At 49.6% G+C, this 68714-nt stretch overlaps 4 protein-coding genes, 1 long non-coding RNA gene and 1 other non-coding gene across 13 annotated transcripts; 4 read left to right on the top strand and 2 right to left on the bottom strand.

Moving 5' to 3' along the window:
- Positions 1–5392: 5392 nt before the first annotated feature.
- On the top strand, positions 5393–8877 carry RPL18A (ribosomal protein L18a). Its single transcript, XM_072786785.1, has 5 exons — positions 5393–5526; positions 6798–6977; positions 7612–7741; positions 8390–8499; positions 8729–8877. The coding sequence occupies exons 1-5, from the start codon at positions 5509–5511 to the stop codon at positions 8819–8821; spliced, it is 531 nt and encodes a 176-aa protein (XP_072642886.1). The 5' UTR covers positions 5393–5508; the 3' UTR covers positions 8822–8877.
- On the top strand, positions 8113–8246 carry LOC140611531 (small nucleolar RNA SNORA68). The gene has a single exon (XR_012012679.1). It is a non-coding gene; the product is annotated as a small nucleolar RNA SNORA68 (small nucleolar RNA).
- A 6251-nt stretch (positions 8878–15128) lies between the features above and the next one.
- SLC5A5 (solute carrier family 5 member 5) lies at positions 15129–27480 on the top strand. 7 transcript variants are annotated; one of them, XR_012012162.1, is made up of 15 exons: positions 15129–15571; positions 16380–16445; positions 16749–16800; positions 16987–17054; positions 17889–18043; positions 18480–18620; positions 18702–18831; positions 19738–19826; positions 20555–20667; positions 20748–20818; positions 21147–21233; positions 21316–21509; positions 24519–24643; positions 25095–25462; positions 26489–26522. XR_012012162.1 is itself a non-coding variant. In XM_072786782.1 (15 exons), the coding sequence occupies exons 1-15, from the start codon at positions 15215–15217 to the stop codon at positions 26651–26653; spliced, it is 1884 nt and encodes a 627-aa protein (XP_072642883.1). In that variant the 5' UTR covers positions 15141–15214; the 3' UTR covers positions 26654–27480. The 7 variants fall into 7 exon arrangements, 4 of the variants coding, with proteins under 4 accessions (XP_072642883.1, XP_072642882.1, XP_072642884.1 ...); XR_012012164.1 differs by lacking the exon at positions 26489–26522 and having other exon boundaries at positions 25095–25247; positions 25347–25468; XR_012012163.1 differs by lacking the exon at positions 26489–26522 and having other exon boundaries at positions 25095–25243; positions 25347–25462.
- Positions 27481–52246: 24766 nt separating this feature from the next.
- On the bottom strand, positions 52247–53319 carry LOC140611338 (small ribosomal subunit protein uS8-like). Its single transcript, XM_072788124.1, has one exon. The coding sequence runs from the start codon at positions 53317–53319 to the stop codon at positions 52927–52929; it is 393 nt and encodes a 130-aa protein (XP_072644225.1). The 3' UTR covers positions 52247–52926.
- A 2269-nt stretch (positions 53320–55588) lies between these two features.
- LOC140610556 (uncharacterized) lies at positions 55589–58461 on the bottom strand. Its single transcript, XR_012012161.1, has 3 exons — positions 58319–58461; positions 56345–56422; positions 55589–55846 (listed from the first exon to the last, which is right to left on the bottom strand). It is a non-coding gene; the product is annotated as an uncharacterized lncRNA (long non-coding RNA).
- Positions 57637–67896, top strand: CCDC124 (coiled-coil domain containing 124). 2 transcript variants are annotated; one of them, XM_072786779.1, is made up of 5 exons: positions 57637–57769; positions 61767–61936; positions 66532–66721; positions 67212–67326; positions 67446–67896. In XM_072786779.1, the coding sequence occupies exons 2-5, from the start codon at positions 61778–61780 to the stop codon at positions 67651–67653; spliced, it is 672 nt and encodes a 223-aa protein (XP_072642880.1). In that variant the 5' UTR covers positions 57637–57769; positions 61767–61777; the 3' UTR covers positions 67654–67896. The 2 variants fall into 2 exon arrangements, with proteins under 2 accessions (XP_072642880.1, XP_072642881.1); XM_072786780.1 differs by having other exon boundaries at positions 57747–57769; positions 61664–61936.
- The last annotated feature ends 818 nt before the right edge of the window (positions 67897–68714 follow it).

The following is a 68714-nucleotide window of genomic DNA, read 5'->3' as shown; positions in this document are numbered from 1 at the left end:
GGCATCAAGCTAGCACTGAGTATGGAGGCTGCTTGAAATTCTCTCCTCCTCTCCCTCTGCCCCCCCCACATGTGTGCTCCTTCTCTCTCTCTCACACACACACACTCTCTCTCTCTCTCTCTCAAAGGAAACAAAAGGTAATCAACTACTGATACAGGCAACAACTTGGAAAAATTTCAGAATCATCATGCTGAGTGAAAGAGGCCAAGCACAAAGCTTATGTATAACATTCTGGAACATGCGAACTATTCTTAGTGGTAGAAAGCAGATCAGATAGCCTGGCAATGAAAGTGCAGAGAAGAAGGCACTTGTGAAGGGGTGCAGGACACTGGCGGGGGTATGTTGGGTGTTCATCATCCTGACTGTGGCTATGGTTTCCTAGATTCACATACTTGTCAAAACTGCACAAGGCGCCCACTTCACTTATGTGCGATTTAGTGTACTCCAATTACACTTAAAAAGGTTGAGAAGGGGAGCGCCTGGGTGGCTCAGTTGGTTGAGCGTCTGCCTTTGGCTCACTCAGGTCATGATTCTGGGGTCCTGGGATCCAGTCCCACACTGGAGTCCCTGCTCAGCAGGGAGCCTACTTCTCCCTCTCCTTCTGTCTTTTGCCCCTGCTCGTGCTCAATCTTGCTCTCTCTCAAATAAATAAAATCTTTTTAAAAAACAAAGTTGAGGGCAGCCCGGGTGGCTCAGCAGTTTAGCGCCGCCTTCAGCCCAGGGCGTGACCCTGGAGACCAGGGATCGATTCCCCCGTCGGGCTTCCGGCATGGAGCCTGCTTCTCCCTCTGCCTGTGTCTCTGCCTCTCTCTGTCTCTCATGAATAAATAAATAAATCTTTAAAAAACAAAAATAAATAAATAAAATAAATAACAAAGTTGAAAGGGTGGGGCCAGGAAGGAATAACATGGGGCTGTTTCCCACCTGTTAGACGGACACAGATAAAAATGTAAGACTTCAGTGTATTATCCCAGGGTTCTGCACCGATTCTCATGAGTGCCATCAGGAGTGGAAATGGCCCAGCCCGATGGAAGGAATCAGGCAAAAGCAGGAGAAAATGCCCTTGGCCCCAGCAAGGCTCCTTCCAGCAAATCAGCCTCGTGGGAGTGATACCTGTACAGGGCTACGGATTCATCACAGGGCTCTCTGTAACAGCAACCAGCTGGAAATGACCTAAAGGTCCAGCCACAGGGGATTTGCAGTATAAACTCTGGCCATTCTCACCACTGAATATTATGCAACTGTGCAAAAGAACAAGGCGGCACAATGCTGACAGTGTGGGAAGACCCTCTGGTTTGCATAGAAAGAGATGATGAGGATGCGGAGACCCTTTGCTGGGGAAACATAAACAGAATTATAGAACTCGTTCCCGTGGTGGCCACTGGGGAGCTACGGTAGACAAAAGAGGGAGATAGTTGTCAGTCACCTTTTCATGCCTGTTGAGCTTTCTATTTGTTAATAGCATTTAAAGGTAAGTGTTTACTCAAAAAAGGGAATGTATGTAAGCACATGGGACGGGAGAGGAAATAGGAATGAGTAGAACTGCTGTTCAGGAGTTGACCGTGAACCAAAGCAATTAAATTGATCATGAGAAGAGCAAACACATGGAGTGCTCACCAGTGCACTATAGCTTTGCACACAGAGCAATTCATTTAATCCCTGCACCAGCCTCAGAGGTATGGACTGTGATTCCCCCCATACAGGGGGGAAACCGGCTCAGGAGGGCCCACTGACAGGATAGAAGAGCCTCCAGATTGTTGTGTTTTCCCTACTCACAATGCTCCAGGATCCTCTTCCAGTTAGGCTGAGAAAAGGGAAATAGGACCTGGCCCCTGGCTGGGGGTGGGTGACAATAGTTGCATGGAGCCTAAAGAGACACCCCTGCTTGTTTATTTTTCTCCCCAGTACACATCACACTGCTGTGGTGCCTATTCTTATTTATCTTCTGTTTTTCTTTTTTTAAAGATGTTATTTATTTGTTTGACAGAGAAAGAGCACCCACATGCAAGAGCATAAGCAGGGGGAGCTGCAGGCAGAGAGAGAGGGAGAAGTAGGCTCCCCACCGAGCAGAGAGAGGCAGGTTGGGGCTCCATCCCAGGACCCTGGGATCATGACCTGGGTGGAAGGCAGATGCTAAACCGACTGAGCCCCCCAGGTGGCCCTTATTTATCTTGTTTTTGTCCATTTCTCCCATTAGGATGTCTTGCAAGCCTGGAGTATTAGGATGTCTTGCAAGCCTGGAGTATTTGGTTGTCCTGATCACTGCGGTGACCTCCAGTGTCTGGCACCTAGAGATACTTGAATGAATGAATGATAGAATTGGGAAGGAGAGCCTTAGGAGAGTCAGGAGCAGGTACAATTAGGGGCAGAAGGCCAGGGCCTGGGGGCCTTGCAGCAACTGGAGTCCAGGGGAATGAGTGGATTGGGGGCAATTGTGGGACAAAGGGACAGGAGCAGAATCTTGGGTCACTGCATGGAGTCCTGGAAAGATGGAGGTGCTGGTAGCCTGGAACCAGGAAGGTGGGAAGCCGGATGGGGGCAGCTCAGGCTGTGACCACCACGGTGGTGATCCAAGCTGGGGTGAGGCTGGGTATGGCCGAGGATCCTGGATTAAGGTCGGGCACCGTCCAGGTCCAACGGAAGAACAAAGACTGGGAGGACAGGAACTCGGCTGGGCCTGAATGGTGGTGACAGGCCAAGGGACACCAAGCCCGAACCAGCTGGCCTAGTTGGGCTCCCCACTTGACCCAGGTTGGGCAGGGGCAGCCAGGAGGGAGTACCTGGGAGGGAGGGGGCAGGTAGGAGGATGGGAGGCGTGGCAGGGGCCAGGGCAGCGCTCTCCAAGCAGAGCCAGAAAGGAAAAAAAAACTATCTTCTTAACAAACTTTAGACAACACACACCCGCCTCTCACCTCCGGGATTCCTCCTTCTGCTCCAGCTGCTAGGGTCACCCTGACCCGGGGCCTTGGAGATACAAGCACCAGACTCCAAGGCTGCGGCGGGGCTTGGGGCCCTTTCTTCCCTCACCCTGTACCTCCCCGCAACCCCTCCTCTGGCTCCTCTCTGGCCCTCCCAGCACTCCATTTGCTTCATTTGCGCCGCAGGCCTGCTCTCGTTTTCCAGGACCTCTTTCTACTCTCCCATTTCCTGGCTGCAGCCTGGGGAAACTGAGGCCCAGAGCCAGCCCTGCCATAGCCACACAGCCCCAGGGCTAGGGCCTCTGTCACCCTAGACACCAAATATTTAAATCTCATAACCCCAGGAGCTGGGGACTATTACTAGCCTCATCTGATGGATGGGGAAACTGAGGCCCAGAGAGATAATGCTCTGTGGGATACGAACCTGTGCTGGCCCCACCCACACCAGCTCCTGGCACTTGGCCTCAGCCCTGCAGGCAAGGCAAGAGTTCTGCTGCCACCCCGTGGACACTCGCAGCAGCGTCTGCCCAGGGAAGGGGCCAGAGCCTGGAGGAGGCTGCCTAGTTCCCTGACTACACTTCGTCCCCCATGCTCCTCTCCCTCCAATTTCCCGATTTTTCAAGACCTCAATATCCACCAAGAAGGCACTGCCTATTTCCTGCTCATGTTTGGCTCAAGACTGAAGTTAGAAAAGATCCTAGAGGGCAGTTCTGGTGGCTCAGCGGTTTAGTGCCACCTGCAGCCCAGGGTGTGATCCTGGAGACCCTGGATCGAGTCCCACGTCAGGCTCTCTGTATGATGCCTGCTTCTCCCTCTGCCTGCGTCTTTGCCTCACTCTCTCTCTCACTGAATAAATAAATAAATAAAATCTTTTTAAAAAAGGACCCTAGATGTTAATCCTAACACACACAAAAAAAATGAAAAGACCACAAAAAAGACCATTCTGTAATTATAAAAAGCAGCACAAATGCATTTTTGTGGTCACTTAGCTGATTTAAAAAAGCAATTGTATGAAAATATATATTACTTGGGACGCCTGGGTGGCTCAGCGGTTGAGCATCTGCCTTTAGCCCAGGAGTGATCCTGGAGTTTGAGGATCTAGTCCCACCTCAGTCTCCCTGCATAGAGCCTGCTTCTCCCTCTGCCTGTGTCTCTGCCTCTCTCTGAGTCTCTCATGAATAAATAAATAAAATCTTAAAATACATATCTTATATATATATATTGCGTCATCGAGGGATGCCTGGGTGACTCAGTTGGTTAAGCATCTGCCTTCGGCCAAGTCATGATCCCGGGGTCCTCAGATCCAGCACCCCATTGGGATCCCTGCTCAGCAGAGAGCCTGCTTCTCCCTCTGCCTGTTTCTCCCCCTGCTTGTGCTCTCTCTCTCTCTGACAAATAAACAAATAAAATAAATAAATAAATAAATAAATAAATAAATAAATAAATAAAATATTTAAAAAATAATTGTGTCATCAGCTCTCTATAACATTCAAAACATAATACATTTGACAATAGTACAAAGCAGGTGAGCGAAGTATAGGAATAAGGAAATGACACCCGCTAGTAACGCTAATCCACAAAATCAAGTGACTAGAACCAGAAATGCAAACGGAGAAAATTAATGTAACAAACTCTATAAATACATACTTGTCCTCTTCTATTTTCTCAGATTCTTTAACAGCTGTACAACTTTAAGTAACAATTATAACAATGTATCGTTATGTTTGTAACATATATGGATGTAATACGTATAAGAATAATAGCACAATAGCAACAATAATGAGACAAAAGGAGAAAGAGGAAATAATCTATATAGAAGTGACATTTCCAAATCTCATTAAAATTAAGGTATGTGGGTGGAGCACGGGACTCGACCTTCAGGTTGTGAGTTCAAACCAGCCTTGGGTGCCGAGGTTACTTAAAAAATAAAATCTTGGGATCCCTGGGTGGCTCAGTGGTTTGGCGCCTGCCTTTGGCCCAGGACGTGATCCTGGAGTCCCGGGATCGAGCCCCACATCGGGATCCCTGCTTGGAGCCTGCTTCTCCCTCTGCCTGTGTCTCTGCCTCTCTCTCTGTCTCTCATGAATAAATAAATAAGATCTTTAAAAAATAATAAAAATAAATAAAATCTTAAAAGAAAAAATATTAAATATACATAGCAAAAGATCATTAAAGGAATTAAAACAGTGCACTAGGAAATAGTCACTTCGTGCAATATAAAGCAGTAAGGAAATAAATTCTACACAGGACCATACCCGGGGAGTGGCACTCTCTGCCACCCAGACCTCCCCGGGTGCCTACAATTCCCGGCATGCCTCATGCGACGCTCCCCCACGGCCAAGGTGGAAAGGGAGGGGCTAATGGAGCTACCTCCTGTGAGTTGTAGTCTTGCTGCGAAGGAAGGAGGGGCTGTGGAAGGTTGGTGGATCTGGAGCCAATGAAAAAGCACATCTTGCTGAGCGTCGGATCGAGAAGCCAATGGGCGTGCGGCTTGTGGGAGGCGGGACTTCCGGCAACGAAGTCTTGGTGAGCGGCTGCGCGAGGACGTCTACTTCCTTTTTGGTGTGGCGGCGAGAGCAGAGAGTACGCTATGAAGGCCTCGGGCACGGTAAGGCGAGCGCGCGGCGGGCCGGGGGGCCGGGGAGTGCAGTGCGGATCGAATCGGGGGCCCCGGCCAGCGGTGTAGGTCGCGTAGGGGAAGCACACTCTTGACTGGGTCCCGCGCCCTCGCGCGCCCTCGCTCTCGGGTGCAAGCCAACATGGCGGCCATTGCGGGCACCGCGTGGGGAGGCTTGTGCCGTGGGCCCGGCCCGCTGAGGAATCGCGGGGGCCGGGGAGGCCGGGTCTCCTTTCCAGGGGAAGGGACAGGTTACGCGGCTTGGACGCTCTAGTCACGGGACCTCGAGTTTTCAAGCCTCGGTTTTCCCGTTTGCAAAGTGGAATGGTGGGAGGACGTAGTAGTATTTCTTTCCTACTGGCGGGGCTGTGAAAAGGTAGAAGGAAACTGTAAACTCGAGCTGACACGGGGAGTGAGAGCCTTATGGCTGTGGCAAGTGCTGGGTAAAATCCTAGGGCGCTGTGGTGCAGAGATGGAAGAGCAAGCCCTCGGGAGAAAACAGGGCGGGCCCTGTACAGCTCCCCAGCCTCAGTTTCCATCTGGGAAAGAGGCCAGCTGCATAGGTCCGTTCCTGAGCGGGTGGTATTTAGGGCTAGCTTTTTCTCATATTGATAAAACGTTGGCAAGTCCGTTACAAAGATGGGTTCTTGGCACTATGTCACGGGGTTTGGCCTTGGCGGATTTTTTTTGTCTTTGCATCCGTGTAAACAGAGTTTCCACTGGGAAATCCAAACCATTTTTATTGTTGCTGGGAATACAGAGGCAGCTGCAGGTCCCATAGCAGCAGGACTGGGAAGGGAACTGGGTTCTTGTCCTGGTTCTGCCTGGTGTGGGCTGTCAGATCCCAGGCTGGTCACTGTCTTTGGGTCCCAGAGCTAAAGAGGACTTTGGGAAGATGTGAGCTGCAAAGATGTGTGGAGAAAGGAGGTTGCAGATCTAGACTGCAGCTATTTTCACGAATATAAATGGAAAGGGAAGGACAGTGAGATTGACAGCCTTGCCCAGCTTTCCTGAGTCCAGGCAGAGGATACTTAGCCATCTTAGTTCATCTTCCCCACCCTCAGTACCTATTCTGGGAAGTCTGGAACGGTGGGGCATGATCCAGTCACCCAGATTCCTCATGGATGCCCTGGGATGGGGCATCCTGTTGTCACTTTGGGGATGCAGTTCTCACCTGGGCTTGGGGAAGGGAGTAAGGTGAATCTTGACAGTTGTGGCAGGGCTCTGGGTCAGGCCCCACCTCACCTCTGTTTCTGTTTCAGCTGCGAGAGTACAAGGTGGTAGGGCGCTGTCTGCCCACCCCTAAATGTCGTACTCCGCCCCTGTATCGGATGCGAATCTTTGCACCTAATCATGTTGTCGCCAAGTCCCGCTTCTGGTACTTTGTGTCTCAACTGAAGAAGATGAAGAAGTCTTCTGGAGAAATTGTCTACTGTGGACAGGTACAGGATGTCTGAGACTGGGGGGTTAGGGGGAGCTGGAGTGGATTTATACCTTCTTGTGAGGGGCATTTCTCACCCCACAGAGTTCATAACCCCTGGCTTGTTCACATGCCCTAATTAAGCCCTAGTTTGGAATGTAATGGATACCTCTTGTTTTTTTTCCTAATGAGAGAGCCCAAGGCCCAGGAAGCTGTGCCTTGGCATGCTTGGATACTTTGGTTGAGGCCAGCACCTTCGCTGGGCCTCACGTATAAAGTGCGGAGAGATGCTGTCACCTGGGTACATTTGCAGTGATAGGCACTGGACTCTGTATATCATACGCTGCACTGGGTGGCAGCTGCTTTTTGGCCCAGATAGGTCTGAGAGAGTAGTTTTGGGAGGAGTTGAGTTGATGGTCTCCATGGGAGAAGTATGCTAGCCTGGACTGTTCCGTACACCCTGCTGTTGCCATGGGGTTTGTCCAGTACAGCAGATTTCTTTCATATGCTCTCAGATTCAAGGACTGGGAAACAGACGCAAGAGAGGCCTGGGGCTGGGCTTTCTTTGGGAACAGCAAGGGCACAGGATCAGTGAGTTGGACCTGGGTCGGAGCCCACTCACCACCCTGGCCTCCGCTATTGTCTTTGGCATCTAGGTGTTCGAGAAATCTCCCTTGCGGGTGAAGAACTTCGGCATCTGGCTGCGCTATGATTCACGCAGTGGCACCCACAACATGTACCGGGAATACCGGGATCTGACCACCGCAGGCGCCGTCACCCAGTGCTGTGAGCCATGGGGCCTGTGCCCAGTCCCTCCTTAGACTCCTGTTGCAGCCATCTGCAGCCCATTGGGCCTGCGCTCCCCTCTTCCCCAGACTGAGGCAGGACAAATGCAAGAGGCTTCTGGGATTGGAGGGCGGGGATTCCTGGGGGTGGTGATGGGGGATGCAGAGGAGGTGTTTGTGTAGGGAGCAAGAGTAGAGAGGATGCTCCAGGTACATCTTTTTCTGGAACCTGGCAGCAGGCGAACCTGTGGAGTTGATGACTTGTGTAGACATAATTCCCACCCAGAGTCTAGCCCGGGCCCTGTCAGTCAGGATCTGGTGCTAGTGGCCCCAGGCACACATAGAACAAGTTAACCTGCCAGGGCCCAGACCCCAGCACCTCAACCCAAGAACTGCTGTTTCTCATAGCAGCGGTTTAAACAGAGGTGCTAACAGCAAAGTGGATCTCGTCGCCTTTGGGGGGCTGTGGCTGTGCTCCTCAAAGTGAATTTGGAGGTTCTACACCCCTGATAATGCCAGCACCTGCTAGAGTCAGAGGTTATAACCACCTGGTCCCTAAGTTGGGGTACTTCTAGGCCAGCACTCAATGGGAGGTTTCAGGAATGCCCAGATGTTGGGGTACACATTTGCCCTGCCTCCCTCCCTGCAGACCGAGACATGGGTGCCCGACACCGTGCCCGGGCCCACTCTATCCAGATCATGAAGGTGGAGGAGATTGCAGCCAGCAAGTGCCGCCGGCCAGCGGTCAAGCAGTTCCACGTGAGTGCTCTGAGGGCCCTGTTGGGTAAGGTGGGCGGGCAGGGGGATGACACACATTCCCTTGGAACATGGAGCTGGCCCAGCTGCTCCCCTGTCCCCTAGCCTTGGGAGCTGCAGGGAGGGACTGGGTTTGACGCAGGAGCCCAGTGGGGGGTGGCCACACTTCAGTGGCCCTGGAAGACAAGGTTGAGAGGCTTTTACCTCCCTCACCCACCTCTCCTTACCACAGGACTCCAAGATCAAGTTCCCACTGCCCCATCGGGTCTTGCGTCGTCAGCACAAGCCACGCTTCACCACCAAGAGGCCCAACACCTTCTTTTAGATGCAGAGCGTGCCGGTGCCCAAGTCTGCTCAAATAAACTCCTCGGGTAAAACCAAGGCGCTCAGACACATTTGTTTTCTTTGTACACCCTGCAGAACTCAAAAGGGCACAGCCAAGCTGTGAGTTCTCTGCCCTGGGAGGGCTTCTCCTCTCTTGAAGTGGGGCCCAGACACCTGGTTTCTCCAGAATGGGAGCCTCCAAGAATGGCAGAGGCCACACCCCCCCAAATGCTCTCTCTCCTGCCTACTTGGCTCCCCAGGGCTGTTAGCAGGATCCTAGAGCCAGAGGGCCCGGTTTTCCGCCCTATCAGGTGGCTCTCTGCTGTGATCTTTGTCTTGCAGGCCACAAGATTTGGTCCCTAAACCTGTCCTTCCTTGTTAGATAACAAGCTTTGGCTTCCCATACCACAACCACCATGTCTTTGGTGAGATGTGGGCAGTCCGGTGCCTGGAAGGAATCAGGATTATAGGGTTGGTTCATGCCACATGCAGATTTTCCTCTCCAGGTTCAGAACCCTGGTCTTTGAGTCCAGGATACTCAGGCCAGACATGAGGGGGCGCCAGAGAGGACCAACAGCTTGCTGTGCTATGGCTGTTGTCCTTCACTAGGTGGGGCCCCCTTGAAGGACACCCTGATCCTGCCCAAGAAGGTCAAGGTCTCACTGTGGGTCTCTGTCTCCAAGAAACCACTTGAGGCTCGAGGGAATTCCAGGCATGAAGCTAATCCCACCCTGGCTGAACCCCCTCAATCAGGACGCTGAGGCACAGCTAGGAGCACAGATCTTGGGAAGCATCAGTCCTCAGTGCATGAACTTGGGCAACCCTGGTCTGCTGAATGAGTCTTCATCAGAAAGTTAGGGGGCTCAGCAGATTTATTCACTTGATACTTGGGAGAGTCAACTGTAGGCACTGGGGGGCAAAGGTCAGTCAGAGATGTGACTTCTCTTCCAGAGAGCCATGGAATAGATCAAGAAGCCAGAGCACAAAAAGGCAGTGTGGGGTAGGGGCCAGGGCAGCAATCAGGCCTGCAGTATTGCAGGCAAGGGTACAGCTTCCCTTCCCCCACTGGGGGGGTGGGGGTGGCTAGTTGGCAGGAACAGTCCCAGTGGTTTCCAGAAAACTAGGTCACTTCATACCCCACCTGTGTTTGGAGAGGTGCCCAAGGCAGAGCTTGGGCACAGCCAGCAGCCATCGTCACAGGGAAAGATCTGAGGACAGAGTACTAGGCTTCCTGGACTTCACTGGCTGCTTTGCCCACTGCTCCGAAGTGGTTCCTCCCTACCTCCGTGCCTGACCTCGCTGAGCCTTCTCCCTGGGCTGTTCCATATCATCACTGGCTGGGCCTCCTAAAGTTTGTAAGTCACACGCATATAAGAGTGACAATTGGTGGGTTTTCTGTGCCCCACCAGATTGAATCTGAGAGGGTAGGGACCACATTTATCACTCCCTGGCCCCAGGACAGGCTCAGTAATTTGGGGGCCCAGAGAGGGGCTATGACAGCCAGTGACTATTGCTTTGTTTGTACACACCACGAGGAGTAAGGATGGTGGTAAACAACTAGGTCTGGCAATGCTGGACCCAAGTTTTGTATTTTGACCTTGCCAAAATCTGTTGCACCAGCACCCTGTAGACACTCCAGTTTACTCTCCTGATAGCATTTAACCATGTCAGCAACCATGGGTTAGCAAACTTTGACAGCTGGAAAAAAAAAAAGACAAAAAACACCTCTAAGGATTTGTGTTTGCTTTTTCTTTTCAGGAAGTAAGCACTTTGCCTTAAAATAAAAATCATTTGTATGGACTTGGTTCTTTTCTTCATAGGACTGCTGGTTATCTTTTTTTTTTTTTTAAGTTACTATTTTGTAAAAGCTTTCATAGGTGGGGCAAAAAACAGGAAAAATAACTAAATGGGTTTTACCCCATGCATGGTACAAATTTTTTTATCCAGGGCACTTGATTTTTTTTAAGGTATTTTTTGGGAACCAGACTAGAATTTTTTGCCTTGTTGGTGTCATTAATCTTGTGATTTGAGGCAGAAACCCTAGTTGCCCCCCAAATACTCCTTCCTCAATAATAGGGTTTCCATATCTAGATGCCACCCACAAAGAAATACATTTCCCAGCCTTTTCATCTGGGGTAACCATGTGATACTAGAGTAGCAATGTGTGCCATTTCCAGGAAATACCCATCTGGCTGGAATATAGGCACAAGGTCTGGTGCTCTGGCAGCCAGCCTTCTTTGGTCATCAAGCCACCCTAGAGCAACAAGGTAGAACTTTGGGTACCTGATCCTATGTCCACGTGCTGAGAACAAGGGGGAGAAGGAAACCCCAGTCCTGCTTAAGCTGTAATCTGGAGGCCTGAGGTAGGCCCCTATGGTTTTGCCGGGCCAGGTCACTATCCACACAGCTTTAGTTTCTATGAGGGCCCCATGAAGGCCTACTGTGCACCCCCATCCCCACCTTGGGGCTTCATCAGTGCTTCATGGCAATCAGTTGAGAGGGCTCTGCCTCAACCAGCCAAAGGATGGGGTCAGTCCCTTATTGAGGGACCTATGAACCGAAGATGAGTGAGCCCCAGCTTTCACACCTAGACATCCACCCACCCTGCCATCTACTCAGCAAGGTTGCCACAGACCCTCTACCCTGTAACCCTCCTGGGAATTCACACACACACACACACACACACACACACATACACCCTGCACAGAGCAGTTGTCTGGACACCGGCTGGATGTGAGAACTCCTGAACTGTGCCCTCATCCTCCAGAGAGTGTTGTGCTGGATCCAAGCAGAGCAGAAGCTTGGAGACCAGCAATGATGAGCCCTTCATTGTGGGGCCTGTGAGTCAGAACCGGCCTCTGGGACCGTTGACACCCCTCTGGTTGCCTGGGGCCCAGGGAGGGGATGACTCTGCTGGGGTCACCCAGCCAACTGAGGATGACAAGGACAGGAATTTGGAACCAGCATGGCCCTAGTGGGCCCCTCCAACCTCAGGTGCTGAGGTGCTCCCAGGTCCTGTGCCTGGATTTGGCCAGGTGCCCAGGCTGGCAGGCCAGGAGCCCTGGGGAAAGAGGTCACCAGCTGCCCCTCCCTGTACCCCACTCCTGGGTCGGAACCATCAGGCAAGGGCAGACACCAAAGCAAGACGAGCAGGGGGCCCCAGAAGACTTGACCCCAATCCTTTTTTTTTTTTTTTTAATTTTTATTTATTTATGATAGTCACAGAGAGAGAGAGGCAGAGACACAGGCAGAGGGAGAAGCAGGCTCCAGGCACTGGGAGCCCGACGTGGGATTCGATCCAGGGTCTCCAGGATCGCGCCCTGGGCCAAAGGCAGGCGCCAAACCGCTGCGCCACCCAGGGATCCCCCCTGACCCCAATCCTAAACCAAGAGGGACTATCTGAGAATCCTGGAATCCTAGAATCACAGTTGGGATCCTCAGGACTTCAGGATGGTGGGCTCAACAGAAAGCTACAGCACCATTGGTAATAATGGTTTGCTTTTACTGAGTGCAAGGGAGAAGTTCAAGGCCAGACACCCAGAAGGTCATGTAGGAGTCAGAGTAGCTCCCAGCGTCTCACCCCTGCCCCCTGCCTTGTCATGGGAACACTAGGCGGTGCCCCGGCAGCAGGTGGGGGTGGGGACAGCAGGCAGCCATGAGACACCCTGACATTCCTGCCCCTCATGGTAAGACTTGCAGGTGCCGGGCCCTCGGGATCTCCCTGCCGCTCCGTCACCACCGGGGTCCTGCCTCTGCCCAACCTGTGGTCAGAACTGGACAGTCAGGGAAGGTGCCGCTGCATCCCCCCACCCTGCTCCCTGTACCCGTCCGACCCCAGAAAGCATGTGCCCATCCACCCCTCAGAGTTCCCAACTCTGGGCCTTCTCTCACACCTTGGAATTCCAGAACACGTTCTGAATCCACCCATTTCTCCCCACCCCACAGTCGCTGCCTTGGGCATGGCGGGCTTTTCAGAGTCCACAAATCTCATTAGGCCCCTCCTCCAAACTCTCCAGTGGCCCTGGCACCCTCAGAATAAAATCTACACCCTTTGCCAAGGCTCAAGGTCCCTGGTAGCCTTCCCTGTCCTCACTCTGCTCACTCCACTTGCTCCACCTCAGGGCCTTTGCATCAGCTGTTCCCCCTGCCTCTCTCCAAGCTTGGCTCATTCTCCGCCTGCAGGTCTGCAATCACCTCCTCAGAGTCTCCCTCCCAGAGACCCCACATAAAGGTGTCCCCCAGGCCAGCTCCATCTCTGACCTTGCTTCACTCTTGTCATCCATCAGCTTCTGGAATATGTGTTCCTCTCCTGGCTCGGTCAGTGTCAAGTGCCTGTGAGCAGTATGAGTCTGCCTGGATCCGGCTGTGTCCCCAGCAGCTGGGTGCATGGTCCAGTACACAATAGGTGCTCAATGAATGGGCCTCGGCCCAAGTGTCCTTCTGTAACCTCCCACCTCTAGAGGAAGAGAAGGCGGGCAGCAGATGGTAACCACTCCCAGAGCCTCCCTGGGGAGGGAGGACTGGTTTGTAAGCTCGGCAACAATTGGCATATGTTTGCATTCGATTGTATGGCTTTCAGGAAGGGATCCCCTCCCGGATTTCTCCTTTCTCACCAGGTTTTCCATGAAGGTGAGCGCGGGAGGGACTGAAAAATGGTGAGGGAAGGAAAAGGAACTCAGTGTCCTCTCCCCACCCTCCTGGCCCAGGGGGAGGAGTGCATGGCAGCGGGCAACAGAGGCATGTGTGGCAGCCTTGGTATCCCAGTCCCCAGGGGTGGGGGTCAGGCCAGCACCCCAGCACGGGTGGAGAGGGAGAGCCCGGGGGACACGAAGGGATCCGTGGGGGATGCTGGACCAACTGGAGTGGTGCCTGTCGGCCAGGGACCACCAGGAGGCGACAGAGGCTTGGACAGGACTCCAAGGCCCGGGCATTCACCTTGCGGAAGTCTAGATCCCTCCGGCTTGTGGAGCAGGGAACCCAGTTTTGGGAGACCAGTTCAGGACTTGAACCCAGGGTGAGAGCCTCCAGAGACCAAAGTCCCTCTGGTCCACCAGCAAATCGCCCCAAGACAGCAGTGTCTGGGTCCCTTGATGGCATGACCCCACGCAAGGGATGTCTCTTCCCCAACCTGGGTCTCCCCATTTGCGTGCCAGGGAGAATGCCAGACACCATCTCCCAAGTAGTCATGGGCCCCCCCATTTCTTTAGATTCAAGGCCACTCACAGTTCTTCCCCCATGACTACTTTAGACACTTAACACTTGACACAGGACAGAGGCTCCATGAATATTTGGTGCAGGAAACAACAAATGAATGAAGACACTGACAGATGAGGGGCTTACTCTGTGCCAGGCTCTTACTATGTGGATTCAATTTATTCCTCGAGCCAGGGGCTACTTTATCCCCATTTACAGATGAGGAAACTGAGGCACAATGACAAACAAAGACTCTCCCAAGTATGTATGCATTTAGGATCTGAACCCCAATGTCTCTCAGCTTGGCCTGTGTGGGGGGGTAGGGGTGCGGTTTGGTGAGGCCCTCCCCCTGGCTCTGGAGAAAGGGTCCAGGAGCCGGTTGGGGGCGGGGTCCAAGCAGGACGAGTTCTCCCCCAGTGCCAGGGCAACCCAGAAAGTGCCCCCTGTCTGTGGGAGCAAGCACTAGCTCCGCTTGGCTTAGGGTACAGAAGCACGGCGGGGATTTGAACGCTGCAGCCCCTGCTCCCAGCCGCGTCCCCCAGGTGAGCGACAGGCTCCGTGAGCCTCAGGTCCCCACCTGTCCACGGGAGACTTGAACAGCCCGGAGTGAGGGGAAGTGCCACCGAAGTAAGAGGGGTATGTGGGAGCCTCACCCCACCCCCACCCCAGCTGCCATCCACGTGCCGGGGCCTGGCCTATCTGGCCCAGTCCCGGGCGGAAAGGGTGCGGGTCCCGCCCGCCACCAACTCCAGGGGCGGGGTTTCGCGGACCCGGGAGCCCAATAAATCCGCCGCGGGTCGCCGGGAGCCACCCCTCCAGGCCCCACGGAGACCGGTTGTCGGCGCTGAGCCCAGCTCCCAGGGAGAGGGACCGACGGCTGCTCCGCTAGAGGCCGGCCGGAGCGCGCGGGGGGCGAGGGGGACGGACAGACGGACGGCGAGGCAGACGCGCAGACGGAGAGCAGGGACAGAGGCGCACGACCGCAGCGAGGACCCAGGTTCCCCGCCCGGGAGCCCCGGCCCGAGCCCCTTTGGCCGCCTCCCGCCAGGGGCCGAAGGACACAGGTGTGCGGCCTCGCCGCAGAGGCCGAGCATCTCCCCGCGCCCGCCGCCCTGCGTCCTCGGCCGCTGCCCGCTTCCCTTACCCGGGCGCGGGGTGGCGGAAGGGCCGAGGGCGCGCCTGGCCCCGCACCTGCGACCTCATGGCCGCCGTCGAGGCAGGGGCGCGGGCCACGTTCGGAGCCTGGGACTACGGGGTCTTCGCGCTCATGCTGCTGGTGTCCACAGGCATCGGGCTGTGGGTCGGGCTGGCGCGGGGCGGGCAGCGCAGCGCCGAGGACTTCTTCACCGGGGGCCGGCGCCTGGCGGCCCTGCCCGTCGGCCTCTCGCTGGCCGCCAGCTTCATGTCGGCGGTACAGGTGCTGGGCGTGCCCGCCGAGGCCTACCGCTACGGCTTCAAGTTCCTGGGGATGTGCCTGGGACAGTTGCTCAACTGCCTGCTCACGGCCGTGTTCTTCATGCCCGTCTTCTACCGCCTGGGCCTCACCAGCACCTACCAGGTACCGGGCAGAGGCCCGGAGGCAGGACCTGCCCGGCTCAGAACGGGGATGTGGCGGGGAGGCCCTGGGGCTTTGAAGTGCCGTGCCGGGGGGCCGCCGGCGGGCTCCCTGGTGCTCCCCGGTGCTTTAGCCGGGAGGCCCCAGGCGGACGGGTGCGGAGGGTTCTGGGAAGTAGCCCCAGGCAATGGGGTGAGAGGCAGGAAGGAGGAAGAGGAGCCACCGTCCCGGTTCTCCTCCGTGGAAGCCCGCGCAAGGCGGAGCCAGGTGTGCACAGAGCCTGGACAGGCACAAACCTGCCCCCCACATGCCCGGGCGTGCGCACACCCGGGCGATCGGCAGCGAGCCGAGGGTTCGAAACCCGACTTCCCCCCACCTACTCCGCTCGGGCTTCCCAAGTGTCAGACTGGGCTAATTAGAGGACCTCCCTCCAGGGCAGTGGGTACTGTGATTAAAATCGTGACCCGTATACAGTAGGCGACCAATAACAATTGGCCACAGGCACTGTAGAGTGCGCTTGTAGGGTCAGAGCGGCGCCGCCCCGGGGGGCCAATTAGCCACCGGTGGGGGCGGAGGAAGGTGCGCATTGGATGGATCCGTCTTCCTGGGCACACTCCGTGTGCACAGGTGTGTGCAGACTGATCGGAATGTGTTCGCTTGGCGGGGGCCCCCCCCACGGGCGAGAGCGGAGAGAGAAGCCGGCGTCCGGAGGGAGGGGAGAAGCCGCGAGGGCGGGGGAAGTACCCCAGAGGCCTCGACCTCCTGGGTCGGACCTGTCCAGGTGACCACGAGCCTCGGCCCCTCCTTGCAGTACCTGGAGCTGCGCTTCAGCCGCGCTGTGCGGCTCTGCGGGACCCTGCAGTACCTGGTGGCCACAGTGAGTGGCCTCGGCCCCGCCCCCGCCCGCGGGGTCCCTCTCAGGTCCAGCCTGGGATCCCGGCGGCGGCGGCCCCGCCCACAGCCCGCCCCCATCCTCTCGGCCCCGCCCCGTGGGTCCCACCCCATCCTGTAAGACCCTTCCCGGGCGCATCCTCCACCTCTCTGGCCCCGGCCTGCTGACCGCGCCCCCACTCTGCCCTGTCCCCTACTCGCCAGGCACCACGGGCTCCGCCACCACCTTCCTCTCCTACCCCCTTCCCCGCCGTCCGCGGGCCTCACCTGGTCCCGGCTCTCCTCGTAGGTGCTGTATACTGGCATCGTGATCTACGCCCCCGCGCTCATCCTGAATCAAGGTTTGACTCTGGGAGATCTAGGGAGGGTGACCGGAGGGGGCAAAGGCTCTGAGACGAAGGGGAGGGGCAGGGCAGCCCCAGGAGAGACTTGGGGAGGGAAGAATCCTGGAGAGAGGAGGGCCCTAGACACTGGGGGCCAAGTTTGCACCCTGCCTGGAGGCCTAATGGGGGGAGTTCCTTGCACAGTGACTGGGTTGGACATCTGGGCATCGATCCTGTCCACTGGAGCCATCTGTACCTTCTACACGACGGTGGTGAGTGACACCCCCACCCCGCCCCACTGCGGGGGGTGGGGGCTCCATGCACACTGTGTGGGGGAGACCCTGAAGCCATCATCCACTCCCTACTTTCCCTTCCTGCCCCGCAAGCCTGCATCTCAGCTGGGCCCCTGTTTCCTCATCTTAATGAGGACAAGTCAGTTGAACGGCTCACTGCTGAGAGTCCAGGGATAGGCTAGCTTCAGGAGTGGCTGCATCCAGGTGGCTGCCACAGAGTCCTCTGGGTCCCTCTCCCATGTCTCGGGGATCCCATCAGCTCAAGAAGTGGGTTCCTATTTCAGGATGGGTTGGCCTCAGTCTTGGGTGCAGGATGAACCAATCACAGAAGTTTGGGGGGCCGGGGAAGATGTTCTGGTTGGCTGTTTCTGGAGCTGGGAGTAGAAGGATCAGCTTTCCAAGAATGGCCTGTGAGGGAGAAGGGGCTTCTCCAAGGGAAAATCCAGGGGCTCCCAGGGGAAGGCAAAGATACGGAGGCTGGAAAGGTAAAAGCAACAGCTAAGTAATCGTAGTAGTAGTAGTAGTAGTAGTAGTAGTAGTAGTAGTAATAGTAGTAATAGTAGTAGTAGTCGTCGTCGTCGTAGTAATGATACTGCTGGCAGCCATTACTCAAGGAACTGGTACGTGCTAGGTGCTATTCCAAAGATTTTCCTAATTAATGAACTAATTAAATCCTCACAACAGCTGCATTTTGCAAATGAGGAAACAGGCAGAGAGGAGCATCGGTCCCAGCCACTGCCGAAAGCCAAGCTGGGTTGGCCTCAGACAGATCCCTGTCTGACCCCCTGTCTCCCCATCTGTCACGTCTTGCAGGGCGGTATGAAGGCTGTGGTCTGGACTGATGTGTTCCAGGTCGTGGTGATGCTAACTGGCTTTTGGGTGGTCCTGGCCCGCGGGACCATGCTGGCGGGTGGGCCCAGGCACATGCTTGAGATTGCCCAGAATCACTCCCGGATCAACCTGATGGAGTGAGTGAAAATGTAGTGAGGGTACTGAAAAAGGTGGAGCTGACATCCCTCCGCCCTGGGAGAAGCCAACCAATGCCTCCTGCTCCAGGAAGCCCTCCCTGCTTCCCTTCCCAGACTCCCCACAGACCAAACATCTGCTTCCCCTCTCTAGACTGCCCTAGCCCCCATCCCTCCATCTGTCCCACCATCTGTCCCCCAGCCCAGGCTGGAGACTGAAGGTTCTCTGAGGTCCCAGCTGGGCACAGAAAGGTTTTTGAATGCACACATGGACCACTCAGTCAACAAATAAAATTTCAGTCTGGCCAACTCCTACTCACACTTCAAAACCCACCCCAAAAGTCCCTTTGAGGCCCTTAAGGTTCAGAACGGCCATCTGGGGCCCTTGGGAGGGGGAAGTCTGTGTGGCCTTCCCATATGGCTGTCTTGTCCCACCCAGCTTTGACCTGGACCCGCGGAGCCGCTACACATTCTGGACTTTTGTGGTGGGTGGCACGTTGGTGTGGCTCTCAATGTACGGTGTGAACCAAGCCCAGGTGCAGCGCTATGTGGCCTGTCGCACAGAGAAGCAGGCCAAGCTGTGAGTGTTTAGGAGGGGCAGGGTGAGGGCCTCTGGGACGAGCTGCCCCCTCCCCAGCCTGAAGGCTGCCCCTCCCCACAGGGCCCTGCTCATCAACCAGCTGGGCCTGTTCTTGATCGTGTTAAGCGCTGCTGGCTGTGGCATCATCATGTTCGCCATCTATATAGACTGTGACCCTCTCCTTGCAGGGCGTATCTCTGCCCCGGACCAGGTGAGTTCGGCCCAGGCTCCTAGGCCACTCCGGCCCTCCCCACCCCAACTCTGAACTTCTGCGTGGATGGACCCCTGGGGCCAAGCTAGAACGGCATTCCTAGCAGAGAACAGCCTGAGCGCAGGTCCAGGGGCAACAAAGAGCTTGGCTCAGAGGAGGTTCTGGAAGGAGTGAGAAAGACAAGGCTGAGAGGCAATGGGGAGCCACAGAGGGTGTGTGAGCAGGGGAAGGGCACATTCAGATTTAGAGTCAGAGACTCCCTGAGGGACAGCAGGGAGGAGATGGGACCACGGTTCAGCACGCAATGATGGTGTTGAGAATTACATGATCGCCAGCTCTCGTGCCCCAAGCACCTACCCTGGGCCTCACGCTATTCCCTTCACGAGCGGTTAGTCTCCCATAAAATCCTTCAGCATGTGATGAGGCCAAGGCTGTCATGGCCCCCACTTTACAGATGAGGAAACTGAGGCTGGCGTGGGTGGGAAGCAGCTGCCTGAGGTCCACAGGTGAGTCCGGGGCAGCACCAGGGCCAGGACCCATGCCTTGTTCAGAGTCAGTTCAGAATTGGCAGGAGATGGAAGGCTATCCCGCCCGCTGCCCCCGCCCCCCCGCCCCCCGAGCTGACTCTGCAACCACAGCCATGGCCTGCACCTGTTGGCCTCACCATCCTTGTCAGTAAAGCGGGGGTGACACGGGACTCTGCCTCACTGGGATCCCAGGGCCCTGTGCGTGGGGAGGGGCGGGCTCGGTGACAGTCCTTCGGTGCATGCAGTCAACCCACGAACGCACACTAAGTGCCCACCTGAGTTCCGATCTGCACGGGGCCCTGGGGACATGCTGCGTGAGGACGGAATCCCCAGTCCTTGGGGTGCATTGTCCCAAAGATCAATGCCTGGCTCCCCCCAGTACATGCCCTTGCTGGTGCTGGACATCTTCGAGGACCTGCCTGGAGTCCCTGGGCTCTTTCTGGCCTGTGCCTACAGTGGCACCCTCAGGTGAGCGGCCCTGCTTGCTCACCCCGCCACGTTTGAGCCCCCTGGGGTCTCCTTGCCCCTACTGGCTGTCCCCCTGTGGGATGGAATGTTCTGGGCATATCCATCATTGACAGTTCCTTCTTGGTCCTCAGCGCCCAGCTCAGGTGGGCTCCAGTGGAAGGCACACCCTGGGGACAAGGACCCCAGCTGTGGGGTTTTCCATCTTATCACCTGGCAGGGCCACACCTGACCCCCCTCTCCTTTCCTTCTTTCCTTCCTTCCTCCTCCAAACAACTGTTTACTGAGCACCTACTATGTGGCAGGTACTGCTGTTCTAGATCCCAGGACACAGCGGTGACCAAGTGGTCCCCTGATCCTGCCCTCGGGGGCCTCACATTGTAGTGTTTTCAAATACTCCATGACTTCTGGCACACCCCTGCTTCTGCTGCGACCGGGGTGCCATGCAGCAGTGCTCTGCACCCTACTATTGCTGTGTAATGAGAACTTGTGTCATTCGTGTCCGTGGTCATGTGTGTCCTTGCTCCCATGGGGGTGTCTCGGGTCTAGGGGCAGGGATGGGGGGGTGGACATCGCCTCCACTCTTAGGGAATTTTGTCACCGCGCCTCGTGGGGTGCAGGAAAGTCAGATGGTATGAGCAGCTGGGGCCTGCGCCAGCAGGTAGACCCAGGGGAGGTGTGGCCCGTCCCTCGAGGAGGCCTGTTGACCACCCTCCCCACCCCACTCTCAGCACCGCCTCTACCAGCATCAACGCCATGGCTGCAGTCACCGTGGAGGACCTCATCAAACCTCGGCTGCCGAGCCTCGCACCCCGGAGACTCGTACTCATCTCCAAGGGGCTCTGTGAGTTGGGGAGACTCGGGTTGAGGGTGGGGGGCACGAGGACATCTCCCCGCTGACCATGTCGCCTCCATCTGCCATAGCACTCATCTATGGCTCAGCCTGCCTCACGGTGGCGGCTCTGTCCTCGCTGCTGGGGGGAGGCGTCCTCCAGGTGAGCCCCCGCCTCCCTGACCCAGCCCCATCTCCGCAAGGAGCTGCATCATGGGCATGGAACTGAAGCCCGGGGGTGGGGGACCCTACTTTTCCCACCAGCTTGATACTTTCTGCAGCCACCTGGCTGGTGGCAGTGGGAGGTGGGAGGTAGGGGGTGGTGGCTTGGAGGGGGGACCAGAATTTGTCAGGACAGAGAGAATGTGGCATCTTTGCCTCCCACACAGGGGAGAGAGGCAGGAATGGGGAGTACCGCCTCCCCTCTTTAGGGACACGGAGGCCAGGAGAGGTAGGACGCCTCTGCCTCAGCTCACCACCCCCTCTCCCAGGGCTCCTTCACCGTCATGGGAGTCATCAGCGGCCCCCTCCTTGGAGCCTTCATCCTGGGAATGTTTCTCCCGGCCTGCAACATACCGGTGAGTGGGGACCGGTGAGGGGGGTGGCTTGCGGCCGGGAGGGCACAAGGCCTCTCTCTCCTGATCTGGGCTCTCCCCCCAGGGTGTCCTCTCTGGGCTGGCCTCGGGCTTGGTGCTCTCACTGTGGGTGGCCGTGGGTGCCACTCTATACCCGCCTAGCAACCAGTCCTTGGGAGTTCTGCCATCATCGTCTGCTGGCTGTGCTGTGCCCTCAGCGAACGCCTCTGACCTCATGGGTCTGCTCCTTGCCAACAACACCTCCAGCAGGAACCCCAGGTGAGCAGACTGGTCTGAGTGTGGGTGTGGCCTCAGGGGTGTGGTGGGGAACGGGGGACTCTTAAACTGGGTCTCAAATGAAAAGGAGGAATGTGCTCAGGAGGAGGTGAAGGAAGGGCATTCCCAATGGAGAGAAGGGAAGGTGCGAAGGCCCTGAGGTCGGGTCCAGTTTAGTGCATTCCAGCTATGGTGAGGATGGGGTGTATTTAGTGAGCCGAGAAAGGATAGGAGATGGAGTCCAGCCAGAAGAATTTGGTCTGATTCTGTATTATTGTTATTACTACTAAGATATAATTTACAAACCATAAAATTAACCATTTAAAAGAAATTTTTAGCGTATTCATAAGGTTATACAACCATCACCATTAACTCAAGGACATTTTCATCACCTCAAAAGGAAGCCTCATCCCCATGAGCAGTCACTCCCCATCTCCCCCTCCCTCCAACCCCTGGCAACTGCTAATCCTCTTTCTGTTGCTATGGATTTGCCTGTCTGAACATTTCTCATAAATGGAGTTATACAATATATGGCCTGTTTTGTTTGCCTTCTTTCTCTCAGCATGATGTTTTCACGGTTTTTATTTTGTTTTGTTTTTGGTGTTTTCAAGGTTTATCCACATTGTAGCACATAGTGGGGCTCGATTCCTTTTTATGACTGAATAATATTCCCTGTATGGATGGACCACATTTTCTTTATCCACATCCTTGATAAAACATGCTATTTTCCATTTTTTAAAATTCTAGCTATCCTAGTGAGTGTGAAATGATATCTCACTGTAGGCTTTTTGTTCTTTTACCTTTTAGTTCATCTTTCTTTTTTTTTTAAATTTATTTATTAATGAGCGCTACAGAGAGAGAGGCAGAGACACAGGCAGAGGGAGAAGCAGGCTCCATGCAGGGAGCCCGACGGGGGGCTCGATCCTGGAACTCCAGGATCACGCCCTGGGCTGAAGGCAGGCGCCAAACCGCTGAGCCACCCAGGCACCCCTCATTGGTTTTTCATATATTTCCAAAGTTGTGCAATCCATACCACTATCAGGTTCCAAAATATTTTCCAACTCCAGAATATTTTAAGGAATTAAAAAAAAAAAAAAGAATTTTTCTTTGATGGGACGCCTGGTGGCTCAGCGGTTGAGCGTCTGCCTTCAGCTCAGGGTGTGATCCCAGAGTCCCAGGATCGAGTCCCGCTTCAGGCTCCCCTGTGTGTCTCTCATAAATAAATAAATGAAATCTTTTAAAAAAATTTTTAGTTGAGTTTAGTTGACACATAATATTCTTGTGTTTCAGGTGTATGATATAGTGATTCCTCATCTCTGTACGTCATGCTGTGCTCACCACAAGTGTAGCTGCTGTCTGTCACGTTGCAGCGCTGTTACAATCCTGTTGACTGTACTCTCTATACTGTGCCTTTATCCCTGTGCTGTATTCATTCCAAAACTGGAAGCCTGTACTCCCCTCTACCCTCCACCTGTTTCACCTGTCTCTCCATCCCCCAAAATTACCAATTGTAATTTTGATTTGCATTTTCCTAATAACTAATGATTGACCATATTTTCATGTGTTTATTAGCCAGAGTTATCCCTTTTTTATTTTTTTTTATTTTCTTAAAGATTTTATTTATTTATTAATGAGAAACAGAGAGAGAGGCAGAAACACAGGCAGAGGGAGAAGCAGGCTCCATGCAGGGAGCCCGATGCGGGACTCGGTCCCCGGACTGAGGATCACACCCTGAGCCAAAGGCAGACGCTCAACCACCGAGCCACCCAGGCGTCCCGGATTTATCCCTTTTTTAAAAAATAGATTTTATTTGTTCATTTGATACAGAGAGATAGATACAGAGAGAGGGAGAGAGAGTGCGCACATGAGCAGGGGCAGAGGCAGAAGGAGAAGCAGACTCCTTGCCAAGCAGGGAGCCTGACTTGGGGCTTGATCTCAAGACCCAGAGATTATGAACTGAGCTGAAGACAGATGCTTAACTCTCTGAGCCACCCAGGCACCTCTCTCCCTTTTTTTTGGAGAAATGCTTATTTAGGGCAGCCCGGGTGGCTCAGTGGTTTAGCAACGCCTTCAGCCCAGGGCCTGATCCTGGAGACCCGGGACTGAGTCCCACGTCAGGCTCCCCGCATGGAGCCTACATCTCCCTCTGCCTGTGTGTGTCTCTGCCTCTCTCTCTCTCTCTCTCTCATGAATAAATAAATAAAATCTTTTTAAAAAATGCTTATTTAAACCCTTTGCCCATTTTTTCAATTGGCTCATTTTTTATTTATTATTGAGTTGTAATTTGTATATTCTTTAAATCTTTATGTATTCTGTACACTAGATCCTTATCAGATGTATGATTTGCAAATATTTTCTTCCATTCTGTGGGTTGTCTTTTCATTCTCTTGATAGTGTCCTTTGACACACACAAGTTTTCAGTTTTGATGAAGTCCAATTTATGTTTTTTTGGGTTGCTTGTGCTTTTTGTGTCAGATCTAAGAAACCATTACCAAATCCAAGGTCTAAAGATGCACACCTATATTTTCTCCTAAGAGTTTAATTTGGGTAGATTCTGAGGGAAATAGGGAGCCACAGAGAGTGGTGAGCAGTGGCAGAAGGTCATCTGAGTTACATTTCAGTAATGCTCCCTCTGGCTGTGTATAGAGAATCCCTGTGGGTGGGAGTGGGTTAGCCAGAGAGAAAGAGAAGTGGCTACTGCACACATCTGAGTGAGCAATGATGGGAGACTGGGGGATGCCTAGGTGGCTCAGCAGTTCAGTGTCTGCCTTCGGCCCAGGGCATGATCCTGGAGTCCCAGGATCGAGTCCCACATCGGGCTCCCTGCATGGAGCCTGTTCTCCCTCTGCCTGTGTCTCTGCCTGTGTCTCTGTATCTCTCATAAACAAACAAACAAAATCTTAAAAAAAAAAAAAAAATGGAAGACTGGGCTAGGTTGTGACAGTGGAGATGGGAGGAAGTGGACAGACTGGGAGAAGCTTTTGGACTCATGCCCACCTCTCCCATCCCTAGCCCTGGAGTGGACCTGGGCCGACCTGCCTTGGCTGACAGCTTCTACGCCATTTCCTATCTTTACTATGGCGCCCTGGGCACGATGAGCACTGTGCTATGTGGAGCCCTCGTCAGCTGCTTGACAGGTAAGCAGGGCGGATGGCCTCCTCAGAGATCACCTCACCAGTCCCCCTGCCTCCAGGACGCACCGGGCAGGAAGAAGAGGAAGGACATTCTGGTCAGCCAAATGGCCACTGCGTGCTGGATGCATCAGCACCCTTTATGCTGTGTCGCTTTTGGGACGACCCCGCACCTCGCGGCGCTTGTGTCGTTTTGCAAAGGCAGAAGAAACTGAGGCACCACCCGCCCCACCCTTCCTCCTGCCTCCTAGTCCCTTACGTGCCTCCAAAACTAAGTCCTCGCTGGAGGATTCCGGCCGGAACCGCGAGGCGCTGTCCGTTGTGCTGAAATGTCTTCTCAGCAGGGCCTTGGCGCTTCCGTGTCCCTCCGGGAATTCTGAACGCCACCGAGAAGTGGAAAGAGACCAAGAGAAATCAATAGTGATCACAGTACCTGTTCTTTCTTCCTGTGTCTCAGCCTTTACCTTCACCGGGGCTTTACTGAGTCCTTCCCTGTGCCAGACGCTACTCTAAATGCTGGGGAGATAGTGAACCACCCACTGATATTACCTCCCTTCACTGTGTAGATGAGAAAACTGAAGCCCAGAGAAGGGGACAGGCCTGCCAGTGGGTCATTATTGAATCTTGGATTGGAACCCATCAGAGCTCTCCCTTCCCCTCCCTCTCCAGTTGCCGTCACTCCTTTACTAAATACCCTCATTTCCCTCAGGCCCCACCAAGCGCAGTGCCTTGGGTCCTGGGCTGCTGTGGTGGGACCTTGCACGGCAGACAGCATCGGTGGCCCCCAAGGAGGAAGTGGCTACCTTGGATGACAGCTTGGGGAAGGTGAGTCACAGGGCTGGCTCCCAGAGCAGGGGGAGGGGCAGTGAAATGACCTGAGGTGCCCTGGGCATGGCCATAATTCAGGGGAGGGACATGATGGGCCACCATCTTTCTCAACATCTTCCATTGAAAAGGCTCAGTTGAGAGCTGACTTGTCTTCAACACTTGTTATTACACCTTTTAACAAAGACTGAGCAGAATTTCATACTATTTATTTCCTTGGATTACTTCCAGGCTGTGGCAGGTGAAACTGGTTTACCTTTACGGTATTGATATAAAGTCTCTCCTATAAAAGTATTTAATTCAAAAGTGAGTCAACTTAGAGAAAATCTTACACAAGAAACATGACTGGGGTAGGCCAACTTCAGCCAAAGTCATGTGGTTGCTATGTGAATGCCCTGAATTTGGAAAATGCTGTCCCTGATCCAGACCTGCCCCTGCTCTGGAATCCCTGTTTCATTTTCTCATTTCTTACAACTTGCTGTGGCCCCAACCCTATGCTAGGTGGGGGTTTTTGTCCACTGTCTAGGAAGAGCTGGTGAAAGCTAAACTGAGACATGAGTAGGATCTCAGCAGGTAATGAATACAATAAAACAGGGTATTGTGATGAGGGTGGCCTCTTGGAAGAGGTAAGAGAGGGAGCCCCTAAGGAGGAAGAGCCAGCCCTAAGAAACTCGGGGGAAGGGCATTCTTGATGGAGAGTACAGCAGGTGCAAAGGCTGAGGCCAGAAGCTTGAGAGGGGAGATATGGAGAGGGAAGGGATTTGGCTGGAGTGTTTTTAAAGCTCGTTTCAGCTGTTGTGGGGAAATATTGATCTTCTTGAAAGGGAGCAGGGAGAAAGTCAGAGAGCAAAATGGAGGTTCTAGAGGCAGAAGGGATAGGACTGGCTGATGCATTGACCAAGGGGACAGTTGTACAACCCTGCCCAGGTTCTGCCCTTGTAGGCCTCAGTGATCCCTTCTGGGGGAGGAGCTGATACAGAGCAGAACAGGGTCTCTGAAGGGGTCTTTCTTCTCTTTTCATTCCAGGGTGCTGAGGAACTGCCCCCTGGAACCAAGAGGCCCCCTGACTTCCTGCCCAATGACGAGGACCATCTGCTCTTCCTGGGGCAGAAGGAGGTGAATGGAGCTGGCTCCTGGACCCCCAGAAGTGCACGTGACCATGGTCAGGACCTTCGGGAGACAGACCTCTGAGCCAGCAGAGGGGACTGACCACCTGGGATGGAACCTCAAGATGGGCCCTCCCAGGCCACAGAAGAACAGCCTCGGGCTCTGACCAGCTAGACTGTGTCCTGTGCAAATGAGTTTGGGATTGTGTGTCCCTGCCCTATGGAAAGAGGTGAAGCCCTGCCTTTAGGAGATCATTTTATCCAGCACCCTCTAGCCAGCCCCTAGTTTTAGATGCTGCACTCTTGCCTGCTCCCCTAAAATGAAGCCAGATTTCTCTCTATGTACGATAGAAAGATGTTGGAGTCCTCTCTGGAACATGTCTGAATCATAACAAGGATTTGGGAGGTCCTCAGGCACAACCCTGCACCCCATTTCACAGATGGGGAAACTGAGGCCTAGAAAGGGTCAACAACTTGACCAAGGTCACAGAGCATATCAGAGATTCATTGAGAGTTGGACACCAGCTCTTCTACCTTTACCTCCTCCTTGTTTTCCTCCCTCTGGAGGGTCAGACATCACATGGCCCCTGACCCTGGGAGCAAGAGGAGAGGATAAAGGATAATCACATTTTCGATCTTCCTCTTACACTTGGACACTATCTCATCCATTAAGGAGCATGAACCCACTTCACAGAGGAATAAACTAAGGTTCAGTGAGGTAGCCTGAGGTCACAGCAAGTTGGATCTGGGCAGGGACAGACCTGGGAGTCAAATGATGCTGAAGCTCTACTGCCAGCATGTCACTGGTAGACAGGGTCAGATAGGTTGGGCAAACCTATGTCCTGGGGACACGCTTGACTTTGGATGGAGATTTAATCCATGCACATCAAATAAACGGACTTTGACGCTTGATGTTCTGTACTCTCTAAAAAATCATTCTGTTAACTCCTATCTCCTCAGTCAGATCTTAGTGTGAATCTCGGAGTCTCTTGCCCCCAAGCCTGTGAGTGAATAAACCTGGGTATATAAGGATCAGAGCAAGGTGACAATTGGCTGTGGCGGGGTACATTGTGCTGCCCTCCCTGAGATGCATAGCTTCTCTCCCCCTCCCGATTTGCTCCTGAAGCATCCCCTCCTCACTGTCCTTTCTGCCTGGACCCTGCCAGCCTCCACACTGTCCCTGCACCAGTCCCTTGGGGTCTCTGTGACCTTGAGAGCTGGCTGCACTCACATCTGCCCACATACCTGCTATGACTCCTGTAGTCCCCAAGGGAGCATCCCCTGCTCAGTTCAAGAGAATCATCTCTCTCTGTGTCTCTCATGAATAAGTGAATAGAATCTAAGGATAAATATTTCTCTAAAGATAAATCTAAAGATTTATTTATTTATTCATGAGAGACAGAGAGAGAGAGAGGCAGAGACATAGGCAGAGGGAGAAGCAGGCTCCCCACAGGGAGCCCAACGTGGGACTCGATCCCAGGTCCCTGGAATCACGACCTGAGCCAAAGGCCGACGTTCAACCACTGAGGCACATAGGCTCCCCTAAATAAAATATTGTTAAAAATCTTTTTAAAAAGTTCCAGTTGTTTCACGTACATGGATCATGCATTTAATTTTGGTCACTCTAGTAGGTGTGTGGTGGTATACAGCCATGGTCTTGATTTATATTTTTCTGATGATTAATCATGAGCATCTTTCATGTCCATGTATGTATTTTTGGTCAAGTGTCTACTCAAGCCTTTCGCCCATTTTTTAAACTGAGTTGTTTATTCTCTTATTATTGTCATAATTCTTTAAAAATTTTTTTTAAAGTATTTATTTATTTACGTTAGAGGGAGAGCACGCACTCATGTGAGGGGGGAGCTGGCGCAGAAGAAGAGGGAGAGGGAAAGAAGCAGACTCCCTGCTGAGTAGTGAGCCTGAGGCAGGCTCCGTCCCAGGACTCTGAGATCATGACATCCTGATCTGAAATCAAGAGTCAGTTGCTTAACTGATTGAGCCACCCAGACACCCCTGAGATCTACTATTCTAGAGACCTCATGTAATTGGAATCCTGCAATCTTTGTCCATTTGTGTCTGGCTTATTTCATTTTGCATAATCTTTCAAGGTTCATCCAAGTTGTAGCATGTGTCAAAATGTCCTTCCTTTTCAAAGCTGAATAATATTCCCTTGTATGGATATATCACATTCTCTTCATTCCTCCATCAATCAGCATTTGTATTTGTATGGTTTCCACCTTTTGGCTATTGTCAATAACACTACTGTAAACACTGATGTAGAATATCTGTTCAATATTTGTTTTCAATGTAATTCTATGTTTCACTTTTTTAGGAATCCTCATAGCGTTTTCCAAGGCAGCTGCACAGTGTACATTCCCACAGCAAGGAACAAAGCTTCCAATTTATTCACATCCTTGCCAACACTTGTTATTTTGTAACAGTGGGTGTGAAATGGTATCTGTTGTGGTTTTAAGTTTCCCTAATGATTAGTGATGTTGAGTATCTTTTCATGTTTTTATTGGCCACTTGTGCATTTCCTTTGAAGAAATGTCTATTTAACCCCTTTGCCATTTTAAAAATTGGGTTGTTTCTTTGGTTGCTATTGTTGAATTATAGGAGTTTTAAAATATATTCTGTAAAAAAATTTAAAGGGGAGGGGTTCCTGACTAGCTCAGTTGGTTAGGGGGCAATTCTTGATATCCGGTTTTGAGTTCCTCCTCAACATTGGGTGTAGAAATAACTAAAAAACAAAATCTTAAAAATTAATTAATCAACTAATTCTGGGGCATCTGGGTAGGTCAGTCTGTTAAGCATCTGACTTTTGATTTTTGGCTCAGGTCATGGTCTCAGGGCTGTGAGATTGGGCTCCACATTAAGTGTGGAAACTGCTTAAGATTCTCTTGGCCTCTTCCTCTGCCCCTCCCCACCTCTCACGTGCTCTCTCTCTCAAAAAATTAAAAACTAAATAAAAGCAAATTTTAAAATAAATAAATAAATAAAATTCTGGATATTAATCCCTTATCAGTTAGGTGATTTGCAAATATTTCCCACCATTCTGCTAAGTTTTCTTTTCACTTTAGATGGTGTCCTTGGATGCACAACAGTTTTTATTTTTCATAAAGTCCAAAATATTTCTCTTTTGGTGTCTGTCCTTTTGGTGTCATCTCTAAAGAATCATTGCTAAATCCAATGTTTTAAAGCCTTTTCTTATTGTTTTATTCCAAGAATTTTATAGTTTTAGCTCTTATATTTAGGTCTTTGATTCATATTGAGTTAATTTTTGTATATAGTGTAAGACAAGAGTCAAACTTCTTTCTTTTGCTGGTGGGTAACCAGTTTTCCCAGCATAAGTTATTGAAAATACCCTCTCCTGCCTCCTCCATTGAATGGTCTTAGCACCCATGTCAAAAATAATTTGACAATAGGGGCACCTAGTTGGCTCAATCAGTAAGCATCTGATTCTTGAGCATGGCTCAGATCTCAGTCTCAGGGTTGTGAGTTCAAGCTCCACATTGGGCTCCACACTCATGATAGAACCTACTTAAAAATTAATAATAAGGGCAGCCCGGGTAGCTCAGTGGTTTAGCACCGCCTTCAGCCCAGGGCCTGATCCTGGAACCTCAGGATTGAGTTCCACATCAGGCTCCCTGCATGGAGCATGCTTCTCCCTCTTCCTGTGTCTCTGCCTCTCTCTCTCTCTCTCTCTCTCTCTCTCATGAATAAATAAATAAAATAAAATAAATTAATAATAATAATTTGACCATATATGCAAGGGTTTATTTCTGGGTTCTTCATTCTATTCCATTGGTCTACATGTCTATTTGCGTTCTGGATCCAATTTCAACATATAGAAGGGGTTTTCCCCATACCAAGCAATTCTCAGGACATTGAATGGCTCTCCTACAAATGAACTCAATTCTGACACTTACTTATCAAAAATAGTATCAGATTCCACAGGTTAAGGGCTCATTTCAACAAGGCTGTCCCCACCCTCTTCAGATGCCAGTTACAAGTCCAGGTTGTCATTCATGCTTCTGACTGATCAGCTATAGATTGGAGGTTTCAACAATACCCTCCAACTCAGGCTACCAATCATAAGTCCAGGTTATTACCTGTACTTTTTTTTTTTTCTTAAATGTAGATTCCACACCCAGCATGGAGCCCAACACTGGGCTTGAACTCAGGACTCTGAGATCAAGACCTGAGCTAAGATCAGGAGTCGGATATTTAATCAATAGGACCACACAAGCACCACATTACCTGTACTTCTAACCAACTGGCTACAAATCAGATGTTCCCCATGACCCCCTCCTTGGGTTCGATTAAATAGCTAGAGAGGCTCACAGCACTCAGAAAACCCATTTACTCAAAAAAAAAAAAAAAAAAAAAAGAAAAGAAAAAAAGAAAGAAAGAAAGAAAGAAAGAAAGAAAGAAAGAAAGAAAAAGAAAAAAGAAAAAAGAAAACCCATTTACTCACTACACTGTCAGTTTATCATAAAAGAATGTAATTCAGGAAAAGCCATATAGAAGAGATGCATAGGGCAATGTTTGGAGAAAGGGTGTGGGGATCCCTGGGTGGCGCAGCGGTTTGGCACCTGCCTTTGGCCCAGGGCGCGATCCTGGAGACCCAGGATCAAATCTCCCGGTGCATGGAGCCTGCTTCTCCCTCTGCCTGTGTCTCTGCCTCTCTCTCTCTGTGTGTGACTATCATAAATAAATAAAAATTAAAAAAAAAAAAAAAAGAGAGAGAAAGGGTGTGGAGCTTCCATGCTTTCTCCTAGCACAACACTCTCCTCCAATCTTCATGTTCACCAACCTGGAAGCTCATAACATAGTCTTTATGGAGGTTTTTTTTTTTTAAGATTTTTTATTTATTTGAGAGAGAAAGTGATAGAGAGCACGAGCCAAGGGGTGGGGCAGAGGGAAAGGGAGAAGCAGACTCCCCACTGAGCAGGGATCCTACTCAGGGCTCAATCCCAGGACCTCAGGATCCCAACCTGCGCTGAAGGTAAATGCTTAACCGACTGAGCTACCCAAGTGCTCCTTACAGAGGATTTTTATGGAGGTTTTTATGGAGGCTTCATGACATAGACATGATTGATGCAATCATCAATTGATGATTGATTCAACCTCCAGCCCCTCTTCCCTTCCCAGAAATCAGAAGATGGGCCTCAAAGTTCCAACCCTTTACTGATTCCCCTGGCAATCAGCTCCATCCTTAAGTTTTTTTCAAAAGTCACCTCAGTAACACAAAACCCATTGTGATGGAAAGGGGCTTGTTATGAACAGCAAGACACCTATTTCACTTCTATGACTCTGAAGCATTTTAATGAACTGAGGACAAGAGACCAAACGTTATAACACAATATTTTCCCATCGCTCTTATCCCCTAGAAATTCCAAGGGTTTTGAGAGCTATGAATCAGGAACTGTGAATGAAGACCAAATATATATGAATATATCTCATAAATCTCAGCATCATGATGTCTATTATATTATTTTGGCTATTTGGTGTCCCTTGAGATTCCACATGAAATTAATGATGGAGTTTTCTATTTCTTAAAAAAATACCATTGGAACTTGATAGGTATTGAATTAACCCTGTAGATAGCTTAGTGTTGATACCTTAACAATTTTGTCTCCCAGTGCATGAACATGGGATGTCTTTCTATTTGTCTTTTAAGATTTCTTTCAGGAACATTTTGTAGTTTTTTTTTTTTTTTTTCATTTTGTAGTTTTTAGTGTATAAGACATTCACCTTCTTGACTGTTTCATAATATTTTATTCTTTTTAATGTTATTATAAATGAAATTGTTTCTCAATGTTTTTTCATATTGTTCATTGTTGGTGTATAAAAATGCAGCTGAATTTGTATATTGATTGGTATCTTGCAAAGTTCTATTCTGAAACTGCTGACTTGGTTTATTTGTTCTCATAGTTTCTTTTTTTATTTATTTTAAAAATTTTTTAAATTTATTTATGATAGTCACACAGAGAGAGACAGAGAGGCAGAGACATAGGCAGAGGGAGAAGCAGGCTCCATGCACTGGGATCCCGACGTGGGATTCGATCCCAGGTCTCCAGGATCACGCCCTGGGCCAAAGGCAGGTGCTAAACCACTGCACCACCCAGGGATCCCCTGTTCTCTTAGTTTCTTTTATGGAATCCTTAGGTTTTTCTAAGAATATCATGCCATTTGCCAACAGAAATTATTTTATTTCTTCCTTTCCAATTTGGGTGCTTTTTATTTCTTTTTCATGTCTAATTGCTTTGGCTAGAAATTCTTTTTTTTTTTTAAGATTTTATTTATTTATTCATGATAGTCACACAGAGAGAGACAGAGAGGCAGAGACACAGGCAGAGGGAGAAGCAGGCTCCACGCAGGGAGCCCGACGTGGGATTTGATCCGGGGTCTCCAGGATCGCGCCCTGGGCCAAAGGCAGGCGCCAAACCGCTGCGCCACCCAGGGATCCCAAATTCTTTTTTTCTTTGAAGGTTGAGGCTTCTTGTGCCAATGAAAGAAATCTTTGCTTAACCTATAATCATTAAGACATTCTCCTTTATTTAGTTCTAGAAGCTATATTGTTTTAAGAGTTAAGCTTTTTGTATGAAACATTTTTCTTCCCAGTCTCAAGTGAATTACCTTGGCACCTTTGTCAAAAATCAGGTGGCCAAAAAATAAAAATAAAAAATAAATAAAAAATGAAAAATAAAAAAATAAAAAAAAATCAAGGGGCCAGTACATCTGTGGGTTATTTCTCTACTCTATTTTTATTCACTGGTGTATTTCTCGATTCCAGGTTTGGCATTACTGATACTTGAGTCTAAATCATCTTTTGTGGTGGGGACTGTTCTACTATAGCTACAATGCTATAGGACATGTGGTAGTATCCCTGGCCTCAACTTACCCAATGCCAGTAGCACTTCCTTTGAGTCATGACGACCAAAAATGTCTCCAGACATTGCCCAATGTCCCTTGGGGGCAGAGCCAGCCCTGAGTGAGAACAGCAGGTCCCTGCCTATACTGGTACTACCTTATCTTGATCACCATAGCTTTATAGTAAGACCTCCCAGCATCAGCAGAAATCAGGGACTCTGAGCCGTTGAATGATGTTGCCTGACCCTGGCCCAAAACAATGCACTAGTGTGTATGGGGAATATACTGGGGTTCAGAAAAGCCAAGGGCTGAGGGTAAAAAAAAAAAAAGACAGTCCAAATGTACATCTCAAGAGACTGGAATATAGGACACGGTGCTTTCAGGGGGAAGAAAACCAGACTGGTGATAAAAATATCAGGGTGGGGCTTCACAGAACTCCCGGTGACAGGAAGAAAAAGCAAGTTGCCTGGTGATACCCATAATCAGGCCTCATTCTGATTAAAAAAAAAAGTCACGGCCAGAATTTCTCAGTCAGGGCACTGTTGACATATTGGGCTGAGGAAGCCTCTATTGTGAGTGTTATTCTGTGGATTATAGGATGTTGAGAAGCATTTCTGGCTTTCACCCACTAGATAACAGTAGCACTCTCCCTCCCCCTAAGTTGTAATAACCAAAGATGTCTTCAGATATCACCAGTGGTCCCAGGAGAGCAGAATCATTCCCAGTTGAACACCACTATTCCATGCTCAAAAAGAGTCAAGATGGCATATGTAGGGTTTCCTTTTTCATAGTATATATTTAATATTAAAATTTATTATTTATTAAAGATTTTATTTATTTGAGAGAGAAAGCATGAGGAGGCAGGGAGGGACAGAGGGAGAAGCAGACTCCCTACTGAGCAGCGAGCCTGATGTGGAGCTCAATCCCAGAGCCCCGGGACTACAACCTAAGCCAAAGGCAGATGCTTAACTAACTGAGCCGCCCCTGTATTTAATTTTTAAAGTCATTCATTTTTATAATCAAAATAGAGGAATATTTTTAAATGGTTGACATTTATTGAGCTTGTATGTGCCAAGTAGTTTTCTCATATTAGAAGTGTTAGTGTTTATTGAACAGTGACTCAGTAGCAAGCACCCTTTTTTTAGTAATTATTTCCTTGATTTATTTTTTAATTAATTGATTTTATTTTTTAAAGCAGTTTTAAGATTACAGAAAGATTGAGCAGAATGCTTAGAAAGTTCCCATAGACCTCTCTCTCCCCTATAGCCCCAGTTTCCCCTATTATTAACATCTTTCCTTAGTACGGCATGTTTGTTAAAGTTGATGAGTGAGTATTGGTACATTATTATTAACTGAAATTCACAGTTTACTCTCTGTGTTGTATATGTGTTTTGACAAAGGTGCAATGCCATGTCTCCACCTGATATTGAAATCCTGACCAATGATATCCTACAGAATAATTTTACTGCCCTAAAAATCCCGTGTGTTCCACCTCTATTGGTCTTGCATTCAGTCTCTTCATCAGTTTTATCTATTTTGTTTGTTTATTCTTTCTGATTTTCTATCAATGATAGTATCATCCGGTCTCAATTATTTTTCTTATTTTATTACATTGGCCAGCACCTCTGCATCAGCATTTAATAGTAGCCATGACTGCGGGCATTCTAGCCCTGTCCTGGACTATGGTGCCCCTTCTGTTTCACCATCCAGCACAATGCAGATGATTTCTTTCTAAGCATGATCTTTGGTCAGACTAATTTTTTTCCTACTTTGAATTAAGAACTTTGAAAAATCAGAAGTGGTTGCTGAATGTTATCCAATGCTTTTCCAGCATAGTGAGATGATCGTTTGGTATTTTTCTCCTTTCATCTCTTCATTGAGTAAGTGAGATTTCTGATGCTGAACTTTCCTTGCCTTTTCCGGGAAGCAAAAAAAACAACAACCCTAGATGCCCCTGGTATGGTGTCCTTTAAAGTGCAGCTGAACTCAATTTGCTAATATTTTATTTAGCATTTTTGCATGCAGCCAGGCTCCTGACCCCTTCCTGGCATCTGCTTATCCTGCAGCTGAGCTGATTCCCACAGGGGGTGGGGGAGGGTCTGTTCAGAACATCTACATCAGCTTAACCAGGTGACTTCAACTCAGCAGCTCCCCAGCACCCTTCTCAGAACTGCTCCTCCTCCAGGTAACCCTGCCATCCTGGGAAGCCTTCTGCTTCCCGCTCACTTTCTACACCCCATTCCTTAGTACTGTTGATTCATTCTACTAAGTGAGGGGGAGGGGCCAGCTACAAAGCTCCCCGCCCCCCCACAACACCCCAGGGCCTCAGGCTTGTCTCTGTCTTCCCTGCTGATCTTGGCATCCGCAGCTGAGGCCAACAGAGGCCTTAAATTCTTGTTGTTCTGGTGCTGTGAGAGAGTTGTCAAGAAGCCAAACTGAGCAAAAGACAGGACCTGGTGGGAAGTAGGTAAGTTTCCACTGGTTTGACCCTACCTGTGTCCTCTCCGGGTCCACAACTTGTGTCAGCTTCAGGCTTAGCTGGCTCCAGGGACATCTGGGGCACAGCAGTACAAGGATAAAGGATCCACTTTATATCCTGTCCTCCTTGGGGCCAGGTCTCAGACTGGAGCAGGAATCTGGGATCCCCCTAAATCAGAAGCTCCTGAGGAGACAGCTCCCCTCACACCAGCCCAACCTGCAGTATAGAATCTCAATGAAATTGCTGAAGCAACTGCAGCAGTTGCTGCCCTTCCCTGGGTCATTCACATCACTTTCTCCAAATTCTGACCTAGCAATAGGTCACTCAAAAAGCAGGTCAAACTCATTGTTGCCCCGACAACACAGAGCTCCTACATCATGGAAAAAAAAAAGATCAAGAGGGAAAGATTTCCTTTTTTTTTTTAAATGCATAATGGGTCATATTAATTTTGCTCTGAAATCTACTTTTTCCTTTCAAGAGTAAGTCATAGAAATGTTTCCTGAGCAGTAATTATAAATCTGATTCATCTTTTGATTTTTTAAAAATATTTTAATTAATTAATTAATTAATTATTTATTTATTTATTCATTCATTAGAGACACAGAGAGAGAGAGGCAGAGATATAGGCAGGGGGAGAAGCAGGCTCCTCTCAGGGAGCCCCATACAGGATTCACTCCCCAACCCCAGGATCAGGCCCTGAGCCAAAGGCAGATGCTCAACCGCTGAGCCACCCAGGTGTCCCTCATCTTTTGATTTCTTTAAAATTTTTTTATTTTTCTTGTTACTTTTTTTTTTTAACACACAGCATTAAATTTAAAGAGCCAGATTGTTCTGGAGGGCTTATGAAAATCTGTAGCCCCCTACAGCTCCTATGTTTGATGAAATCAAGAAAAATATCAACACAATCATGGGAGAAACATGAACGGTGTTGGAGGGATCTGACTCACAGGTGTTAGGGAATGAGGGTGTTTGAACTGGAGCCAGACACCTGGACAAGCCTCCCTCTTGCCTCCCTCCAACACCTGCTGATCCCAGATCCTCTTTACTCAGACTCTGAATCAGCCCCTTGGTCTCCCCTCCCTGCATTCTGGTCTTTACCCTGCCCCCTATGCCTGAGGGATCTAACACCCAGACTCCCTCCCCAGCTCACACATCCTGCATAGCTCCCTACTGCCCTCAGAACAAAATGCATCTGGTAGCATGAAGCCAACTCTAATCCCCTACTGCTCCTTTTCCTTTCTCTCCTTATGCCCACCCCCAGTTTGGTGGTGAGGCTCTGGACTTAGAGCCTGGCAGAGCTGAGTTCAAATCCTGACTTTACTGCTTACCAGCTAAGCATGGGCATCTCACTGCCTTGAACTTTCACTTTCCTGGTCCATAAAAATGAGTGTGTGTTCTGAGGAGGTGGATAGTTCTGGGCTCTCTCTCCTTACATGGGTAGTAAAGGCACTGCCCATGACCAAAGGCACTGCCAGGATGACTGCAGGCTCTGAGGGGACCCCAGCCCAGGGCTGCTCATGGAGGTCCATGTTTGATGCAGGGAAAAAGGCACCCAGATAGCTGCTATCAGGGCAAAGTGAAAATGATGTGATGTGAAGTGGGGTTTCATGAGCCAGTGGTCAGGGAAGAATTCTTGAAACGTTTTTGGTCCAAAAAGTTGGCTCTATTATAGGACAGGGATGGGACCCATAGGCAGAAAGAGCTGCCCTGGGATTATGAGGAGCAATTGATTATATACTTTGGAGTTGGGGGAAATAATATAAAGGAAGCTTCTAAAAGGATTTTCACATGTTAAAGAAGACTTACAGGATCTTGGAGGCCCCGCTATTTGTCAAACTAAGGTTGTTTTTCCATCTAGCAAGGCATTAACAGTCAGATTGGGAATTTCTGGAGGGAGGTTACACTCTGCTTGCCTCAAGTATTTGTGGATGAGCCCAAGTTCTCTCTCTCTCTCTCTCTCTGCAAGTTCTCTCTCTCTCTCTCTCTGTTTTTGTAAAGGTTTTATGTATTTATTTATGAGAGACAGAGAGAGAGGTAGAGATATAGGCAGAGGGAGAAGCAGGTTCCCAGTGGGGAGCCCAAAGGGGACTCTATCCCAGGACTATGAGATCACACCCTGAGCCAAAGGCAAACGGTCAACTGCTCAACCACAGAGCCACCCAGGCGTCCCTAAGGGAATTTAATTGTATTTATGTTTCCTTTTACCTTTGGTCTCCATGTCAAAAATAGCCCAGGTGTGCAAGGGCTGCAGGGCACCCACAGATTGCATTTACTGGGAGGAAGGGTCAACCCCAGAAAGCAAATAGCAGATTTGTGTCCTGGTCAACTGTTGAAATCTGGTCCCCACCCCAGCCATCCTGGGGCAAGTGCCATCCACACAAAGGTGCAGGATGTTTGCTAAATTCAGTCCTTGCTCAAACATTTGTTTTCAAGACAAGATGCCTGCAGAGGCCCCATGCCCTTTAGCTGGGGTCAGAGCCCACAGCTGGGGGGAGGAGGAGGAGAGGCACATGTCGGGGCGGGCTTCTCTCCAGGCCTGAGACTGTGCCAGGAGTCCTGTGGTGGGAGAACACGCACCACCCAGAGTGATGTCGTTTTTTGGGGTGTTTGTGGGGTGAGGACCATAGCCAATGGCCAAGAAAAAATACTTGAGATGTCTTTGGTGCAAAAAAGTGGTTTTATTAAAGCACAGGGATGGGACCCATGAGCACAAAAAGCTGTCCTGGGATTATGAGGAGTAATTGATTATATACTTGGGAGTTGGGGGAAGTAAAGAAAAGGAAAGTTTCCAAAAGATTTTCATAGGCTAAAGGAGACTCACAGGATCCTGGACACTTGGCTATGGTCAAGCTCAGGTAGTTTTTCCCTCTAGCAAGGTATTAAGAGTAAGACCGTTGGGGAGTTTCCTGGAGGAATTATACTCAGGCTGCCTCAAGTACTTGGGCTGCAGGTTATAAGGAGATTTAATTTTAAAAAATAAATTTTTTAGAGGCGCCTGCGTGGCTCAGTTGGTTGAGCATCTACCTTTGGCTCAGGTCATGATCCTGGGGTCCTGGTATCGAGCCCCCTGCATCAGACCCTCTGCTCAGTGGGGAGCCTGCTTTTCCCTTTCCCTCTGCCATTCCCTTTGCTTGTGCTCTCTCTTTCAAATAAACAAAATCTTTATTATTTATTTATTTACTTATTTACTCACAAGAGACACAGGCAGAGGGAGAAGAAGCAGGCTTTCTACAGGGAGTCCGATGTGGGACTTGATCCTGGGACTTTAGGGTCAAACCCTGAACCAAAGGCAGATGTTTAACCACTGAGCCACTCAGGTGTCCCTAAACAAAATCTTTAAAAAATTAAAATAAATAAAATTTTATTTTTATTATTTATTTATTTATTTATTTTTATTTTTTTTTTTTATGATAGTCACACAGAGAGAGAGAGAGAGGCAGAGGGAGAAGCAGGCTCCATGCACCAGGAGCCAGATGTGGGATTTGATCCCGGGTCTCCAGGATTGCCCCCTGGGCCAAAGGCAGGCGCCAAACCGCTGCGCCACCCAGGGATCCCAAAATAAATAAAAATTTAAAAGATTTATTTGAAAGCATACGCACACACACAGACACACACACACACACACAGACACACACACAAGACCGAGTAGGGAAGGGGCAGAGGGAGAGGGAGAGAATCTAAAGCTGACCCTCTCCCTACCCAACTCCTGCTGCACATGGAGCTCGAAGTGGGGCTCAATCTCACAACACTGAGATCATGACCTGAACAGAAACCAAGAGTCAGATACTTAACCCACGAAGCCACTCAAGTGTTCCAGAGATTTAGCTATATCTCCTTTTTGCCTTTGTTCCCTGCATTAATTCCACAACATCATGAATATAGTAAATGTAACTGAATTGTACACTCTAATTGGTTAATTAAAACAAATTTTAAAAAGATTTTATTTATTTATTCATGAGAGACACACACACACAGAGAGGCAGAGACACAGGCAGAGGGAGAAGCAGGCTCCCTGCAGGGTGCCCGATGTGGGACTCGATCCTGGGACCCCAGGATCACACGCTAGGCTGAAGGCAGGCACCAAACCGCTGAGCTGCCTGGGGCTGCCCATAATTAAAAAATTTTATGATGTAATTTATTTATTCGTGAAAGAGAGAGAGAGAGAGGCAGAGGAAGAAGCAGGCTCCCTGCAGAACAGAGAGCCCAATGCAGGACTTGATCCCAGGACCCTGGGACCCTGAGCAGAAGGCAGATGCTCAACCAACTAAACCACCCAGATGCCCTCTAATTGGTTAATTTGATGTCATATGAATCTCACCTTAACAAACATTAATAAATAAGTAAAATACTGTACTGAAAAAAATCACAGCTGATGTGGAGAGCAAAAGAAAAAGAAACGTAGATAAAATTAAATCTCCTTATAACCTGCAGCCTATTGACAAGTACCTGAGGCAGGCCAAGGATATCTTTCACCAGGAAACTCCCCAGTGGTCTTGCTGTTAATGCCTTGCTAGAAGGCAGAACAACCTAAGGGTGACCACAGCCGGGCCTCCAGGATCCTGAGTCTTCTTTAATATGTGACAATCCTTTTGGAAGCTTCCTATTTCTTTACCTCCTTTAACTCCCAAGTATATAATCAGTCACCTCTCACACTTAAAATGCAGCTCTTTCTGCCCACAGGTCCTGTCCTGCACTATAATAAAAACCACACACACACACACACACACACACACACACAAAACAAATAAAAAAAATACCTTGCACCAAGAAAGTCTCAAGAATTTCTTTGTTGGCCATTGGCTCCTGAACCCTACTTCAAACCACATCAATAGCCACTATGGAAAACTATTTGAAAATTCCTTAAAAAATTAAATGCAGGGGGGATCCCTGGGTGGCTCAGTGGTTGACCACCTGCCTTTGGCCTAGGGCATGATCCTGGAGTCCCAGGGTCAAGTCCCACATTGGGCTCCCTGCATGGGGCCTGCTTCTCCCTCTGCCTGTGTCTCTGCCTCTCTCTCTCTCTCTCTCTGTGTCTCTCATGAATAAATAAATAAATTAAATTAAATTAAAATGAAATCCAGAATTACTGTAGGATCCAGCAATACATTTCTGGGTATATCCCCAAAAGAACTGAAAGCAAATATTGAATAGATTTTTGCATACCCATGTTCGTAGCAACATCATTCAGAATAGCCAAAAGGTGGAAGCAACCCAGATGTCCACAGATGAATGGGGAAATATATGTGTGTGTGTATATGTATGTGCGCATGCACGTGTGTGTGTGTGTGTGTGTGTGTATCCATTAGCATAGCCACTGGACCCCATTAGGAGCCAGTCATCTAGTTCTAGTTCTGGGCCTCTTTGAACTACAGTCAGGATATTAAGGGCCATTTGGTTTTGGAGGGCCACTTTTCCAGAGGATTGTGGACACTGGGCCAAATGTAGCTAGTAATTTTTTTAAAAAGATTTTATTTATTTATTAGAGACAGAGAGAGAGAGAAAGAGAGAGAGAGAGAGAGAGAGAAAGGCAGAGACAAAGACAGAGGGAGAAGCAGGCTCCATACAGGGAGCCCGACATGGGACTCAATCCCAGGTCTCTAGGATCACGTCCCCGGCTGAAGGCAGCGCGAAACCGCTAAGCCACCGGGGCTGCCCTAGTAATTAATTTTTAAGGCCCAAGCTATTGGCTGAATTATTTGTGCCATAAAAGACAGTCCATTCTCACTTTGTAGGGATCAAGGGGTCCCAATCTAGGGACAGTTTCTTTGGGCAAAGTTTTTGTCACCTCAGTAGCCTTCCTATTCCAATGAGTAGCCTGGTGTAAATCCTGTATTACCTTCCATTAGTTATTTTGGGGCATAAAGATTTTTCCCTTATTAACAAGCCAGTCCTGTGCATTTTTTTTTGAATATCCTTGTTCCTGGGCTATGTGAATTTCTTGGTCTGAAGAGACTGGAGTTATGGACTTTATTGGAGTGAAGACTGATGTAAAACTTAATATTTGTTTATTTGGTGCTGCCTGCTTGGCTGCATGGTATGCCAGATAGTTCCCTTTAGATTCTGAGGTCATATCCTCATATCCTTTTGATGTCCTTTGAGGCGAGTTATAGTTACCTCCTTAGGTAAGTGTATGGCCTCCAGAGAAGTCATAATTTCAGGTCTCTATCTGGGAACTTATGGCTTGATAATAATCCCCTTTCCTTCCAAATTGCTCTATGAGCATATAGGACCAGGAAGGCATATTTAGAGTCAGTATAGATATTAATTTTGAAGCCCTCTGCCAATTGTAAAGCACAAGTGAGCACTCTTTTTTTTTTTTTTTTTTTTAAGATTTTATTTATTTGAGAGAGAGAACGAGTGGGGAGAAGGGCAGAGGGGAGGGAGAAGCAGACTCTCTGCTGACTGGGGATTTGGGGCTTAACACCAAGACTCTGAGATGATGACCTGAGCAGAAGTCAGATGCTTAACTGGCTGAGCCACTCAGGCACCCCACAAGTGAGCACTCTTAACTCTCCTTTTTGGGCAGATATACTTGCTGGGAGGGCTTTGGCCTCAACAATCTGAGTGAGACTGACTGTAGCATACCCAGCTTTTGTTGCCCCCTTTTCCATTAAACTACTGCCATCAGTAAATCAACTGCTATCTGCATTTGCAATGTGGGAATTTGTGAAGTCTGATAGGCTAAAATAAACAAGATCAATAATCCCTGAGCAGGGCAGCCTGGGTGGCTCAGCGGTTTAGTGCCTGCCTTTGGCCCAGGGTGTGATCCTGGAGACCCAGGATCGAGTCCCATGTAGGGCTCCCTGCATGGAGCCTGCTTCTCCCTCTGCCTGTGTCTCTGCCTCTCTCTCTCTCTCTCTGTCTCTCATGAATAAGCAAATAAAATCTTTTTTTTTAAAAAATAGTTCCTGGGACAAGGGCACCTGGGTGGCTCAGTGATTGAGCATCTGCCTTTGGCTCAGGTTGGGATCTCAGGGTCCTGGGATTGAGTCCTGCATTGGGCTCCCTGCAGGGGACCTGCTTCTCCCTCTGCCTATGTCTTTGCCTCTCTCTCTGTGTGTCATAAATAAATAAATAAATAAATAAATAAATAAATAAATAAATAAATAAATAAATAAATAAATATTAAAAATAAATAAATAGAATCTTAAAAAAAAAGTTCCTGGAACAAATACGACTAAGAAATAAAACTATCAAGAAGCCCTCTTTGAGGTGCAGACTTAACAATACCCTTGTTCCGAAGAATCACTGGTAAGTGGGAAAAAACTTGTCTCAGGAAATAAGGATGCCCGAGCGCATCATCCAATCCAATCATAAGGAAAGTGGGATCACCCATTATCTTCACAAGTCCATAGTTTTTTCTTTTTTTTCAATGGAGATTCCACTGAACTTTTTTTAGTAGTCTCGCCAGGCCAGAAGCTAAGCCAAATACTTGTCACTAGACATGCCTGTAGTACCTCTGGATTTGGGTGGTCCCCAAAGTATCCTGAGGTCCCTGCACCTGCCAGGAAGTGACATTCTTTACTTATAAGGTGAGGCTGCTGGGAACTTTGTATGCAAGTATCAGGCCAGCAGTTCCAAAGGGCTTTGTGGCTCTATAAAGATATCTTGAAGTCAACATTATTAGTTCCTTAAAGCTGTCTGGTCATATCTGAGCCTATGCATGCCTCTCAAATATGACTTCCAGTCAAAGCCTTGGTAGAGTAACCAGTGTTTCCAATGGTGTCCTGTTACAAGGGGAACAGATTCTTACTGAATTTATGCAAATGACTATGATAGCCATGGAAGAAAGAATACTCACCGAGACTTACTGAATTTCAGAGGTTCAAGTACGGAAATGCTTCAGTTTGTTCATAAATGAATACTCTATCACATTTTTATAAGTCATAGATATCTTTTTTTAAAAAAAGATTTTATTTATTTATTCATGATATTCAGAGAGAGAGAGAGAGAGAGAGAGAGAGAGAGGCAGAGACCACAGGCAGAGGGAGAAGCAGGCTCCATGCAGGGAGCCTGATGTGGGGCTCAATCCTGGAACTCCAGGATCACACCCTGGGCCCAAGGCAGGCAATCAACCGCTGAGCCACCCAGGCATCCCAAGTCATAGATATCTTAAGAGAAAGTTTCCTTAATCTGGAAGAGTAAACATTAGAGAACCAGCAATGCTTTAATCATGAGTCACAAACACTGTAATCACCTTCCTCAGTTCATTTAGTTTCTTTCTTTTTTTTTTTTTTTAAAGATTTTATTTATTTATTCATTAGAGACACACACAGAGAGAGAGGCAGAGACACAGGCAGAGGGAGAAGCAGGCTTCCTGGAGGGAGCCCAATGTAGAACTTGATCCCCAGACTCCAGGATCTCCCCCTGGGCCAAAGGCAGACGCTTAACTGCTGAACCACACAGGCATCCCAGTTCATTTAGTTTCATGTTTCTAATTCTTGTTCAGTTTGAATGCAGCTTTCTGGTCCTGAATTTTTTTTTTAAGATTTTTAAGATTTTATTTATTTATTGACTGAGAGATGCAGAGAGAGGCAGAGACAGAGACAGAGGGAGAAACAGGCTCCTCACAGGGAGCCCAATGTGGGACTCAATTCCCAGACCTGGATCACACCCTGAGCTGAAGGCAGACGCTCAACCACTGAGTCACCCAGGTGTCCCATAGTCCTGGAAATTCTTATCCATTTTATTTCTATGATCTTTTTTTAAAGATTTTATTTATTTATTCATGAGAGACACACAAAGAGAGAGGCAGAGACACAGGCAGAGGGAGAAGCAGGCTCCATGCAGGGAGCCCGATGTGGAACTTGATCCCGGGACTCCAGGACCATGCCCTGGGCCGAAGGCAGGTGCTAAACCACTGAGCCACCCGGGGATCCCCCTATTTCTATGATCTTAAATGATTCATCCTTTTCAATGAATCTTCATGAAGACAAACCACGTTTTCAAGAGAATATGAATGATTATAACTGACAAAAACTCAAAAATGGACATTGTAAACAACCTAATATGAGTTCATTATGATGCAATTGACAAGGAAATTCAGTTATTTCTGTGACACAGAACACTTCAATAATTAGAATATCCACTGATGGCCTTATACCAGAATTTAACATACCAAATAAAGAAGCCTAATTCATCAGAGACTTTGTTTACAATTTAAATCTTAGGGAAGTTTGTTAAAGCTGAAGCAAGTTTTAAAGCACATGTCTAATAAATAGGATTATGGATTATCAAAGACTTAATAAAGACAAAACATAGAAATTGTTTTTTCTGGGTTGCCTGGGTGGCTCAGCAATTGAGCGTCTGCCTTTGGTTCAGGGCATGATCATGGATCTGAGGATTGAGTCTCTCATTGGGCTCCCTGAGAAGAGCCTGCTTCTCCTTCTGTCTGTCTCTGCCTCTCTCTATGTGTCTTTCATGAATAAATAAATAAATAAAATATAAAAAAAAAAAGAAATTGTTTTTTCTGAGCAAAGAAAAGAGACAACAACTTTGTTTACATTTTCTTATCAAGAGCAGACCAATAATTTAAAAAAAAAACTTGTCTTTTTAACAGAGAGAAAGCAGAATTTGAATCTTTTTAATAAAACATATCTGAGGGACTGGGTGGCTCAGCTGTTAAGCGTCTGCCTTCAGCTCAGGGCGTGTTCCTGGGGTCCCGGGATCGAGTCCCACATCGGGCTCCCTGCAGGCAGCCTGCTTCTCCCTCTGTCTTTTTTTTTTCTCCCTCTGTCTATGTCTCTGTCTGTCTCACTCTCTCTGTGTCTCATGAATAAATAAATAATATCGTTTAAAAAAACATATATGGGGATCCCTGGGTGGTGCAGCGGTTTGGCGCCTGCCTTTGGCCCAGGGCGCGATCCTGGAGGCCCGGGATCGAATCCCACATCGGGCTTCCGGTGCATGGAGCCTGCTTCTCCCTCTGCCTGTGTCTCTGCCTCTCTCTCTCTCTCTCTCTCTCTCTCTCTCTCTCTGTGACTATCATAAATAAATAAAAATTCATAAAAAAAAAAAACATATCTGCTTTTTAGGAGTGCCTGGGTGGCTCAGTGGTTGAGCATCTGCCTTTGGCTCAGATCCTGATCCCGGGATTCTGGGATCAAGTCCCGAATCAGACTCCGCACAGGGAGCCTACCTCTCCCTCTGGCTATATCTCTGCCTCTCTCTCTGTGTCTCTCATGAATAAATAAATCTTAAAAAAAAAAAAATGTTCCACCTGGGTCCACTTAAAAGTCACTTTGTTCCTCATTGTCAATTTTTCAAAATAATTTTTTTAAAGATTGTATTTATTTATTCATGAGAGACACAGAGAGAGAGAGAGAGAGAGAGAGGCAGAGACAGAAGCAGGCTCCATGCAGGGAGCCCCATGTGGGACTCGATCTGGGGTCTCCAGGATCACGCCCTGGGCTGAAGGCGATGCTAAACCACTGAGCCACCCGGGCTGCCCCCCATTGTCGATTTTAACCTAGGGCACCAGTGGAGAAATCTGAAGTGGGTGGTGTAAACTCAAGAGGGTGCTCTTCACTCCTTGACAACAGGGTAGGAGAAGGAGCCAATAGTGCTGGAGGCACCCAGATGGTATAGGAGCCAGGTATGCAGGCTGCACCCAAGGTGATGCAGAAAAGGGTTGAGGGGGAGGGGGAAGCAGAAGAGGTGAAGTGCTGCCAGAAGGCAGAGAAAAAGATTTCCTGGTCCTAAACCCCATCATCTCAATCAGATGAGCAGATACCATGATTTTTTTTCCACCAGAGTGGAAATAAGCAGTCCATATGGGCCAGAGAAGATAGGAAACGTCCCTGAAACAAAAGTTTTGGCAGCTACTCAGGAATATTTCTTAAAGTCCCTGTTCTCAAGGTAGACAAACCAGAGATAGCTGGCTCTAATTATTGTACCCATTAACCTGGTAAATGAATGAGGGAGAAGCCCCCACATCTATTAGGAGGAGGAACAGTGAGAGAAGGTCAGTCCTTCAAACACAGGGATGGTCTGTGTTTCCTCTAGCAACCTGGATTCTATCAGGAGAAGGCCTATTTATTTATTTAAATATTTTATTTATTTATTTGATAGAAATCGAGAGAGCACAAGCAGGGGGAGCAGCAGTGGGAGAGGGAGAAGCAGATTCCCCACTGAGCAAGAAGCCTGACGTGGGGCTAGATCCCAGGACCCTGGGATCACAACCTGAGTGGAAGGCAAACACTCAACTGGCTGAGCCACCCAGGGGCCCCAGGAGGAGGCCTATTTAGATAATTATCATCCAATATATCAGACGGAGCTTACTGACCAAACATGTTCTGCAAGAGGCCCTTAGGTCCAGGTCCTGATTTAGAGCCATGAAGGCCTGGACCTAGGGTGCCTCAATCCATTTGCCCTGTCTCCAACAAAAGAGAGATCTAACTGATAGACCATACTGAGACCATGCAGTGTTACAGGAGATCAGTCCTTTCTTAAATTTTGCAATCTGAATGGTTTCCAGTGGTTCAAAGGCATCCCAAGGGAGAGCCCTTGGGAACTGAAAAAGAAGCCTAGCAGGTCCATTTCCAAGAAAATCCCCCAGACTCCCAGGTGGTGTCCCATGCAGGATATGTCAGAGGTTCCAGGTGTCAAAAGTGACTGGAGGCATCCCTCGAACAAAATCACTATGATCACTGTCCTGCTGTAAAAGTCTCTGCAGGAGAGATGCTAGCATTCCCCCCTTTCCCATTACATTCTAGGGTACAGACGGGTGCCTGGTGAACGAACCAAAATGCCATGCCATGCCATGCCATGCCATGCCATGCCATGAAGCCTTGTGCTGTGCTGTGCTATGAAAGCCGTGCCATTTTTAATCTATAGAAAACAGTAGAAAAGTTTTCCAAGGGGAAATGACCCAATTTTATAGTTTAAGTGGTTATTAGAAGACATTGATGGAAAACAGTCAAGATAGGGATGCCTAGGTGGCTCAGTGGTTGAGTGTCTGCCTTTTGCTCAGGGTGTGATCCTGGAATCCTGGGATCAAGTTCCACATCAGGCTCCCTGTGGGGAGCCTGCTTCTTTCTCCCTTTGCCTATGTCTCTGCCTCTCTCTGTGTATCTCCCACATATATTAGAATATAATAAATAAATAAATAAATAAATAAATAAATAAATAAATCTTAAAAAAAAGCAAACACAGTGAAGATAGAAATCTATCATGGTTTAAGCAACATTCCAACAAATGTAGTCTTTGCAACCAACTTCAGACTCCTTGCTGAGCAAAGAGGCCAATGTGGGAGACTCAGACAAGACTCTGAGATCATGACCTGAGCAGAAGGCAGGTGCTTAACCAGCTGAGCCACCCAGGTGCCCCTAAATAAATTTTTTTTTTCAAAAAGGGCAAAAATATATAAAACAAATATTAACAGGCATAAAGGGAGAAACTGACAGTGATATAATAATAGTAGGGGGCTTTAACTCCCCACTTACATCATGGGGTAGGTCATCCCAACAGAAAACCAAAGGAAACAGTGGCCTTAAATGACACATTAGACCAGATGAACTTAACATACATTTTATAGAACATTCCAAATCACATGTTACGTCACAAAGCAAGTCTCCATAAATTCAAGAAGATTGCAATCATATCAAACATCTCTTCCAACCATCATGGTATGAAACCAGAAATTAATTACAAGAAGGAAACTGAAAAAATCACAAAAATATGGAGATTCAACAGGAATGCTGCTGAATATTCAATAGGTCATCAAATAAATCCAAGGAGAAAAAAATTACCCAGAGACAAATGGAAATAGAAACATAACATACCAAAATCTATGGGACACAGCAAAAGGGGTTTTAAGAGGGAAGTTCATAGCAATACAGGCTCTCTTCAAAAACCAAACTAAAACACACACACACACACACACACACACACAAATTAACAATCTAACTTAACACCCAAAGGACCTAGAAAAAGAAGAACAAACAAAACCTAACATTAGTAGGAGGAAGGAAATCATAAAGATCAGGATGGAAATAAATGTCTAGAGACTAAAAACAATAGAAAAGATCAATGAAACAAAGAGCTGGTTCCTTTAGAAGATAAACAAAACTTACCAACCCGCAACCAAGAAAAAGGAGGAGTTAGTGTTTCATGGGGACAGTTTCAGTTTGACATGAGGAGAAAGTTCTATGGATGGAGGCTGGTGATGGCCACACAATAATGTGAATGTGCTTAATGCCACTGAACTATGCTCTTAAACATGGTTAAAATGGATGTGATTTATATTAAGAGAATAAAGGATACAGAGTCTTCAAGTGTCAGATTCCTAGAATTTGAGGCTCTTAGGGGCAGTAACCTTGGAACGTGTCCCTCTGAGCTACTCCGGGCTCTGACGAAGGCCAGCAGCCTTGTCCATGGCAGCCATGTCTCAGGGGCCCAGCCAGACCCTAGCAGAAGTTCTGGTTGGACAATGCTGGGTATGTCGGTTATGGGCTTGCTGCAACAAGGGAGACATACACCACATGCAGACAAGAAGGGGCTTGTTTTTACTGGGTTCAAAGAAGAATAGTTTTACTCTGGATTGACCACAAACAGGAGGTGGGAGGAATGACTATTTGGGCATCTTGATTTTTATCTAGGAGATAGGAGGAACAGGGTGAGGATACAGCTATAGCTGTGACAAGTGACAGTTGCTCCTGGTAGCCAGGAAGGGGGATTTTTGGCCATTTTTGTGGTTTGTATGGTGTTCTTGCTTTTCTCTGTGCTCAGACATGGTTATGGAAAGGTCTTTTTGGGTATCTGGGTGGCTCAGTCAGTTAAGCAGATGCCTTCAGCTCAGGTCATGATCCCAGGGTGCAGGATGGAGCCCCATGTTGGGCTCCCTGTTCAGGGACGTGTCTGCTTCTTCCTCTCCCTCTGCCCCTCCCTTGGCTTGTGCTCTCTCCTCTCTCGCTCACTCTCTCCCAAATAAATAAACAATTTCTTTTATTTTTTTAAGATGTTATTTATTTGTTCATGAGAGACACAGAGAGAGGCAGAGACATAGGCAGAGGGAGAAGCAGGCTCCCTGCAAGGAACCCCATGTGGGACTCAATCCCAGATCCCAGGATCACACCCTGAGCCAAAGGCAGATGCTCAACCGCTGAGCTACTCAGGTGTCCCAATAAATAAAATTTTTTTTTTAAAGTTCTTTTCTTCCCCATTTTTTATTTTGAAAGGTTAAAGACCCACAAGAAGTTGCAAAAATAGTACAGAGAGGTCCCCTATACCAATCACGCAGCTACCCAGAAAACTAACATCTTAGGTAACTTTAGTACATTTTCAAAACTGGGAAATGTTGACAAAATAAATTATGTGTATTTATGCACACAGAATACAGACACATGTACATTATATATTTATACATCGTGTTTGCATGTTAAGTAAAAACATGGCAAAAAAATAAAGGTACAGGGAATCCCTGGGTGGCTCAGCGGTTTAGTGCCGCCTTCAGCCCAGGACATGATCCTGGAGACCCGGGATCGAGCACCACGTCGGGCTCCTGCATGGAGCCTGCTTCTCCCTCTGCCTGTGTCTCTGTCTCTCTCTCTCAGTGTTTTTCATTAATAAATAAAATCTTTTAAAATTTTTTAAAAAGGCACATCACAATTATGTTTAATGGCCAGTATTTTCTCTCTCTCTCTCTCTCTTTTATATTTTATTTATTTATTTGACAGAGAGGGAGAGAGCACTCACAGTTGGGGTGGGGGGGATCTGGAGAGAGAGAGGGAGAAGCAGACTCCCCACGGAGCAGGGAACCTGACTGGGGCCTTGATCCCAGGATCCTGAGATCACGACCTGAGCCAAAGGCAGACACTTAACTGACTGAGCCACCCAGGAGTTCCTTGTATCTCTTTCTTACTTAGAAATGGAATTCTTTTTCCATTTGCTGCCACATCAAATGACCACATACTTAGTAGCTGAAACTTCTTATCTCAGACTTTCTGTGGGTCCAGAGTCCAGGTGCAGCATAGCTCAACAGGAGTTTGTGCTCACAGTCTCACAATACCAAAGTCAGGGTGAAATTCAGCAACATTTAATACATTCACCATGTTGTATAATCACCTCTGTCTAGTTCTGGAACATCTCCATCACCCCAAAAGGAGACCCCATCCCCATGAGCAGACACCTCTTCCTCCCCCTCCCCCAGCCCCTGACAACCACCAATCTGCATTCCCTGGATTTGCCTGTCCTACACATTTCATATACATGGGATCCTACAATGTGTGGCCTTTTGTGTTGGGCTTCTCTCACTCAGCACAAGGTGCTCCGTGTTCTTCTACACCACGCACGTGTCAGAGCTTCATTCCTTTTTATGGCTGAAGAATATTCCACTGTATGGATGAATCACATTTTGGTCATCCGTTCATCTGTTGATGGGCATCTGGGTTGTTTCCATTTTTATCCCTAAGATTTTATTTATTTATTAGAGACAGAGGGTGCATGAGCAGAGAGGAGGGAGAAGCAGACTCCTAGCTGAGCAGGGAGCCCGATGTGGGACTCAATCCCAGGACCCTGGGATAATGACCTGAGCTGAAGGCAGATGCTCAACTGACAGAGCCACCCAGGTGCCCTGTTTTCCATCTTTTGATGAGTGTCTACAGCGCTGTTATAAACACATATGTACAGGTTTTTGTGTCTTCTGGCCATTTTGTCCCATTTGCTGGAGTAGGCACTGAGAACACCCACAGAAAGACAATGATATTTCCATTAAATCAGCTTTTAAGTTTCCCAGGTGAGGAGAAAACGGAGAAAGACAGAAAAAAAGAATGAGGGGAATCATCTTCAGACATGACATTTCCACTGTCAACGGATCCTTAGGATCCTTAGGGGAGAAGTTTCGGTGGAGGAAAATCCATTTGGCACATGCATGCAAGCACAAAATAGGGTCATTATACTCAGTTTAAAAGATTAATTTGGGTCCTTGACAACCTTATGGAGCCCTAGAATGCAGAGCCAGCACTTATTACAGATGCCCCGAGGTCTGAAACAAACAAAGGGGCGTCTCTTATGTTTGGCCAAATGGTCTATTTAGACAGATGCAACAAATGATCTCTTTTTTTTTTTTTTTTTTTTTAACAAATGATCTCTTTGTGACAGTTTTTTCCTTCCTGTTTCTAGATCCCTGTCCAATGAAAGTCTCCACAGCGGCCATGGCAATTCTATACTGCATTCCAAATTGTCCCTGATGGGGACAGTACCAGCAGAGAGGGCCATGTCTGAGTTAACCTGATGGAAATATGAAAGACACGGTGCCTGGTCCAAAAGAGGACTAGCTTTTTTTTTTTTTTTATATATTTTATTTATTTATTCATGAGAGACAGAGAGAGGCAGAGACATAGGCAGAGGGAGAAGCAGGCTCCCTGCGGGGAACCCAACGTGGGACTCGATCCCCGAACCCCAGATCATATCCTGAGCCAACAAAGGTAGGTGCTCAACCACTGAGCTGCTCAGACGTCCGTCCCAAAGGGACAGCTTTTGATGAAAGGACAGCGCCTGTGCAACCTTGGATCTCCAGGACTTTGCTAAAGGCCAGCAGATACCTATCAGAGGGTGGACGCGCCCCCAGCTCCAGGCAGTTGGAGCTTAAAAAAGCAGTTCTCAGAAACACAAAGATAGGATTGATTGGAGGAGATGACCTTTTGGGGTATTCTCTTTTCCCTTTAATATTTCAGAACGGTGAACAGTTCGTCCAAAGGATGCTGCTCTGAAGAGAACTTCCAAACACCTCAGCCAGCCGAGCTGAGTCCAGGGTGATTTACTGGATCTAGGCCTCTCCTCTTCCAGCAGATCTTTATTCTCACGGACTCACAACCCTCAAGGCACTTGTATTGAGGTGATGATGGTTCCCAAATATGTTCAGGTCCTGACCTCCAGAACCTGCAACTGTGACCTTATTTGGAAAAAGGCCTCTGTAGGTGTAATTAAGGTACGGATCTCAAGATGACAGCATCCTGGATTTTTTTTCCATTGAGGCATTTTATTTGCACGTATGAATTACATCCCTAGAAAAAGAATCCCGGGATTTTCCCTCCTGTGTGTTTTCGTCTTGCTTCTTCGTGGTCCTTGATGCCAGCTGAGGTCATCAGGACAATGAAACCTAACTGGCAGGATGGGAGCAGGTTATTCTGCCATTTTTCTAGATCTTTCAGTTGTATGTCAAATCTGGGGCTGATCACTCCACACTTGTTTAACCTGCCTGTGAGGTTCACAACAATTTTCCCAGCTCTGTGGTCATCAATGATTTCAAATTCGCCGATGTAACCACGCTTCATCATCACAGTGAGAAATCGGATGATGACTTTGGAGCATGGCCTAATAAGAACCTGGCTCTTACCTCTCTTTTCAGCATTGTTAATGCTCTTGAGAGGATCTGCCAGGACATTCATGCACACCATTGTGGTGCTCCAAGAGATGGCGGAAAGAGGACGGGAGGGGCGAGTGCACGGAGTTATGGGAAGCCACATCCTGGATTTAGAGTGGACCCTAAATCCAATGCCAAGTGTCTTTATAAGAGATTCAAGAGAAGGGACACCTGGGTAGCTCAGCAGTTGAGCGTCTGCCTTTGGCTCAGGGCATGATCCTGGAGTCCCGGGATCCAGTCCCACATCAGGCTTCCTGCATGGAGCCTGCTTCTCCTCCCTCTTCCTATGTCTCTGCCTCTCTGTGTGTGTCTCTCATGAATAAATAAATAAAATCTTAAAAAAGAGAGAAGGGCAGCCCAGGTGGCTCAGCAGTTTAGCGCCGCCTTCAGCTCAGGGCGTGACCCTGGAGACTTGGGATCGAGTCCCACATCTCCCTGCATGGAGCCTGCTTCTCCCTCTGCCTGTGTCTCTGCCTCTCTCTCTCTCTCTCTCTCTCTTTCTCAAATAAATAAATAAACTCTTTTAAAAATATAAAAAAAAAAAAGAGAGAGAGAGAGATGCAAGAGAAGGCCATGTGAAGAAGGAGGCAGAGATTGCAGTGATGTGGCCAATAAGCTGAGAGACGCCTGGGGCTACCAGATGGTGTAAAGGCAAGGAAAGATGCTTCCTGCGAGCTCTTGGAAGGTCCCAGATGGGGGCAGGGAGGGTCTACTTGGTGGACCTCCATTCCTATTGACTCCCTTCAGCCAAAACCCACCAGAAACACACCTGTAGTCAGACAAAGTTGGGTGTATTGTCTTGTTGCAATGGGGCTCCACAGAGCATCCCAGAAAGACGGTGTGAAGAAGGGTTTGTTATAAAACTGAAGTTTATGTTAGGTGACTTGGGGGTGCTTAAGGAAGTGGACTTTGCTCTGGATTGGTAGCAAATAGCAAGTGAGGACAATTTTCTACTTATTTTAATCCTTTTTACCTAGGAGTCAGGGGAACCAAGTGAGGCCAATACTGTGATTAGTGAGAAGGAGCTGTCACTCACATTAGCCAGGGGACAGATGGAGAGGGCCTTTTTGTGATTTGGATAATGCCCTTGTTTTTGTCTGTGGTCAGATAAACAAGAGGGGTATTGTTTTTGTCTTGTTTCATGCTGGCCAGACTGGCCATTTCTGATAATGATATTCTGTGAAAGTATGTTCAACAGGAGAACACAGTGGTTTAGCTGTGGACATTGGGCCAATTCCCAGCTGCCAAAGTCAGGGTCTGCTTTCTTGTTTCTCACTTCACACTCATCACCCAGCCTTTGCATATGCTATTCCCTCTGTCCGTTTGCTCCATTTCTTCACCCAACACTGCTTAAATGATACCTCCTCTGAGAAGGCCTCTTTGATCACCCAGCCTCCTGGCTTCCATAACCCACTCTCAACATGGGGACTATCTTCTGACTATAGTTAGGATCATAATTTTTATTTTTATTTTTTAAGACTTTATTTATTCATGAGAGAAACAGAGAGAGGCAAAGACACAGGCAGAGGGAGAAGCAGGCTCCATGCAGGGAGCCTGACATGGGACTCAATCCTGGGTCCCCAGGATCAGGCCCTGGGCCAAAGGCGGCACTAAATCACTGAGCCACCCAGGCTGCCCCGGATCATAATTTTTAAAAAGATTTTATTTATTTGGATGCCCGGGTGGCATGTATGTGTGAGTTTTTTGTGTGTGACTTCCTGACTGTGAGCTCCAGGAGACCAGGGGCCATATCTGTCTAATTTGTCACTGTATTTCCAGCACAGGCTCAAAGTAGACACTCAATACTTAATTGAAAATGTGAATATCCAAAAGCTATAGAATGTCACAATGATAGAAGTCAAGAATCTTCAGGTCTAAAAAAAAAGAAAAAAAAGAATCCTCAGGTCTAAGAGCCGCACCTCATAGCAAGGGTGTCTGATTGATGGCAAAAGTCACCTTGCAGAAGATTGAGCTTGTTCTGGAACGATTCACTTGACCTATACCTCAAAGTTATGTTAATATGAAGTAAGAGGCTTCCTGCCCCAAGAAGGCGTGACAAGCCAATCTTTTTAAAAATTTTTATTATTTTTTTAAACCTGGCTCTTTACCAGTGGCAGGCTCACGAGGTGGTGTTGGCTTTGCCACCTCCACACATCCCACACCCTGATAATGAACAATACAGCTGACCCTTGAACATGGGTATTTAATCTGTGGGTCTACTTACCCAAGGATTTTTTTTTCTTTCAATAAATATAGTAGAGTACTTGGGGCATCTGGCTGGCCCAGTTGGTAGAACATGCAATTCTTTTTTTTTTTTCCTTAAGATTTTATTTATTTACTCATGAGAGACACAGAGAGAAGCAGAGACACAGGCAGAGGGAGAATCAGGCTCCTCACAGGGAACTTGATGAGGGACTCCATCCCAGAACCCCAGGATCACCGGGGTCTCACAGACGCTCAACCGCTGAGCCACCCAGGCGTCCCAGTAGAGCACGGAATTCTTGATGTCAGGGTCATGAGTCCGGGTCATGAGCTCAGCCCCACATTAAGGGTAGAGATTACTTAATAAATTAATAAATTAATTAATTAATTAATTAAAAAATACAATACTGTATATAAATGTATTTTCTCTACCTTATGATTTTCTAAAGATTTTATTTGTTAGAGAGAGAGAAAGAGAACATGAGTGGGGTGAGGGGCAGAGGGAGAAGCTGACTCCCCACTGAGCAGAGTCCCATGTGGTTCTCAATCCTGGACTCCAGGATCATGACTTGAGCCCAAGGCAGATGCTTAACTGACTGTGTCACCCAGGTGCCCCAACCCTACGATTTTCTTATTAACATTTTCTTTTCTCTAGCTTACCTTATTGTAAGAATACATTATATAATACATACAACATGCAAAATATATGTTCATCAACTGATTGTGATTGGTAATGCTTCAGATCAACAACAGATTATTAGTAGTTAAGTTTCGGGGAGTCAAAAGTTATAGACAAATCTTTGACTACATAGAGGTGGGTGCTCCTAAACCCTGTGTTGTTCAAGGGTCAGTTGTACCTATTTTATACCGAGCCCCTTCTTGCTGATAAACACCATTTCAGCTGCATGGATTCCATCCTCCAGATATCACAGACACTGGAGAAGCAGAAAACAAACAGGTCAACAAATGGATAAAGCAAGTTGCTGCTGTGACAGAAATACAAAAGGGAAAAAGTCTGGGGATGGAGCACCAACTACATGGGCAAGTCAGGGAGGTCCTTCTCTGGAAGGGGTATCTGGGTCAAAGCCTGAAGGAAGTAAAGGAGCTGGCTATTGGAAAAGCTGGGGGCAGAGAGAACAGCGCTGGGAAAACCCTTGAGGCAGGGTCATCCCTGGCAATTTGGAGAAAGGAGCCTGGTGTGGCTAGAGCTGAGGGAGAATGGAGAAGAGGGGGGAGATGGGATGGGGAGCTGTAAGGAGTTTTGCAGGACAGTGGGAACCCACCAGGCTTTAGAGCAGAGAGGTCCCAGCCGTGTCTCTGCGGTTGCCTTTCAGAAAATGACTCTGTGGTTAGCTCATCCTCCTGAACTTAGATCCAAAGCCTGCCTCCTCCCCACGGCCAGGTTCAGTGTAACCAACCTCAGACCCCTAGTACCACCATTTTTACAGATGAGGTCACTGAGCCTCAGTAAATGAAAAAATTCTACAGGTGCCTCGGACAATTTGGCCTCCGAACCCTATTTTTTTTTCCCAAACCTAATTTTTGTTTTTTTGCTTTTTTTCCAAACCTAATTTTTGAATAAAATAAGCAAGGTGTGTTTGGAGGGAGTGGGTGAAGAGGGGAGCAATTCAGGAGGGACAGGGGAGGAATCTGAGCTGCTTGTGGTTACATTTTTGGCTAAATCCAGTTCCTGGTGTCTCTCGGCCTGTTTTCCCATCTCAGCTGGGTGGAGTGTGTTAATTTCCCGGTTCCCTTCTCCTGCCCTCTCCTTCTCCAGCTTCGCAGGTGAGAAGCAGAGAGGGTGGACTAGAAGAGCGCCTTCCAAGCGCAAAGCGACAGCAAAGGCTTCAGAGGATTCCTCTGGGCTTGGCAGCTCTAAGGCCCGCGGGAGGACCGCGGGCTCTGGCGCGCCCTGGCGGCCGGGCAGCTCCCGCCTGGCGCCGCCGGACCACGTGTGAAGTGGCGGCGGCCATATTTCATCCGGGCAACGGCCATCTTGGTAAAGGCACTATTCTAAATTACAGTGTTTACCCTCCTCTCCTAGTTTGCCAGTATCTGAAGTGAGAGAAGGAGGTGGAGCCTTATGTAACATAGCCTCCGCTCGAAGAGGCAAAGAAACGGCCGATGACCTGGACTCGGGTTCAGGGAGGCGAGGGTGGCATTTCCCTTACCAAGATGGCGACGGCGCCGAGGCGTAATCAGCGCGCGCCTCCGGGAGGTCGGCGCGCAAGCCCGGCGGTGACATCACGGACTCGCGACCGGGCCGGCGCTGGGGGAAGGAGGTAGGAGCGGCCGCCGCGCGGGCGGAGCCGGGGTGTGGGGGGCGGGGTGCGGGTGGGCCCGGCGGGGCGGCTGGGTCTGGGAGCAGCCCCCCGACCCGAGGGCTGGAGGCGGGGTGCTCAGAGACAGGGGCACCTTTGGCGCCCAGTCAAGAGGGCTCTCGCGGGGTCTGTGCCCATTTCCCGGAGCGGGCGACTGAGACCCGGAGGAATTGCGTCCTGTACGAGGCCAGCTAGCTCCGGTCCTGACTCTGAGCACCTTCCAGGATTGGGGGTGGCCCAGCTGGGTCGGATGCCCCCCAGCCTCTTGCAGTAGGGTCAGGGCTGGGGAGAGGGACGACGGGCAGGGGGAGCTCAGGAGGGGTAGCTGGAGGGCTTCTTGGAACAGACGGTGTTGAGCTTCACCTTCTTTTACACCCAGTCAACCACGTGGGGCTTGATTCCCTCCTAAGTGTACCCCCTTGCCCATCCAGAGCCACCCCCAGCTTCCCTGCCGGAGCGCCCTGCTTATCTCACCCCTCCAGTTCACCTCAGCAACCCCAGGGCTCTTACTCGCAGATCTGCTCTTTCCGGTTCTAACGCGCTCGGCGGCATCTCCTCGTCGCCGCGGAATACAGATCGACGCTTCCCAGCGTGCCTCGCCCACCGCTCCTGGGGGCTTGGAGCTCCTCGCTCCTTTAGGCCTTTTCTTCGGTATCTTCTCGGGAAGCCCTTTAACGCCCCCTAGCCCCCAGGCTGGGTCAGAAACCCCCTCGAGGCTTGCCCAGCGCCCCGCAAGTCCCATCACAGTTCTCATGGCAAGTTGTCCCCTTTACTGTCTATCTCTCAGCTAGCCTAGCTGGCTAGTAAATGGGTGCTGCCTCTTTCCCCAGCGCCCCACTCCTACTAGGTGCTCAGTTCATGTTTACTGAATGACAGAAGTGTGTGAGTAAGTATTTGCCACACAGAAGAGCTGTCTGTATTGGCTGGGGCCACCATAAAAAATACCACAGACTGGGTGGCTTCAACAACAGACATTTATTTGCTTATTTATTTGACAACAGACGTTTATTTGCTCACGGTTCCGGAGGCTAGGCCTAAAGTTTAAGATCAAAGTGCCCACCAGTTTGGTTCCTGGTACAGACACTCTTCTGACTTGCAGACAACCACCCTCTCACTGCGTCCTCACAAGGCGGAGAGAGCAAGCGCTGGGGTGTTTTGCTCTTACAGGGGCACCAGCCTCATTACATTAGGGCCCCACCCTTATGATTTCATTTAATCTGTCACCTCCTTACCGGTCCTGTCTCCAAAGACAGTCACACTGAGGATTAGGGCTTCAACATATTAACATTAAGGGAAGATAAACACGTAGTCCTGGCCTGAAGAGAGGATCAAAATAGCCTGGTCAGGCTTTGGGATGAGGTTGGGGGTCTTGAGCAGCCGGATGTGGGAGGAGAGGAGGCTGGGGCAGAGCGCCTGTGAGCGGGCAGGATTTTCACAGGGGGGAGGGAATGTCAGAGGGTGTATTGGGTGAGGGCACAGCAAGAGCAAAGGCTTAGAGGCTGGAGAGGGAGGTGAGTGGGAAGAATCGTGAGAAGCTGAGCTTGGACACACCCCAGAGTGTGAAGTAAATACTGAGGGAACTCTGGAAATAGACACTTGTTCATTCATGTGCTCAGAACATTTATTGAGCCCTGACTGTACAGGGCACTAGGGACACAGCAGTGACCAAGGTAGTCATGCCCTCCCAGAGTTCCCAGCCTGCTAAGAAAGGTGGACGTTTGTCAAATAATCATATAATTGGACAGCTAATAGTGGTGCCTCAAAGAAGTTTGAGGTCTGAGAGAGGGTGTCTCAGGGAAGGCTTCTTGGAGGCAGAAACACCTGAATTCAGCCCTGAACTTTAAATAGGAGTTGAGTTAACTGGGTAAAAAGAGGAATGAAGAGCGGCCAGGTGGAGGGCACAGCAAGTGCAAAGGCCCCGAAGTAAGAACCTGCTTGGAATGTTTGAAAAATGGTAGGGAGGCTGGTGTGGCTGCCTCCCGTGAGTGGACCATGCGGAGGAGAGTAGGGGGAGGGTTCCTAATCTGTAACTTGGACGGTGACTCTCAATTCTTGGCACTTCCCTAGGAATCTGTGGTGGGGGTGTTCTGCTGAGTACCTTGTAGACGCTCAGTAATAAATGCTTGATTTAGGGGCCAAGGAGCAGCTGGGAGAAGTGCAGGATCAGGCTAGCATTTCCCCTGTGGCAGCTCATGCATCCCATGCGGGGAGCAATGGGAATTCGACCCTGTATCTCAGCTCAGGGGGAGCACTTTGGCTGTGATTGCAGAGCTGGAGTTCAACCCTGAGTCCTCTAGGTCCACTGACCTCTCCCACTTTGCCCTGTTCTGCCCCATGGGGCTCTCTCCTCAGTCTCAGCCTGGAGCACCTGGCCAAGGGGCCACCCCTTGATGTTAAGTGAGCAACCCCAGTGGTCTGTGCATTGATGTTCCCCCAGGGGGCCAGCTGGGACCCTGTGGTGGGGCAGTGGTTAGGAGCACAGAGTTGGGATTGAGGGTCCACTGCAGGGTCTTTGCATATCCTGTGCCGTCTGCCCAGAAGTCATCCCTTCATCCTCACAGCGCTACCTCTGACTGACCCACCCTTCAGGTCTCAGCTCTGCTGCCACATACCAGTGTTGGGAGAATTCACTCAGATGCTGTGTATAAAGTACAGAGCCTGGTGCGCACAGCTGCAGATGGGAGCTGATGTTAGAGTTTCCAGTGGGATCCTTGGTGGGAGCCCCCTGCCCCACAAATCACACAGCTAGGAGGCTAGAATGAGGTGACCTGGTCCTGAATCAGAGTGGCCCCCATATTCTCTCATTCTTGGATGCCAGGTCTGTTTCCCCAAGGTGACTGTGCTGGATATGTTTAGGGGAAGCAAACAACCCAGGAATGGGGGACATCAGCCCATTTCCCAGATGAGGAAAACTGAGACCCAGAGAGCTGAAGGTATGTGCCTGGGCTGCACAGCCTTCCCTTCCGCATCTGGAAGGCAGGCTTTGGAGGTGAGACCCTCAGCTCAGTGCTATGCAACCTGGCCAGGTACCTTGACTTCCCCACCTCAGAATGGGAACAAAGGCAGTCCCCACAGTTAAAGCTTTGGAGGCATACTATTGAATATAGGGGTTAGTGGAGGGAGGGTGGTGCCTGCCATCTGCGTGCATCATTTCCCCAGCACCCAGCGTGGGAGTCGTACAGACCAGAGGCCTGCTGGACAGCAGCTTCCCAGTTGTTAGACATCTTCAGCTGTGCGAACCTGGGCTGGGTCACTGGGAGCAGTTCGCAGCTGCTGCTGCTTACCCAGGGTGAGGAGCACTTGGCCTCTAGAGTTCTGGGGACTGAGGCCTCATCAGTGGCAGAGTTAGAGAGGCCACAGAAGCTTGACCCTAAAAGCCAAAATCCCAAAACAGCTCAGGTGTCCCATCAGTGGCAGATGGATAAGCAAAACATCAATTTATGCAATGGAATATTACTCAGCCCTAAAAAGGAATGAAGCTCTGCCACACTGAAAAACACAGATGAACCTTGAAAACATCACACAGTGAGGGAAGCCAGACACAAAAGGCCACAGGGTGTATCATTCCATGTATATGAAGTATCTAGAAGAGACAAATCCATGGAGACAGGAAGCAGATTAGCAGTTGTCAGGGGCTGAAGAAGGGGTTACTTGACTGCTTCAGGCTTGGGGTTTCCTCTTGGGAGGATGGAATTATTCTGGAACTAGGTAAAGGTGATGGTTGTACGACATCGTGAATGTTCTAAATGGCACCAAATTGTGTACTTTAAAATGGTTCTTTTTTTGTTGTGTGAATTTTACCTCAATAAAAATTTTTTAAAAAAGATCACTAAGTCTGCAGCCCTCGTTTTACAGGCAAGGTCATTGAGGCCCCAAGGGAGAGCCTGACTACAAGTGTGAGCCTGGGGCTACCAAGGGTGGATGCCCCCCACTCACTGGTCCTGCCCTCCTCCCGCAGCCTGCTGAGGGATGCCCAAGAAGTTCCAGGGTGAGAACACCAAGTCGGCAGCGGCCCGGGCGCGGAGGGCTGAGGCCAAGGCAGCAGCTGATGCCAGGAAGCAGAAGGAGCTGGAGGATGCCTACTGGAAGGATGAGGACAAACACGTCATGAGGAAGGAACAGCGCAAGGTGGGTGGTTCCCAGGCTCTGGCATCTGTGGCTAAGGTGGGCAGTCTGCCACGTGGAAGCATGGTAGAAGATGGCAGGAGGCCTCTGGGGCTTTGGCTTAAAGGATGAGAAAGCACTGGACGTGGAGCAAGGGCAAGGAGGAGGTGGAGGCAGTGGGTCATGCAAAGGCCCTGTGGTGGCCAGGAATGGCGAGGCAGCCACTACCCTGTATGGGCTTCTCTTCGTGTAATGTCGAAGAGTGTTGGGCTAGACTGGCACTTCTCACCCTGGCATGATTCTGCACTCAGCGGACACTTGGCACATCTGGAGACATTTTGGGTTGTCACAGCCAGTGGGTGGAAGGTGCTACTAGCATCTGGTGGGTGGGGGCCAGGCAGGCTGCTATACACCCTTCAGGGTATAGAACAGCACCGTAGTAAAGAATGAGCCAGCCTCACGCATCAGCAGTGCCAAGGCTGGGAACTGCTGTAATAGGGCCTCCGTATCCACCCTGCTGGCGCCAGAGCTCACAGGCTCCTCCAGGTGTGTGTAAAAACACAGAAGAGTGCAGGGATGGCCATCTGTCCCCTGATGGGCCCCAGCATCACACACAGTGGCTGCTTAGTGTCTGGGCGTGGATCAGGCCTGGTGCTGACTCGCTGGGTCCAGCAGGTGGCGCCAGAGACCCATTTTAGCTGTCGCTCCTCGCTTCCTCCACCAGGGCTGGTCAGAGCTCCTGCCTAGACTGGTGAGGGTGGCAGAAAATAGCAGTGGTGACATGCCATCCCTGCTTGCCCGTTCCTGGCAAGCCTGGGCACTTTTGTGAGTTTTTTTCCACCGTCTTTCTATGCAAGCCTGTATCCTGCCTTGTTTTTAGTTGGACATTGAATGTTACTGGTTCCCTTCCCACGGCCTGTGCTGTAGTGGGTCCATGGAGGTCTTCAGATTTTCTTTTTAACCGTCAGTATTTTAACAACACAGGAAAGTTGAAAACCCAAAAGAAAAAACAATGCCTGCCAAAGAGCCATTAGGCAGAGAGAAAAGCCGGAGACGTTTTAATAGTCCGGGAGGCAGCAGCCCAGGCCCCAGGAACCCTCCCCAGGCTGGCGTCTTGGGCCTTGGGGGGTCCCCAGATGAGAAAAGTGAGGCACGGATAAGGCAGGAAGCCCAAGTCACAGGGTTGTGAGGAAGGGCTAGTGCTAGCTGAAGCCATGGGTCTGCCTTCTGGGTTCTTACGAGGTTGGATTAACCAATGAGCAAGTGTCTGTGTCCTGGGTGTGTAGTTTAGGGAGCTGTCTGTTTGCTCAGCTGTGTAGTGTGCATCTGGAAGAACAGAGATCAGATAGGGTACAGGGGCCAGATGAGCTCTCAAAACCACTTGACCCTGTCATTCTAGCACAAAGCTACCACACGCAAATGGGCTAAAACCTTTACTGCAACAGGTGGAGGGCCATCATTTGCCACCCCCTGCTCTCTAGAACGTTCCTAGCTGCCACTCCCCTCCAAGGCAGTCCACTGTCTTGACTGGTTTGCATGGAGCTGCCAACATGGGGTGGTTTTCTGCAGTTTGTCCACCCCTCCTCCTGCTGTGCAAGACCTGCCCCCCGCTTTTAAAGATTTGTTTGTTTGTTTGTTTGTTTGTTTATTAATGAGAGAGAGAGAGGCAAAGAGACAGGCACAGGGAGAAGCAGGCTCCATGTAGGGAGCCTGACTTGGGACTCAGTCGGGTCTCCAGGATCAGGGCCTGGGCCAAAGGCGGCGCTAAACTGCTGAGCCACCCTGGCCACCCCAGCTCCCCCCTTTTTATTCTTAAAAGACAACTACTTTAAAAACATTGTTTCTATTTAAAAAAAGCAAATCCAGGTGCCTAGCTGGCTCAGTCAGTGGAGCATGCAACTCTTGATCTCTAGGTTGTAAGTTTGAGCCCCATATTTGGTTGTAGAGATTATTTAAAATAAAATATTTAAAGGGCCACCTGGTGGCTCAGTTGGTTAGGCCTCCAACTCTTTTTTTTTTTTTTAACATTTTATTTATTTACTCATGAGAGACTCACAGAGAGAGGCAGAGACATGGGCAGAGGGAGAAGCAAGTTCCCTGCCCAGGGAGCCCAATGGGACTCAATCCCTGACCCCGGGATCATGCCCTGAGATGAAGGCAGATGCTCAACCACTGAGCCACCCAGGTGTCCCAAGCCTCCAACTCTTGATCTCAGCTCAGGTCTTGATCTCAAGGTCATGAGTTCAAGCTCCATGTTGAGCTCCATGCTGGGCAGGGAGCCTACTTTAAAAAAAAAGAAAAACTAACAAGGAAAAAAATAGAATCTTAAAAAAGGAAAAGAAAAAAGCAAATTTATGCTTACTCCAAAACACTAAAAAATAAAACACCTCCTTCCCCAATGTGACACCAGAGACCTTTCTTACCCAATGTCCTACCCAAAGCCCATGTCCTCAGCTAAATAGGGTCCCACAGCCATTTTTCTCCTGGTCACCAGGCATCAGCCTCAGATGGGATTGTAATTCATCATCCCACATGGAAGTCAGCATTTCATCTCCACTTGTTCCATATTAAGCAACTGGGCAAAGAGCACCTGACTGTCTGAGTTCCATGTCAATTATTTATGAGACTCATTTCTTACAGCTCTGGAATATTCTGCAAAGTGGACTTATCTTCACCCATCACCAGATACTACCAACTGCTAATAGCTCTTTTTCAGAAACTGCAAAGTGACTTTTTCAAAAAATTTTGCTGAATGTCAAAGTATAAATGCTCATGCTCCCTCCTCAGTCCTGCATCCCTAGTGACTAATGGCCACAAGCTGCATGCCTTTCGTGAGTTATTGAGTTTTATGAGTTTTGTTTTCGTTTTTATTTTTTTAAAATATTTTATTTATTTATTCATGAGAGAGACACAGGCAGAGGGAGGGAGAAGCAGGCTCCATGCAGGGAGCCCAATGTGGGACTCGATCCTGGGACCCCAGGATCACCCCCTGGGTCAAAGGCAGGTGTTAAACCGCTGAGCTACTCAGGGATCCTCAAAACCTTTTGGAATTCATGCATTCATTCAGCATACTTTTACTAAGCACCTACTGTATACTGGGCCTGGGGCCAGAAGGCAGCTGTTCAAAACCCAGGCCAAGGTCTGCCTCCGGGACAAATCACATAGTCAGAAGACTAGAAATGGGGATTTTTTTTTTTTTTTTTAAGATTTTATTTACCTGACAGACAGAAAGAGCCAGAGACCACAAGCCAGAGGAATGGCAAAGGGAGAAGCAGATGCCCTGCTGAGCAGGGAGCCCAACATGGGGCTCCATCCCAGGACCATCACCCAGACGCTCAACCAACGAAGCCACCCAGGCACCACCAGAAATGAATTTGTGGAACACAGGAAAAAGCCATGGCATGGGGTAGAGAGGCCTGATAGGGAGCCAGGAGCTCAGGGGGAGCCAGAGTTAGCCAAGGGAGGAGGCTGCGTTTGGTGCACCAGGAGGAGAGAGCAGCCAGTGCAAAGGCCAAGGCAGGGCCCTGTCAGGGGAGAATGAGCATAGGTTGTATGAGCACCACGCAGGGGTGAAGGGACCTTGGGGGAAGGACATTACCTCTGATTGATGAGTAAACTGAGGCTCAGAGCACAATGGCCCTGCCTGAGGTGCCTGAAAACACAGGGGCACCTCCTGTGTGCCCAGGGAGTCCTTAACCTTTAACCTCTCCCTCACCCTCCTGCTGGACAGACCGGATGAAGGTCAGAGGCCCAGTGGGTATCCTCAGGCACACTGAGGGTCTTCTGGGACTCTTAGTCCCACGGTAGGAGTGTCACACAGAGCACTGAAGGAGTGGGGACCATCCCAAGCCAAGGGAGTCAGACGGCAGAGTTGCAGGCTGAGGGCAGGAGAGTGGGGGTGCCTGGGCTGCAGGGCCCTATTGGGATGGGGGTGGGAGGGAGGCAGAATATTCCAGGCCCATGACTACCCTGCATTACAAATGGTCTTGAATGTGGCTCTGCCCCCTGGATTGGTGGAGGGGCAATGGCCAGATGGCATCAGGGTCTCCCTGGGGAGCAAAGGTGGGACCAGTCCCTTGTGACACTTGGCTGGGGACACTGCCCCTGCCCCAGCCAGCAGATGTGTTCAGACCCTCTCTGGCTCCTGTTGCCTTTGAAATCCAGTACAAACCCCTCCCCGTGCCCTTGAGGATCCTGGTAGCAGCACCCTCTGCCCTCCCCACCTCTTCTACATTTTCCCTCCCTGTTCTAGCCACATCAGCCTCTGTGCTGCTCCTCTGTCCTGCTGGGAGGTTCCTGCCTCAGGGCCTTTGTACCTGCATTCCCTCCTCTAAGGACTTTCCTGTCCTCCAGCTCTCCTCCTGGCTGGCTCCTCCTCCAGCCCAGGTGTCACTTTTCCTTCAGGAGCCACCCAGCCACCTGCAGTGGGCAGGGTTCCCTGTTGTTCCCATAGTGGTGTAGGCTGGGAGCCTCAGGTAGTCCCATTGTACTGCAGCTGTGTCTCCTGTGCCCAGCACAGGATCTAGTGCTCAGCAGGGCCTCAGTCCACCTTGGCTGAGACGAAAACCCAGACCCCATGCCAGTGGTGGGGTCCACTCCTGATCACCCCTTTCCCCCAGGAGGAGAAGGAGAAGCGGCGCCTGGAGCAGTTGGAGCGCAAGAAGGAGACACAGCGCCTGCTGGAGGAGGAGGACTCCAAGCTCAAGGGTGGCAAGGCCCCCCGCGTGGCTGCACCCAGCAAGGTCACCCGGGCCCAGATTGAGGAGACACTCCGCCGAGACCACCAGCACAAAGAGGCCCCAGAACCAGGTGGGGCTGCGGCCCACTCTGGAGCTGCCGTTTTATCCAGTAAAGGACAAGCTGTGGGACTGACCCTGGCTGAGTCTAGAGCCCCTTCTCAGCCCCAGAGAAGCTGCCTGGGCTGCATGGTGAACCTTGGGTGGGCATTGGCCTGGCAGGCCTGGCTTTGGGCACAGAGAGCATGGGCACACACACGTGAGGATTTACTTGCTCTGCATCCAACCTCAGCTTGTGCCCATGGGGTCCCCAGGGCATTAATGGGGTGCTAAGGCTAAGGAGACAGCAGCCATGAGTGGGGTGCCTCCTATGTGCCCAGTTGCAGGGAAGTCAAGAGAGCAGTGTGGCCTGGGCAGAGGGCTCCCCCATCATTCTTTGCCTGCCTTTCTCCTGTTCTTTCCCTCTCTTCCCGCACTGGGTCTCTCTCGTCTTTCTGGAACTGTGCATCCCTGCCTCTCTGTCTCTGTGTATGTCTCTGTCACCTGACTGCCTCCCGCCCCAGCCGAGAAAGCCAAGAGCCACTTGGAGGTGCCGCTGGAGGAGAATGTGAACCGCCGAGTGCTGGAGGAGGGCAGCGTGGAGGCCCGCACCATTGAGGATGCCATCGCGGTGCTCAGGTAACGGGCGGGGCTTGAGCAAGGGGGCGGGGCTGCGTGTCTGGCGGCTGGTACCTGACCCACGCAGGGGCGGGGTCACAGCTTAGACCCGCTCTTTAACGCCGCTGTACCCCTCCCAGTGTGGCAGAAGAGGCTGCAGACCGGCACCCAGAGCGCCGCATGCGGGCGGCCTTCACCGCCTTTGAGGAGGCACAGCTGCCACGGCTCAAGCAAGAAAACCCCAACATGCGGCTGTCGCAGCTGAAGCAGTTGCTCAAGAAGGAGTGGCTGCGGTCGCCAGACAACCCCATGAACCAGCGGGCCGTGCCCTTCAATGCCCCCAAGTGAGCCCAGAACTGGGGGAGCCGCCCCACAGGCGGTCAGAGTCTTGACCTTACACGCCCTCCCGCTGGGTCAGCTACATGGGTTACAGTAAGAGGTCCAGGGCTGAGGCAGGTGTCCTGGGGGCTACGTGGCATCATTGGCCATTCCTCCCGCTGGAGAGTCCCTGCTTCGAGTGACACCCACTACCCCCTTCCTGGGCCTGTGGAGCCCGTGGGCTGATGCCCAATAAAGGCAGTTGGTGAGGCAGGGTGTGCTCTTGAAGTCTCTGTGGGCAGCAGGTGGGGTGGTAGGGAGGTGGGTGGCAGGTGGGTGGTGGAATGAGGGGAATGTAGGGGTCACAGCCAGAAAAGATCAGAGCCCCCAACTACCCTCGTGTTGCAGCAAAGCCAACTGAGACCTGTGTCTGGCTCTTAGGCATCCCCATCTGGCTGGGCCATTTAGGGACTTGTACCACCACCCCTGGAAACCTTGCTGGGCTGCTGCAAGGGGACTGCTTAGAGAGGTTGAGGCACCGGCTCTGGGTCATGGAGCACTTCAGGACAAGCTGGAGGCGATGTAGTTAGCATCCTGAGATTCTGCTTCAGAGTCAGCAGCCAGGTCACATACTGTGCTTGGGGGTCAGGAAATGCTGGCTGTTCTGGTGTTATTCCAACATGGGAGGCATCTGGGTCAAGTCCTGGGCAGGCTTCCCAGTGGAGGATTTCTTTGGAGCGGGCCTGAGTGGGAGATGAATCAGATTCCATTGCATAGGCAGGCAAGGGCCTGGAGGCTGGAGCACTCCAGTGGCTCTGGGTAGGAATAAGTGTCCCATCAGAGGCCACATGTTTGGGAAGGGCTGGGTGAGATCTGTGCCTAGTTCTCGCTTCCTAGAGCTTGGTTGGTCATAAGAGAGTTGGCAGAAAGGGAGGGCTGCAGCCAGATGGGCCCACATGTGTTCAGCAGGTTCCAAACATTTACCAGGTCACTGCTGTGGCTCCTACTAACATCCTGGCAGCCACAAGCCTGCTCTTGTGACCTTTGAGACCCATTTCCCCCCAACTGTGTGGTGCCAGGGCTGGACCAGA

The sequence above is a fragment of the Canis lupus genome, chromosome 19, assembly GCF_048164855.1.
Source record: "Canis lupus baileyi chromosome 19, mCanLup2.hap1, whole genome shotgun sequence".
NCBI lineage: Eukaryota > Metazoa > Chordata > Mammalia > Carnivora > Canidae > Canis > Canis lupus.
Note: the sequence above shows the minus strand (reverse complement) of the source record. Positions and strands in the feature narration are given on the sequence as shown.

Bases quoted from the DNA above. Each gene is read 5' to 3' on its own strand.
- CCDC124 (XM_072786779.1), top strand. From the start codon at position 61,778: ATGCCCAAGAAGTTCCAGGGTGAGAACACCAAGTCGGCAGCGGCCCGG. The intron at 61,937-66,531 runs GTGGGTGGTTCC...CCTTTCCCCCAG, and splicing joins TGAGGAAGGAACAGCGCAAG to GAGGAGAAGGAGAAGCGGCG. The intron at 67,327-67,445 runs GTAACGGGCGGG...TACCCCTCCCAG, and splicing joins GATGCCATCGCGGTGCTCAG to TGTGGCAGAAGAGGCTGCAG.
- RPL18A (XM_072786785.1), top strand. The intron at 7,742-8,389 runs GTGAGCCATGGG...CCCTCCCTGCAG, and splicing joins AGGCGCCGTCACCCAGTGCT to ACCGAGACATGGGTGCCCGA. The intron at 8,500-8,728 runs GTGAGTGCTCTG...TCCTTACCACAG, and splicing joins CAGCGGTCAAGCAGTTCCAC to GACTCCAAGATCAAGTTCCC.
- LOC140611338 (XM_072788124.1), bottom strand. From the start codon at position 53,319: ATGGTGTGCATGAATGTCCTGGCAGATCCTCTCAAGAGCATTAACAAT.
- SLC5A5 (XM_072786781.1), top strand. From the start codon at position 15,215: ATGGCCGCCGTCGAGGCAGGGGCGCGGGCCACGTTCGGAGCCTGGGAC. The intron at 18,044-18,479 runs GTGAGTGAAAAT...TGTCCCACCCAG, and splicing joins TCCCGGATCAACCTGATGGA to CTTTGACCTGGACCCGCGGA. The intron at 21,510-24,518 runs GTGAGCAGACTG...TCCCATCCCTAG, and splicing joins ACCTCCAGCAGGAACCCCAG to CCCTGGAGTGGACCTGGGCC.